Source organism: Rhinoraja longicauda, chromosome 43 (assembly GCF_053455715.1).
Source record: "Rhinoraja longicauda isolate Sanriku21f chromosome 43, sRhiLon1.1, whole genome shotgun sequence".
Lineage (NCBI taxonomy): Eukaryota > Metazoa > Chordata > Chondrichthyes > Rajiformes > Arhynchobatidae > Rhinoraja > Rhinoraja longicauda.
The window spans coordinates 1,374,698-1,446,786 of NC_135995.1; the positions used below are offsets into that span (position 1 = coordinate 1,374,698).

At 45.0% G+C, this 72,089-nt stretch overlaps 2 protein-coding genes and 1 long non-coding RNA gene across 3 annotated transcripts in view; 2 read left to right on the forward strand and 1 right to left on the reverse strand.

Moving 5' to 3' along the window:
• Positions 1-17,619: 17,619 nt before the first annotated feature.
• LOC144612171 (uncharacterized) lies at positions 17,620-26,291 on the reverse strand. The gene is made up of 3 exons (XR_013549632.1): positions 25,972-26,291; positions 25,534-25,651; positions 17,620-23,292 (listed from the first exon to the last, which is right to left on the reverse strand). It is a non-coding gene; the product is annotated as an uncharacterized LOC144612171 (long non-coding RNA).
• Positions 26,292-30,669: 4,378 nt separating this feature from the next.
• LOC144612132 (uncharacterized) lies at positions 30,670-59,338 on the forward strand. Its single transcript, XM_078431693.1, has 4 exons — positions 30,670-30,825; positions 34,649-34,797; positions 49,762-49,952; positions 54,800-59,338. The coding sequence occupies exons 1-4, from the start codon at positions 30,670-30,672 to the stop codon at positions 55,432-55,434; spliced, it is 1,131 nt and encodes a 376-aa protein (XP_078287819.1). The 3' UTR covers positions 55,435-59,338.
• Positions 59,339-65,219: 5,881 nt separating this feature from the next.
• LOC144612133 (uncharacterized) overlaps positions 65,220-72,089 on the forward strand; it is an 11,148-nt gene continuing 4,278 nt past the window's right edge. Inside the window, exons 1-3 of the mRNA XM_078431694.1 lie at positions 65,220-65,259; positions 66,647-66,769; positions 68,440-68,559. Of these exons, the coding sequence (XP_078287820.1) occupies positions 65,220-65,259; positions 66,647-66,769; positions 68,440-68,559 (283 nt within the window). The remainder of the gene's footprint in view (positions 65,260-66,646; positions 66,770-68,439; positions 68,560-72,089) is intronic.

A 72,089-nucleotide genomic window follows, 5' to 3' on the forward strand; every position in this document is an offset into this window, starting at 1 on the left:
GAGTCACACCTGACCTCCAGCAACAGCGAAGGAAATAGGAGAAATGATTAAAAAAAAGGCTGAAGGACAAACAGTCAATTCATGTTTTAAAGTTACCAATGGCAAAAGGAGAGGTCCTGATTGACTTCTTTAATGACACAGAAGGAACGATCTCATGGGTCAGAAAGGAATGGGACACTATTTTTGAAAAGCAACAGCCGCCAACTGAGGATCCGTCAAGGTTACCAATGGCTCTGGTCCAAGTACCCTCTGAACTATGGGCAAAGCATAATAATCATGTGGGGCAAGTGTGTTCAGCCCCTGAACATAAAGTGACTTTAAAAAAGGGTATCACAAAATGCTGGAGTAACTCAGCGGGTCAGGCAGCATCTCAGGAGAGAAGGAATAGGCGACATTTCGGGATGAGATCCTTCTTCAGATTCATGTCAGGGGAGGGGGCGGGGCAAAGAAATGGTGTAGTTGGAGGCAGGAAGACAGCGGGAAAGCTGGGAAGGGGAGGGGAAAGAGAGGGACAGAGGAGCTATCTAAAGTTAGAGAAATCAATGTTCATACCGCTTTAAAAAGGGTGCTGCCTTGCCATGTTTAAAACAGTAACGACTGTCCCCGGAGACTTAAGAAGGGACAGCTATAGTCATCATTTCTTTATTACAACAAGGAGTATTAGTGAGAAAGCAAAGTCTGTGTAATACATCCATTCTGCCAACCAAGGCCTGAGAGCTATTAACAGAATGGTGATCCATATTGCTCCTTTAATACCTGACACCAATATTATTCTGTCATCTATACCGGCGGAAGCCGACACCTTTACAGTAATTGACCTATGTTTGTCCTTTTTCTCCATACCCCTGCATAAAGACAACCAGTTCCTGTTTGCTTTTACCTACAAAGATCAACAATACACCTGGACTAGGCTATCCCAGGTGTATACTGAAAGGATGGCCGTTTATGCAGCAGCAGTGAAAAATGATCTTGAGGAATGTCAATTATCGGCAAGGTCTACTTTGATCTAGTATGTCAATGACCTTTTGGTAGCCTCTGTGCCAGGTCCTGATTGTAAAGAAAACTCAATTAAATTGCTGCAACATTTAGCAGAAAGAGGGCATAAATTATCCCTGGAAAAATTACAGTTCTGCCAGCCTGGACTACAGTATCTGGGATTCCAGCTGCAGGAAGGCAGAAGGAGACTTGGAAAATATAGAATAAAGGCAATAGATAACGTCCCGGTCCTGAAGACAAAGAAGGACATTCTCCCTTCTTTGGCATGGTGGGTTACTGCGGACAATGGATCCATGACTACAGGGAACTAGATACAGCATTACGTTCAGCCACCTTGCAGACTGAGCCCGCCAGAGTAGTATGGACTGCAGAAAGAGACCAGGCGTTTAGAAATCTAAAGAACGCTATGGTTACTGCTCCGGCCCTGGGATTGCCAAATTATAAAAAGCCCTTTCAACTTTATGTAAATGAATCAAAGTGGTTTGCGACTGGGGTCCTGATTCAAGAACATGGAGGGGGAAAAAGACGGGTAGCCTATTATTCCGTGGCTTTACAAGCTGCAGTAAATGTCATGCCAGCCTGCTCGAGAGCTGTAACGGCAACGGCTATGATAGAAAACACAATCCCCATCGTTCTTGATCACCCATGTGTAGTGACTGTTCCTCATGCCGTGATGTTATTATTGAACTCTGCAGCCAAACAACATTTCACAGCCGCTAGAAGAACAGGTTATGAAGTTATCCGTTTATCACACCCCAACTATACTTATCAGCAATCAACTGCTATAAATCCAGCTACCTTTGTACCACTGCCAGAAGAAGGATGTGACCATAATTGTCCATTGCTTGTAGAAGCCACTGCCACTCTCCGGGTGGACTTACAGAGTCATCCGATTGATAATCCTGACCTGGTCCTATTTACTGATGGCTCTTCACACCAACCTAGCGATCCCAGATTATTAGCAGGATATGCGGTGGTCACACCACACCAAGTGCTGGAGGCATATGCTTTACCATCCGGAACGTCTGCTCAGGTAGCTGAGCTGTATGCCCTGACTCGTGCCTGCATATTGGCAAAAGATAAAAGTGCTAATATCTACACCGATTCTCACTATGCGTTTGGGGTTGTACGTAACTTTGGGCAGTTATGGAAAAATATAGGATTCATTACATTAACAAGAAAGATTATTAAGCATGATAAACAGGTCTTAAATTTATGGGATTCTATTCAATTGCCACGGCAGATTACATTTATTAAATGCGAGGCTCATACATCATCGGATGATGATGCATCAAAGGGAAACAGATCAGCTGATTATGTAGCCAGATTGCCCTCAGGCAAACCCCGCAATTATAAGCGGCTAAAATTAAGTCTGCAGCACAAAAGATGCTCCCGGTTAGCATTGATGTAACCCAGTTACAGGATGCCCAGAGCCTAGCATCATTCCAGGAAAAGAATTCCTGGAGCAAAGCAGGGTGTTATCAAGACCCCATTGTCTGGGTCCACCCTCATGGTCGTGTAGTTTGCCCCAGGAGCATATTTTTGCCCCAGGAGCATATTTTTGCCCTTGTCTCGCCCAGCTCATGGACAGGCTCACATGGGAAAAGGGGGGATGGCATACGCATTGTCCCAACAATGGTATGTACCTTGGATAACAGTCATAATTGATAAAGTTGCAAGAACATGCCTGGTGTGTCAACAAAATAATAGGGGGAAGACACCTGCAAAATTTGAACACCTACCACAACCTGAAATGCCTTTTGAGAATTTGCAAATTGATTTTGTACATATACCCGCAGCAAAGGGTTTTAAGTACATTCTGGTCATAGTTCATATGCTCTCCAGATGGATGGAAGCACCCCCCACATGGAGGGATGATGCAAATCTGTAGTCAATATTTTAATGAAATAAATAATACCAAGATCCGGGATACGCATGAGTATAAACAGTGACAGAGGAACTCATTTCACAAGTAAATTAGTTCAGAACTTGTCAAAGGCTTTTGGGTCCCAATATAAATTGCACATACCGTATCAACCACAGTCCTCATGGATGGCAGAAAGAGTAAATTGAGGGATAAAAGCTACTTTAGCAAAGTATGCCAGTAAAATAGATTGTTGTGGCCAGACGCCATGGCCCATTGTGATGTACGTCCTGGGAAATCAGAAAAATAGAAACACGGGCCTAACACCTCACGAGGTTTTGATGGGGCTACCTATGACAACAGAAACATGACCACCGATGACTCCTGAGAAGGTGGCACTAATTTCAATAAGATATGCTCAAGCCATGTGTGAAACGATTGGTAAAATCTATGAGAAAAGCACCCGTTAAAACCCAGAGATCTGGTTTATGTGCGAGCAATAAACAAAGATTCTTTCTCTCCTAGATGGAAAGGACAATATGTGGTGCTGCTAACAACACGAACAGCAGTAAAAGTTAAAGAAAAACCTGATTGGATACATGCCACCAGATGTAAACTGCATCACTGAGACAGAACCCTCCAGGAGAAGGAAACGCAAGAACCGTAAAATGTTGTAGTGATAAAAAAGTGTCAAAATGTAGACATATTCTTTATTAACTATATTTATAGTATTAAATACTTATGAATATAGTAATTTTATATGGGGTCATAGAGGACATGAGAGCAAAGAGAAGCATCTAGTTATGAGAAACAGGATGAAGGTAGAAGTTGGAGTATGAAATTCAACTAACAACGTTCACACAGAACACAGTGAACTCGCAGCTGAAAGAAAAACAGGCTTCCTTATCTGATTAGAATGTTGGGTTTGTGCCCATATCCCTTCACCTGCTGAAGGAGGAATCCCTTTGCAAGCCCAAGGACGGGTTCCAACCAAAATTATATTCGGACACGTATGCCTCCATTTTTGCAACTGATCAAGGAGAGAAAATATTAAAATCCTTTCTTATAATAATATAAGTGTTGATCATAAAGATCAACAAGGAAGGAACTGTGGAAGAAAATATTAATATCCTTTCTTACTTAATTTTGATTGGAATTGAACAAGGAAACGAAAGGGTGCTTGAATGTGACAATTGGCAACTCTCGTTGACCAGGTGCAGAAGATGTTCGTGGGTTTCGGCAAAGTAAAATTAGACGTGTCCAGGAATATGTTGAAGGGTGGATGGTAAATGTAAACATGAAATAGTAGACGGAGATAAGGAAGCCAATAGTCAATAATCAATAGTCAATAGTTGTTTATTTGTCACATACACAATAAATGTGTAGTGAAATGAAACATTACATCCTTTCCTTTAAGCTTGTGAAAGCATCATCTTTTCACTGTACTGTTCTCATTATTTGGCGACATAATTTAACAGCCAGCCAAACTCCGTCCAATAAATGCATAAGAGTCAGGGATCATCTTAGTTGTGCCTTTTATTAAGATGCCGTTGTAGGTGCATTCTTGATTCATGAAATTTTACCAAGTCCCTCCGAGTACCACACACTTCAACTGCTGTTCCCACCTCCCATTTGTTTGCTTTGTAAGGGGGGCTGAGAATATGGGAGATAATACGATATTATTTTATACATTAGACATTGTTGTTTAAGGTTTGTAACTACTTAGGCATTGGGTGCCTCTCTGTAACTAATTAAGGCACTCTAGACATTCCTTGACACGTGTCTGTAACTGCTGCTCAGGAGGAGGAGAAACATTGATGGGTGAACCAGGATAGAAGATAAGGGTGGAAGGAAACATTTTAGGAAATACAGACATCCATCAATGAGTGGGGTTTAATGGTGGTAGGGTAAACAGGGTGACTGCAAAGAGATGAATAACTGTAAAGAGGAGTGTGAGGGCGAGATAAGGAAAAGAAGATAAGGCTGAAAGAATCCTATAAAAATAGGCTGCCCGATGTACTAAGTGGGCAGTCAGATGGTTGACATCCTGATTGTTCCAGCCGTTGTTTGCAAATAAAGGCTTTTAACTTCTTGAAGAATTCTCCGTGTCATCTGCTTCATTTTGAACACCGGTAACCACGACAAAATTGGCGTAGTCGGCAGGATCGGAAAGATGCCCGTTCGATAACGGACGACCAGCCAAGGGCGCTTCCTAGCCCCACGGGGGCTCCCCGGAACAACAGGACAAGGGTGGCCACCCGCTAAAAGGTAGGCGGTTTTCCGCTTCATTCGGACTTATAACCTGTTGAAACGGGGGGCTGCTGGTGACACAGAAGCGTCTAGGCGGTTAAAGGGCCTCTCCGATCCAAAGAATCTGTCTAAAATATTTTAAAAAGAGACCCGGAGGATTGCTCAAGAAGGCTGCGCAGTGGGGTAAGTAGAAAATAGATAAGTTAAGAAAGTAGATTTAGTTGAGTAAGAGTTTGTGACGTCACTAAAATCTCGTGGATACCGCCCTAAGAGGATAGGGGACTGAATAGACGAGACGTCCTGTGGATACCGCCCTAGTTAACTAGGGATCACTCTGGTTAGCTAGGGGTCTGTACGGGCAGGATCAGAAGACCTTGTGGATACCGCCCTAAGAGGATAGGGGACTGAATAGACAAGGCGTCCTGTGGATACCGCCCTAGTTAACTAGGGATCACTCTGGTTAGCTAGGGGTCTGTACGGGCAGGACCAAAAATAATAATAATACTGTGGATACCGCTCTAGTTAACCGGGGATTACTCTGGTCGGCTAGGGGTCTGTACGGGCAGGATCAAAAAATTGGAATAATTGGATAACATAAAAAATAAAAATTGCAAAATATTAAAGGAATATAGTAGAACTGTAGAAAATAGAAATAGCGTAATAGGTAACCTAGTGACTATAGAGACAGAACGGAGTGTGAACAAGGACTGCATTTAAAAACACAGTTAACACGATGCACAACCCCCGTAAGTTTAAAAATGAGCGATAGAGAAATAGTATTGCCGGTACTGGTGTCCAAAGGAACCCCCATTAATCTGATAGGCGGGGATGCCTTGTTGAAACTAGAATTAAAGTTAGAATGTACCAAAAATGGCCTGAATGTGGAGAAATTGAATACCCAGCTGTTTATGGGGGAAGCTAGAAAAGCTCATGTATTTTAGGTAGGAAATATAGAAGATCAAATTTGGAATACGTGGAACAGATGGAAAGAGGGAGTAATGACAATATTACCTGAAGCAACCCCGCCCAAGACTGAGCTACATTGTACGGTATGTTTTGACGAGACCCAGGGCATAGAGTAGGAAAGGTTGTGGTGCCTGGGAGTATGCGGCCAGCAGCACCTAAGGGCAGAAGCCATAATAATTGGAAAACAAGGGGCAGCCTTGCAAATTAAAGGGAACATCTTTCTTGACAAGTGGTTTAGGGTGCCAGGAGCTGCACCTCATGTGACATTACTAGTAAATAAGGGACATCAGTCCAGGGACTTGGGGCTCATGATGAAGCAAGTAAACACTATGGTTAACTGGAAAAAAATTACACCAAAGGTATGGAAATCTGAGGACGATAATTATGTCAAGATAGAGGTGAGCATAGATATGATGGGAACAACAAAAGAGGTTGAAATTAGCCCCCAGCACCATCTCTTTTTAGTACAGAAGGGAGAAGGTCAGACAAAGGAAAACATGTTCAACAGGCTGCCACATGGCTTATGGTCACAGCATGATACAGATGTCAGGAAAGTGAAATCCGCAAACCTAGTAGAAATAGAACTAAAACAAGAGGCGATTCCGCCAAGGAGACCACAATACCCCTTAAAGCCAGAAGCAGAGGAAGGCATAGCAATAACTATACAGGGTCTGTTGGAAGCGGGAGTACTTGTTAGAACAAAAAGTCCCTGTAACACCCCGCTATTACCAGTTTTAAAAGCAGACAAATCAAGGTGGAGATTAGTGCATGATCTACGAGCAGTCAATGAGGTAGTGAGAGATTGGCCAGCAGTGGTTCCAAACCCACACACACTGCTGACTAACATTCCACCGGAGGAAGCGTACTTTTCAGTGATTGATCTCTGCTCAGCATTCTTTAGCGTGCTGTTAGCGGAAAGATGCCAGTTTTTGTTTGCATTTACTTACAGGGGCATTCAATATACTTATACTAGGATGCCGCAGGGATTTAAACACTCGCCTCATGTTTTCAATCAGGTACTGAAGGCAGATTTGGAAGGTATATCCCTACGTAGTACATTAATACAATATGTGGATGATTTGTTGGTCTGCTCTGAAAGTGAGGAGCAATGTGAGCAAGACACCCTGACTCTTTTAGAAAGGCTGGCAGACGGAGGCCATAAAGTGTCCAGGAAAAAGTTGCAGTTCTGTAAGCAACAGGTAGAATATTTAGGACGGTTGATCTCCAAGGGAGTAAAGGCTATAGCACCAGATCAAATTGAGGCAATAATTAAAGCTCCCAAGCCTCGGACAGTAAAGCAAATGATGACATTTTTGGGAATGTCTGGATATAGCTCAGACTGGATTGGAGAATATGCTGAAATTGTGATGCCATTGAGAAAAATACTGAAGGAAGCAGGACACATAAATTTTAGAAACATTTTACAATGGAATGAGGAGGCGGAGACAGCTTTTAACACCATTAAGCGAGAGTTACAGTCAGCCCCAGCCCTGGCCCTGCCAAATTATGAGAGAATCTTTCACTTATACGTTTCCAACAGGCAGGAGGGCTATGCTGCAGCAGTACTGACGCAGGAAACAGGCATAGGTAAAGCTAAGCAGCCTGTGGCATACTACAGTACAAAATTGGATGAGGTGGCACAGGGTTACCCACCCTGCTATCAGGGACTGGCTGCGTTGCACTATGCGTACAACAAAGCCTCATCTATAACCATGGGCTATCCTGTAACTATATATACACACCATAAAGTAGTAGAGCTGTTGGAGAAGGGGAAGTTTGTATTAACACCAGCCAGAATAATAGCATTTCAAATGCTGTTGACATTCCCAGACATTACAATACAAAGATGCACCACAAGTAACATAACTGATTATGTTCCACTTAACTATGAGGGGGAACCCCATGATTGCGTTGGGGAAACGATGGTTTTTTCTAAATTAAGGGCGGACTTACAATCAGAACCATTGAATGATGAGGACAAGAAAGTTTTGTTTGTGGATGGTTCATGCTATAAGGATTATGATGGCAATCATGCAGGATTTGCAGTAGTGCAGCAGGACCAATCAGGTTTTCAAACAATCGGATTAGAAGCTTGCCCACAACCTTGTTCAGCCCAGTTAGCAGAGATTAAGGCTTTAACAACAGCGTGTGAAATGATGGAGGGTGAGAAAGTTGACATTTACACAGATTCAGCATATGCACATGGGGTCTGTCACCTGTTTGGGGCAGTATGGAAGCAGCGTGGCTTCAAGAAAAGCAATGGGGACCCCATACAGCATTTTCAGCAAATTTCAGACCTAATAGGGGCACTGACTAAACCTAGGGCACTAGCTATCGTTAAATGCCAGGCACATAAAAAGGGAAACGACATGATCACAAAGGGCAATCATGCCACAGACGAAGCAGCCAGAAAAGCATCTGGATGCCAATCAGCCATTATTGCCCCGCAGGTAGATTTGAGCCCGCAACCCACACAGGAGGATATAATTGCAATGCAAGGTAGGGCTACTTTAGCTGAACAAATAATGTGGAGACAGAGGGGAGCCAAACAGAATGCAGAGGGCCTGTGGACTACGGACGAAGGTTTGCTGGTAGCACCTACACCTCTGCTGACCATTCTCATCTCAGAAGCGCATGGGCTAGACCACTGTGCAAGGGGGGAAGTGTTAAGGAAGATAAAGAGAGATGGATTTTGGTCACCCTATCTACAGGCTTCAGTAAATTACATTTTGTCACAATGTGAGATATGTGCTCGACACAATGTTAGAAAGGGAATAACAACACCTATAGGACATATACCTGTGCCCGAAGGACCATTTAGGCACCTGGTTATTGACTATGTGGACATGCTGAAAAAAGTAAGAGGGAAAAGGTATATGCTGGTAGTAATTGATAGATTTAGCAGATGGGTAGAGGCAGTACCGTCTAAGGATTTAGGTGCAGGAACTGTAGTCAAGTTTCTGACAAATGAGGTAATCCCATGATTCGGTATACCAACCGAAATCAGTTCCGACAATGGAGCGGCTTTTATTAAAAAAACAGTTAAGTTGGTGCTGCAAGCCCTGAGAGTGAAACAAAGATTTGGGTGTGTGTACCACCCTCAATCTCAGGGCATGGTAGAAAGAGTTAATGGAACATTGAAGGCTAAATTAAACAAGATTTGCGCAACTACAAAGTTAAATTGGATTGATGCCCTGCCATTGGCATTAATGAGCTGTCGCATGCAAACTAATCCAATAACTCATTTAACACCACATGAGATGCTCACTGGCAGACCCATGCCAATACCCAAATGGAGAGGTCCTTACAAGGGACCAAGTTTGGAGCAATTAGAGGTAGAACTGAAACAATATATGCAACAGTTAACTATGATACACGTCTATTTACACAAAGGAAAAGCAAAAGGAGCCAGAGGCAGACCAGGACGAAGGACCTATTAAACCCGGAATTCAGGTCTATGTGCGAGCCTTTTGACGAAGGTGGAATGAGCCGAGAAGGGAAGGACCGTTCACAGTAATTAAGGCCTCACCGACTGCTGTTCAGGTAGAGGGCCGGTCCACGTGGTACCATCTCAATCATTGTACAAGGACTGTCCCACAGGCACAACCTGTGAATGACCTTGAGGTAAACAGGCAAGAGAACGAAAATACAGGAGAAGGGGTAAGCGAGCGTGAGAACGAAAATGCAGGGGAAGGATCAAGCATTGACCAGATCATAAAGGAAGTCTTGGGGGACATTAGTGACTCTGAGGTTGTTGAAGATGAGGTTGTGGGCGTCTGTCCTCCTCGCGACAATGTGGACAGGGGTGACAGGGTGGGGGACAATAATGCTTCTCCCTAAGCAGACCGTGCCTCTCCTGAATCAGATCTGGGAGTCCTCGATTTCACAGCTTTGGACTGGGTGGAACCAGACTGGTCCTAATACTACCCTGCTAGAGTTAGGGGAACAGAGGCGGAATCGAAGGAACATTGAGGATAGGGATGGCGATGACTCACATAACTTAGTTGCATGGCGCACAGCGACCACTAATGATTGGTATAAGTGGGCACAGTACACGGCACACACTATGCAACGATCACAATGTATCGTATGCTCCAAAGCGAAAGAACAAATACTGGCCATACCAGACCCTCACAACTTTACGCATTGTACAAGATTAGACGACCCTTCAGCGGACATAGAACATTGGTATGTTGATTATTACTGCCCAATCGAGTGTCTAAATGAAGCAGGATCATCCCAAGTGATGCCCTCAGAGTACTGTGATGTATGGAACTTTACACAGGTCAGGAAAACCTACCCCATGCCACCGCAAGGGGTTAAGATAAATGAAACGGAACAATTTGAGTGTTATTCTGCATTAAACGGCAGACGTCCAGTAGGGAAATTCCCGGGCAATTGTAAAAAGATCTGGATATGCAACCAGGAAAATCCGAGTCAGCTTGCTGTAGGGGTGCCCATGCACACTGGTGTTGTCCTACTGCCAAGATGTGACGCTATTTTGAGAGCAGATATAGCCATATCAGATAGATTCTGGATGTGCGGAGGTGGCCCCAAGAATGTACTTCCACGTAGCTGGACTGGGCTATGTGCAAGGGTGATGTTAGTCCAATCGGTCCTCGTGATCAGCCCACAGGAGGCATCACAAGAGGTATTTGAGAACACTCGGCAGAAGAGAGTGTTTGACCAAATGCCCAAGGGCGTCCACCTGGATGCGATAGGGCAACCAAGAGGAATCCCCAATGAATTCAAAGCTAGAAATTAGATTACTACGGGGTTGGAATCAATATTTTTTTGGATCACGCCTGCGAAAAACACAGAATGGATCAATTACATTTATTACAATCAGCAAAGGTTTATTAATTACACTGAGGATGCACTATCAGCCTTAGGGGAACAGCTTGATGCCACTAGCAGAATGGCATGGCAAAACAGGCAGGCCCTGGATTGGTTACTGGCTGAAAAAGGAGGGGTCTGTGTCCTTTTTGGGGAACATTGTTGTACGTTTATACCCAATAACACCAGTCCGGATGGGCTTTTCACTAAAGCAATGGAAAAATTGAGAAATCTGAGGAAAGAGGTTAAACAGAATGCAGGTTACGGGCACCAACTCTTTGGCTGGCTAGAAAACATTCTAGGCGGATGGGGAGCGTGGTTGGTTAAGGTCGGGATGACTATCGGAATCACACTACTTATAATTGTTATTGTATTGTGTTGTGTTTTTCCATGTATTAAATCTCTTCTAGTGAAAGCTACTGCGAATCAGCTGCCGTTGGTTCAGGATACAGGCACAATTCACCTCCAAAAGAAACAGATCCCTCCGATCAAATACTATACTGATGAGCAATTTACTCTGGAGAATTACTAAGAACGTAGTTGTAAGGGAAGCTGGGTCTTTTTTCCTACCCTAGACATATGGGGGTAGGTTTTTGGCCGAGTGACCCAGGATAGTAGCATGATGGAAGGAGAACACTGACAAACTGCACATTATTTATAAAATCCTAAGTTGGGGGGCTAATGGTTGAGAGTGGATTTATGATTTGAGTTAACAACATGTGCATTTTTGTGGTTTTCTTTTTCTGTGAGGCCATGTAGGTCTCAAAGGGGGGAAATATGGGAGATAATACGATATTATTTTATACATTAGACATTGTTGTTTAAGGTTTGTAACTACTTAGGCATTAAGGTGCCTCTCTGTAACTAATTAAGGCACTTTAGACATTGTGTCTCTCTGTAACTAATTAAGGCACTCGAGACATTCCTTGACACGTGTCTGTAACATTTTCTCAGGAGGAGGAGAAACATTGATGGGTGAACTAGTATAGAAGATAAGGGTGGAAGGAAACATTTTAGGAAATACAGACATTCATCAATGAGTGGGGTTTAATGGTGGTAGGGTAAACAGGGTGACTACAAAGAGATGAATAACTGTAAAGAGGAGTGTGAGGGCGAGATAAGGAGAAGATAAGGCTGAAAGAATCCTATAAAAATAGGCTGCCCGATGTACTAAGTGGGCAGTCAGATGGTTGACATCCTGATTGTTCCAGCCGTTGTTTGCATATAAAGGCTTTCAACTTCTTGAAGAATTCTCCGTGTCATCTGCTTCATTTTGAACACCGGTAACCACGACAAAGGCAGGAGAATGGGGTTGAGAGGGAGAAGTAGATCAGCCATGATTGAATTTCAGCGTAGATGCAATGGGCCGAATGCCCTAATTCTTCTCCTAGAACTTATGAACGTGTAAAACTTCGAAGCATAAACTGCTGGTGGAATGCAGTGGGACAATCTCTTACCTTGCTGGAGATCCGATTGTTTTCCGGATCGTATCTCCGGTCGCTCTGCGGCCCAACATCGTGGAGCTGGAGGCCTTGCCTGGGACTGACTTTGAGCCCCACCGTGGGGCGTGGACTTACCATCGGAGACGATTCCTTGGCTGGGATCGAAGCTCCAACCGCAGTCTGCAGACTTTAACATCAGGAGCTCGCAGTCTTGGGTTGAGACAAATTCAGGAGCTCCAAGCTGCACGAAGTTCGCCAAGCCCCGACCCAGGGTAGATCGCCCGGCGTGGGGGAGTTGAGACCCCCCCCCCCCCCAATGCTGGAGCTCGATCACCCCGATGAGGAAGGCCTGCCGCCGGCTACGGGAGTCAAGATCTTCCCATCAACGGAAGGTTAGAGACCCCTGGAGAACGGAGGGAGATTGAACTTTTTTTCGCCTTCCATCACAGTGAAGAATGCGGAGGAGTCACTGTGGTGGATGTTCATGTTAAAATGTATTTTGTGTGGCCCGTTGCTTTTTATTGTTATGTCTGTATGGCAAATGAAATTCCTCGTATGTTGCAAAACATACTTGGCTAATAAGGTATAATTGTGATTGTGATAAATGTCCTCTCGGGGGCCTGGGAATGGGGAAGTTGATGCTGCTCCTTCTCAGAGTATTGTAGTGATGGCACGGTGGATTGGTATGCAGGGCAATGGTAGAAAAATGACAGGAATGGTTCAAGAGAGCATACGTGTTCGCTCATGGACTAATTTCTCTTTCAACATTAATCACAATTACTTACCTTAACATTTGATGTTAACTTCTGAACTTTTGTCATACATTGGAATCTAATATTTTTCCTGGGAAACTGACGGTGAATGATTAAAGAGAGTGTGGTTCATGTCCAAGTTAGGCAAGGCACTTTGCTGTATACATTCAGACATTGTAAAGGACGTGAAAGTAAGAGAGTATTGCTTTGTGTATTATTAATATAGTACTATGAACAGTGCAACTAACTTACATTACAGAAAATATTAATCAAACTGGTGTGGTACATTGTGGGAAAGAACAATGAGATTTTATTCTCTTTTCAACCTCTTTTATCTTTTCCTGTTATGTAATTTTGTAGACATCTTGTGTATTGTTTTGCCATTTACCTTCTAATCAACAGTGTTATTGAAAACATTGCAGGTGCCTTGCTCTAAGGTATAATCTTGGATTGATCATTGCCTTTAAATAGTTACTTTCATTTACCTGTAATAATGTTTCATCTAATTTCCAAATCTAAGCAATCTGGCCTTAATATATCAGCAAATGACTTGAGATAAATCTCTAGTTTCTGATTTCACGTCACCACTCATCAGCTCAATGTACATTCCTGTCATTTCAACATGGTTTCTGAGATTTACCTTCTCATATTCCACAACATGATTTCCTGAGCTAAAATTGTTCATCACATTTGCTCACATGTAAAATTATATTATTAGGGCCAACTCAACCTTGTCTTGCATTTGAAAAAGTTCAGTTTAGATACAAACCATGAAATCGCTTTTCGGTATTGTATACTTTATTAAATTTCTTGTCTCTTTGCATGGTCTTAATTCATCTGCCATGTTATAAATGCATCATTAGTTCACATAATAGACTTACATTTATCCTTCAAAATACTTGGAGTTGACTCCACGCACCACAGCAGTTACCATTAAACATGCTCTTCGCATTCCATCATGCTGATTATTACCAAATCACAATTATGCTCCCTGGTCAGGATTTTTCTATTGAAGTTTAGAAATATCCACGCAGCTGAATTTGGCTGGAGTTTTAAAGTAAACAGTGGCATCTTTATGGTGACCCATTACAAACATCATGAATTGATTTTTTGATGAGTACCTTTGTATGTCCAAAGTACATAGTTGTCTCCACCAGAAAGACTTTGGGATCCACAAACGAGGAAACGACCAAAGAGGCAGAAAAGAGGTTATAATTTAAGAAATAAGGAGAGGATAATTTACACGGAAGAACGGGAGCTCCGTGATGAGGATTACCTTTGTATGTTCAAAGTAACCAATCTATTTCTTGAGAGCAACCATATTTCATTAGGAGCATTTTAGTGATGGCACGGTGCATTGGTAGCCAGGGCAATGGTGGAACAATGCAGCCTTTGGTTCAAGAGCACAGACTTGTGTTCGCTCATGGACTCATTTTTCTTTAAAAATGAATCACAATTACTTTTCGTAACAATTGTCGTTCACGTCTGGAATTTCGTCATACATTGGAATCCGACATTGATTATTTGTAAAATGCAGTGATTTGATAAGAGTGTGGTTCATGTCCAATTTAGGCAAGGCACTTTGCTGTGTACATTCGGACATTATCAAGGATGTGAAAGTGTTTTGAATTAAACGGCGCCATCTTACCCCAACATATTCAATGGTGACCCAGTACAAACATCATGAAGGGATTCTTTACAAATTGGCTACTGTTAATCTCTCACATTTTGAATGCTTCCTCAGAAGAGTAACTTTGGAAAAAGTATTTTTTTCAACATCTTCTGCACAGCATCTGCATCATGGTAGTATTATATTCTGAAATACTTCTACTAGCCCCGACCCAGGGTCGATTGCTGGGCGCAGGGGAACCGAGATTCCTCCCCCGATGCAGGAGCTTGATCGCTCCGACCACTGGCTACGGGAGTCAAGATTGACCCGTCAACGTAAGACGTCCGACCGCGGGAGGACAAAGGTGAACTTTTTTTCACCTTCCAACACAGTGAGGAATGTGAAGGAGTCACTGTGGTGGATGTTCATGTTAAAATGAATGTTGTGAGTTCCTTATATGGCACTTAAGAAGGCATCCTGAACCCTCCAGACCAACGCCAGCTGGACAACCTTCTTCCTCTAGAGGAAACCCAGATTCACAATGTAAATATGGGCAGAGTCCATTCACACCATCTGATGGAAGGAGTGGAATTGGGAAATCTGGTGATATCCAAGGACGAATAAAGGAGAGACAGCACGAATGTGGGAAGTATTTCACACACGCAGGGCACCTCCACCGACACCGGAGAAAGGCCGTACAAATGTTCTGAATGTGGGAAGAGATTTTCTTATCTCTGTCAGCAGAAAGCTCACACCTGTCTTGAAACATGCCCCGTGTGCAGGAATGTCTTTAAGGACACAGCAGCTTTTACTGTTCACCTGTGTTGAACAGTAACACAGAAAGAGGCCACCAATTTTCAGTGTTATTATTTCCTTTATATTATTTCATTTTATATTATTTCAGTTCTTTCCCTTTGTACTTTATACATTGGGACTTGCTGTATTTCCCTCTTTATTTGTGTGGAGAAGTCTGGAGTATAAGGGATGGGTCCTTGGTTTCCCATTCCCTGCAAGAATTGGGGACCAGGGATGGGTATCATTGCCTTATGTCCGACCCTCACTAGACTGCATCTACCGACTGCGATAAACTGCCCTACCAGGTATATTCTGACTGTGTGGGATCGCTGGGATCGGGGCTGTTGTGATGCAGTCTGGTTATCGCACTGTGTTCATCAACAGAAGCCGTACAAATGTTCCGACTGTGGGAAGAGCTTCACATACTCAGCGATCCTCCAGAAACACCAGCAGATCAACACTGGCCACATAAATGCACAGACTGGGCAACGTTTCACTGAGCAGGGACCTCCAATGACAGCAGTGGATTCACACAGGAGGAGCCATAAAAAAGCCGATCATGGGAAGTGTTTCAGTGAACAGGGACCTTCAGTGGATGCACACTGGCGAGAGGCCGTTTAAATGCACACATTGGGAAGAATTTTACACGGATAGATCACCTCCAGCAATACCAGTGGACCCTCACCAGAGAGAGGCCTTGTGAATGTTCACACTATGGGAAGAGTTTCACACAGGCAGGGACCTTCCAGTAACATCGACAAATCCACATCGGAGAGAGGCAGATTGAATGTAAATGTTCAGATTGTACAAAGAGTTTCACACGGATAGATCAGCTCCAGTGACATCAGCAGATCCACGACGAGAGGCCGTGTAAATATTCAGGCTGCGGGAAGAGTTTCACACGAGCAGGGACCCTCCACCTACACCAGCGGACCCACACCGGAGAAAGGCAGTTGACCTCCACAGCCCCTCTGACCTCACTGACTACTACAACCACACTCTCTCCTCCTGCCTCGACTAGCTTGCACCTATAAAAACCAAAACAGTTTCCTTCACCCACTCTGCTCCCTGGTTTACCCCCGAACTCCGCATGATGAAAACTCATGCCCGCCAACTTGAAAGACTCCGCAACAAAACAGGTCTCACAATTCACTCCCAAGCCTACAAAGACCACCTGCAGCACTACAAAGATGCCCTCTCCCGCGCCCACTCCACCTACTACTCTCAAATAATTCACTCTGGCTCCGGAAACCCAAAAGCACTCTTCTCTACAATAAACAAACTCCTCAGCCCCCTGGACACCATCTCCCAATCATTCACAGTTGACAAATGCACCACTTTCCTTTCATTCTTCCAAAGCAAAATAGACAACATCTACAGCACCTTAACCACCAACGCACCTGCTCCCCCTCAAACCACCTGCCCCCCCTTATCCTGTCAACCCCTGCCTCAGTTCTCCCCAGTCTCCACCATCGACCTCTCTGACCTCTTCACAGGAATAAAAACTGCCACCTGCTCTCTGGACCCCATCCCCTCCAGCTTTGTCAAGGCCTGCCTTCCTGCTCTCTCTCCACTTATCACTGCAACAATAAACTCCTCCCTGTCCACTGGCATCGTCCCGCCATCCCTCAAAATCGCTGCTGTCACCCCCATTCAAAAAAAACCTGGTCTCAACCCTGACACCCCAAACAACTTCAGACCAATCTCCAACCTACCCTTTCTGTCCAAAAGTTTTGGAATGTGCTGTAGCTTCTCAACTCAAATACCACCTCTCTACCAATAACCTGTATGAAACTTTCCAATCCGGATTCCGCTCCAACCATAGTACTGAAACTGCGCTCCTCAAAATCACAAACGACCTTTTCCTCTCCTCTGACGCTGGCAACCTCAACATCCTCATCCTACTTGACCTCAGCGCCGCCTTTGACACCATAAATCACTCCATTCTCCTCACCCGACTTGAAACCTCCTTTAACATCACCGGCACAGCCCTATCCTGGATCAAATCTTACCTCTCTGACAGGCACCAGTTCATCTCCATTAACAACTGTAAATCCCCCACCGCTCCCCTCCCCCAAGGTGTCCCCCAAGGCTCAGTCCTTGGCCCCCTCCTCTTCATCCTCTACCTGTTCCCCCTTGGTCAATTAATCCGCCGTCATGGTCTCAACTTCCACTGCTTCGTCGATGATATCCAGCTCCTCATCTCCACCAAGTCAATCTCCACCACCACACACTCTACACTGACTAACTGCATCACTGAAATAAAATCTTGGCTTCAATCAAATTTCCTCAAACTCAACTGCAAAAAATCTGAAATCATCATCATTGGTCCAAAAATGAACACCAAATCCAACCAAAACTTCATCCTCAATATTGATGGTCTCCCAGTATCCACCTCCCCTCACATCCAGAATCTTGGAATCATCTTTGATCAAACCCTCTCCTTCGACAAACACATCAAACACATCACAAAGACAGCCTTCTTCCACCTCAAAAACATCGCCCGTCTCCGTCCATCCCTCTCCTCCACAGCTGCAGAAACCCTCATCCACGCCTTCATCACCTCCCGTCTGGACTACTGCAACAGCCTCCTCTATGGCTCACCCTCAAAAATCATCAGTAAACTTCAATACATTCAAAACTCCGCTGCCCGTCTACTCACCCACTCCCCGATCCGTGACCATATCACCCCCGTCCTTTACAAGCTCCACTGGCTCACCATCCCCCAGAGAATCCAGTACAAAATCCTCCTCATGACCTACAAAGCCCTCCATAATCTGGCCCCATCCTACCTGACTGACCTCCTCCACAGGCACACTCCCACCTGCACCCTCCGCTCAGCTGCTGCCAACCTCCTGTCCCCCCCCCCCCATCCGGACCAAACTGAGATCCTGGGGGGACAGGGCTTTCTCCATCACTGCTCCCACCCTCTGGAACTCACTACCCCAAACCGTCAGAGACTCCTCCTCACTCACCACATTCAAAACATCACTGAAATCTCACCTGTTCAGCACTGCCTTCAACCACTGACCATCACCTCACCTTCTGTCTCCTTTCTCTGTTCGTTTACTTATTTATCTATTTAATTTCTTCTCTATGTTCTAGTAATCCCTGTAAAGCGTCTTTGAGTGTTTGAAAAGCGCTATATAAATGTAATGCATTATTATTATTATTATTAAATGCAGTCTGGAAGAAAGGTTTCAGAGTCCAGCTCCCTCCATCAACACCAGAGGACCTACACGGGATAGACGCTGTAGGAAGAGTTTCACAGACAACACCGGAGAGAGGCCGTACACATGTTCTCACTGTGGGAAGAGCATTCCTTATCTCCGTCAGCAGAAAGCTCACACCTGCCTTGAAATGTGCTCCGTGTGCGGGGCATGTCTTTAAAAACTCAGCAGCTTTCAGTTGAACAGAATCACAGAAAAAGGTCACCAATTTTCAGTGTTATTATTTCCTTTATATTATTTCATTTTATATTATTTCAGTTTTTTCCCTTTGAATTACTTCGAGTAACTATTTGTTTTCCAACAGTATTAATATTGGCACTTGCTGTATTTCCCTCTTTATGATGATACTTTGTGTGGAGAAGTCTGGGGTATAAGGGATGGGTCCATGGTTTCCCACTCCCTGTGTGAATTGGGGACCAGGGACGGGTATCGTTGCCGCATGTCCGACCCTCTCTAGACTGCATCTACCGACTGGGATAAAGTGCCCCCACTGGGATATTCTGACTGTGCGGGATCACTGGGATCGGGGCTGTTGTGATGCAGTCTGGTTATCGTACTGGGTTCATCAACTTGGTGATTGATAAATCAACCCTTTTATTGTTGCGGCAAGTCAGGAGTGACCCAAAGAGACTGTCATTCCTGCCCTCACTGCACTGTTGCATTTACCACGGCAGAGTTCCTTACAAGGCACTTACGAAGGCACCCTGAACCCTCTAGACTAACGTCAGCTGGACAACCTTCTTCCTCCAGAGTGAACACAGATCCACAATGTAAACTTGAGCAGCGTCCTTTCACACCATCTGACGGAAGGAGTGGATTTGGAAAATCAGGTGGTATTCGAGCATGGACAAATGAAAGACGGCATGAATGTGGGAAGAATTTCACATGGGCAGGGCACCTCCACCAACACCAGCGAACCCACACCGGAGGGAAGTCGCACAAATGTTCTGACCTGGGAAGAACTTCAGATACTCAGGGATCCTCCAGAAACGCCAAAGGATCCACTCTGGTTGTCAGAGTCCAGTAATACTCATAAATCTGGTGCACTTGGGAGTTTGCTGCTGGATGGCCGATTTTCTAGGCTGTTGCATGTTGTCCACATTGTTCAGTTTAGTTTAGAGAGCCCATCGAATCCGCACCGACCTGCAATCCCTGCCCATTAACTATCCTACACACACTAGGGACAGTTTACATTGATACCCAGCCAATTAACCAACAAACATGTACGTCTTTGAAGTAGCGGGAGAAAACGAAAGATCCCGGAAAAAACCCCACAGAGGTCACAGACAAACCCATAGTCAAGATAGAACCCGAGTCTCTGGCGTTGCGAGGCAGCAACTCTACCGCTGCCCCACTGTGAAACCGTTCAAATTGTTCCAATGAAGCAGACAAAATCTTTTGGAACAGCATCACGTCTGAGTGTGGTGCAGTCCTTGAGGTCATCATTAATATGGACAATTTCAGATAACCAGCCTTTCCAGTTTGTATCAGAACTGGACACATCATCTGACTGCATCCAGTTCTGATCAACGGTCATTGATCTGAAAAAGCATTTTTCAGAAGACATTTGAACATGGATAAGAAAGGTCAGAGGGCTATGGGCCAAACGTGGGCAAATAGAGGAGGCATCTGGGTCAGCATGGTCAAAGTTGGGCCAAAGGGCCCGTTTCTATACGGCCTTGAAACATGAACTGTTTCTTTCTCCACAAGATGCTGCCCGACCGGCTGAGTATTTCGAGCATTTCCTGTCATTATTTATTTGTTCTGTCTTCGTCTTTATTCGTTGCCCAGCCCCGAGTTGACTTATTTGAGATGTAGGTCGTCCCCAGCTTAGGAACGCACTAAAGTGCAGTCCATACTCGACCGAGTGTTATCGTCCGGGTTCCCAATCTACAATATTGAAACTACTGAGGCTTGTCTATCAGATCACAGCGCTATTACTTTTGATGCATCTCTGCCTTTATCTCATCTCCCTGTTCGTTACTCCGCTACATAAATGCACTGACTGCCAGTAAGTTCTCCGAGGCTCTCATAGCTGCCCCCAACATCTGCACTATTGAGGCTTCTCCCCCCCATCTCAGCACTGAGGATCTCATCTCTTTATTTAACACCACTTGCTCTTCCATCCTGGATTCTGTTGCTCCTCTTAAAATGAAAAAGCCTAAGCCCAAAGGTCAGCCTTGGCTCAATGACACCACCAGTGCCCTAAGAAGGGAGTGCAGAAAATCAGAACGGAGGTGGAAATCTGATAAGCTTCAAATTTCCTTCGAAATTCTGAGAAACAATCTTCTCAAATACCAGGAAACAGTAAAGTCTGAGAGAGCACAATACTTTTCTGACCTTATCTCCAAAAACTCTCAAAATTCCAAGATCCTATTTAGCACTATTACCTCTGTCATATGTCCCGCCCCCAGTACCAGCTTAGTTTGGGTCCCCTGCTAAGTGCGAAGAATTCTCTAAATTTTTCACCAGCAAAGTCAAGAACATTAGAATGAATATTTCCCCTCCCACCCGTGACCTAGCTGTCTCACTGGTCTTTGCTCATCTAAATTGGACTATTTCCAACCCATCACTCTATCCTCCCTTGCAAAGCTTGTCTCCACCATGAAACCTGCAACCTGCCCCCTTGACGCTGTCCCCACTACCCTTCTGAAGGATGTCATTGCAATAGCCGGTCCCAGTATCCTCTCTATCATCAACAGTTCTCTGGCCACTGGCACCGTTCCAACCTGTTTCAAGCACGCGGTGGTCCAGCCCCTCCTGAAAAAACCTAACTTAGACCCCACCTTACCTAGCAACTACAGGCCCATTTCCAAACTGCCATTCCTGTCAAAAGTCCTTGAAAAGGCAATTCTAAATCAATTAATGCCTTACCTACACCAAAATACAATCCTGGAAGGTTTCCAGTCAGGTTTCAGGGCCCACCACAGCACAGAGTCTGCCTTGTTGAAGGTACACAACGACCTGCTTCTCGCCATCGACACCGGCGACTGTGCTATCTTGCTCCTTCTCGACCTCAGCGCAGCGTTTGATACAGTGGATCACACCATCCTTATTGACCGTCTCCGGTACGGGGTTGGCGTTGATGGCACTGCCCTGAGTTGGTTCATTTCCTATCTCAAAAATAGGAGTTTCTCCATAAACATAGGCAATTATTCCTCTTCCCCAGCTAGCCTCTCCTGCGGGGTTCCACAAGGCTCCATCCTAGGCCCCATTCTCTTCTCTCTATACATGCTCCCCCTCGGCCAAATCATTCAAAGGCACGGCATTTCTTTCCACTGCTATGCGGATGACACACAACTTTATCTCCCCCTTAAACCCAACAACCGGTCAAATTTAATCAGCCCCATGCACTGCCTTGAGGACATAAAATGTGGATGGCACAGAACTTCCTTCAACTAAACGAGAGCAAGTCTGAGGTCATCCTATTCGGCCCCCCCGACTCCATCAAAACGATAACAGGCAGCCTTGGAAGCCTATCCCCCCCTGGTCAAACCGCACGTCAAAAACCTGGGCCTGATATTTGACTCGGCATTAAAATTTGACAGGCAAGTAAACGCTGTGGTAAAGGCCAGCTTCTTCCAGCTTCGTACCATAGTGAAAATCAAACCATTCCTCAAATCTGACGACACTGAAAAAATCATTAATGCATTCATTTCCTCCCGCTTAGACTACTGCATCTCCCTATACACTGGGATCAGTCAATCATCCCTGTCCCGCCTACAATTGGTCCAAAACGCCGCAGCGAGACTCCTGACGCGTACCCGTAAAAGGGACCACATCACCCCGATCCTGGCCTCTCTCCACTGGCTCCCAGTACGGTACAGAATCAATTTCAAGCTCCTCCTAATCACATATAAAGCCCTGAACGGGCTTGCCCCCCCCCTTATATCAAAAATCTTCTATCCCACCACTCTATCTCCAGGTCCCTCAGGTCGGCCGATATGGGGCTACTCACTATCCCGCGGTCTAGGCTTAAGCTCAGGGGTGACCGCGCTTTTGCGGTTGCAGCTCCAAGACTGTGGAACAGCATCCCTCTCCCCATCAGAACTGCCCCCTCCATCGACTCCTTTAAGTCCAGGCTCAAAACCTATTTCTACTCCCAAGCGTTTGAGGCCCTCTGAGGGGGCGCTGTGAACTGTTTATGTATTGTGCTGTTATGTTTATGTGCCATTTAGTTGTTCGTTTATTAGTACCTGAACTGATGTACAGCACTTTGGTCAACGTGGGTTGTGTTTAAATGTGCTATACAAATAAAATTGACTTGACTTGACTTGACATATACATGAGCGAGTGTGTGGGAGACGATGGGATAGATTTACCGGCTGCTGCGGGCCTGCAGGTATCTTCTGCCGTGTGGGAGCTCTGTTCACGGCCGCATGTTGGGAACGGTTCCCAGGAAGGAATCCTGCCGTAACCGGGGGGAACGTCCTTCACCGTCTCCAAAGCAACTTCTTGATGCATCTAATGCATGTGTTATGTCCCAGGCCAGCTGTGTGCTTCCAACACAACACCACATCTCAGTCACAACTGGTACTCTGACTTCCACAGTCTGCAAGTTTCAAACATCACAGTTTCAGCACAACCTCACCATACACCCAATTAACACATGTTGTATGAAGGAAGGACCTGCAGATGCTGGTTTAAACCGAAGTTAGGCACAAAAAGCTGGAGTAACTCAGTGGGTCAGACAGCATCTCTGGAGAGAAAGAATGGGTGTCGTTTCAGGTCGAGAACCTACTTCAGACTGATCGGTTTGAGACCCTTCTTCAGACTGATGAAGGGTCTCGACCCGAAGCGTCACCCATTCCTTCTCTCCAGAGATGTTGCCTGCCCCGCTGAGTTACTCCAGCATTGTGTGTCTATCTTCGGTTTAAACCAGCATCTACAGACCGCTGGGTTGCAAGCTGCCCAGGCAAAATATGAAGTGTTGTTCCTCCAATTTGCGTTTGGCCTCACTCTGACAATGGAGGAGGCCAGGACAGAAAGGTCAGTGTGGAAATGGGAAGGGGCAGTAAAGTGTTTGGCAACTGGGCGATCAGGTAGGCCCCTGGCACAAATACATATTGTACTTGCTTTATCTTTCTCTTAATATTATCAATCTTTACAACAATATTCCATTGTAGCAACAACAGAAACACAGTGCAGGAACAGGCCCTTTGGCCCACAATGTCTGTGCCGAACATGATGCCAAGTTGAACATGATCCATATCCCTCCAATCCCAGCATATCCATGTGCCTTTCCAAAAGCCTCTCAAACATCACTATTGTATCTGCTTCTATCACCACTTCTGGCAGTGTGTTCCAGGCACCCACTACGCTGTGTAATAAACATCTTTCCCAGCACATCTCCTTTAAACTTATCTCTTTTTGACCTTAAAGTTATACCGGTCTTTGAACTTTCATCAACCTTCACTCTATTGATGCCTCTCATAATTTGATTTACTTCTATCAGGGCTCCCCACAGCCTCTGACGCTCCAGGGAAAACAATCCAAGGGTTTCCAACCTCTCCTTGTTGCTGATCCCCACTAATCCAGGCAGCATAACAATATTAAAACACTGAGTGATACCAGCAATATTTAAACATTTGATTATTTTACTGTTCACTTCAGCTACCTCTTATACATCCCACTGACTAATGTATTAGAAATAGGTTCAAACATTAAGACCTTTCTGTCATGGGCTCCTCCAGTGCCATAGTGAGGCCCACTGGAAATTGGAGGAACGACACCTCATATTTCGCTTGGGCAGCTTGCAGCCCAGCAGTATGAACATTGACTTCTCCAACTTTAGATAGTTCATCTGTCCCTCTCTTCCCAGTTCTCCCTCTAACTTCCTGTCTCCACCTATATCCTTCCTTTGTCCCACCCCCCCTGACATCAGTCTGAAGACGGGTCTCGACCCGAAACGTCACCCATTCCTTCTCTCCTGAGATGCTGTCTGACCTACTGAGTTACTCCAGCATTTTGTGAATAAACATTAAGGAGACTCGTTCCAGACGAATCAGTGACATATTGCATTGCATGTTACGAAATATCAATTAACTACAAAAAAAATTCTGCTGTTGGATTAATTTCAGGAGAATTACTTTTCCTAGTTAGCTTTCTGCTAACTTACTGTTCAGAGCAGATAAAATAGGGCATTACTAGCGCCAGAGACCTGGGTTCAATCCTGTGTATGGGTGCTGTCCGTATGGAGTTTGTACATTCTCCCCTTGACCTTGGCCAAAGGCTAAGATAGGGTGGATGTGGGGGACGAAGTTTCCACTAGAGTCGAGGACTGGAGGTCACAGCCTCAAAATTAAAGGACGTTTCTTTAGGAAGGAGATGAGAAGGAATTTATTTAGTCAGAGGGTGGTGGATCTGTGGATTTCTTTGCCACAGAAGACTGTGGAGGCCAAGTCAATGGATATATATAAAGCAGAAACAGATTCTTGATTAGTACGGGTGTCAGGGGTTATGGGGAGACGCCAGGAGAATGGGGGTAGGAGAGAGAGATCAGCCAGGATTGAATGGCGGAGTAGATTTGATGGGCCGAATGGCCTAATTCTGCTCCTATCACTTATGACCTGCGTGGGTTTCCTCCAAGATCTTCTGTTTCCTTCCCCACTCCAAAGATGAACAGGTTTTTTAGGTTAATTGGTTTGTTATAGGTGTAAATTGTCCCGAGTGTGTGTATGATAGTGTGTGGGGATCGCTAGTCAGCGCAGACTCGATGGGCCGAAGGGCCTGTTTCCGCGCCGCTGTATCTCCAAAATAAAATAGAGTCCCATCCCGACATTGAAACACTTACTATTGACTTGAATCCCAATAGATTACAACACCACCTGTCTGATATCCTTTGATTCGTTGTTGGCAGGTCACAACATCAAAATGAACGCGTAAAGCAAAGAACCGCAGATGCTGAAAATCTGAAATAAAAATAGAAGAAAATTAAAACAAAAAACATTCAGCAGGTTAGACAACAATTGTGTAAAAATAACCAGTTCAGTTTGGGATCAGAGACCCTTCACCAGAGTAGGAATGAGCAAAAAAGGCAAGTTGTTTTTCAGTTGCAGAGAGGGGTTGGGGTGGATTGGTGGATTAAAGGGGAAATCTCTGATGGGGCAAGAACAGACGAGAAAACGTAGTATTTGGAGTCAGCAATTAGAATAAGATGATAGTACAGGGAACTGCAGACCAGACTAGACTAACAGAACAATAAAACGGACGTGTATGAGATTAAACTCACCCAGAGAGTGGTTGCAATAATGGGACACGCTGCCTGTGGTGATGGTGGAGGCTTGAACTTCCCTGCAGCTGCAGGAGGCTGCTCCACTACAGGGGGCTGCTGCACTGCAGGAGATGCTCCACAGCAGGGAGCTGATGCGCATCATCGGGAGCAGCTCCATTGCAACACCAGCTCCGTTGCAAGGAGCTATTCCACTGCAGGGAGCCATTCCATTGCGGGAGCTGCTTCACTGCAGCAGCTGCCGCTCGAGCACCGGTCGCCCTGAAGTGGACAGCTCGAGCCCCGTCGCGAGTCTCCCGCCATCTTCGCTTTCGCGCCGCAGGGGGGCGGGGCGGGGCTTGGCGTCAACGTCAACGCACGTCAGCCCTCCACACGTCAGCCCTCCGCGGCAGTGCGCCTGCGCCACTCTCTCTCTCTCCCCTCCCCCACCACCCCTCTGGTTGAAGCGAGGTATAGATGAGGTGAGATTTAGTTGAGGTAAAGTTTAGTCGGGAGGTTTAGTTGAGGTGAGGTGGGGTTTAGCCAAGGCGGTTCAGTGAGGTGTGAGGTAAAGTTTAGCAGAGGTGAGGGTGTAGTTGAGGTGTGGGGTTTAGTCAAGGTGAGGTTTAGGTTGAGGTGAGGTTTAGTTGAGGTAAAGTGTAGTTGAGGTGTAGTTTAGTGAGGTGTAGTTTAGTGAGGTGCAGTTTAGTGAGGTGCAGTTTAGTGAGGTGTTGGGGTTTAGTCTAGGGAAGGGGTTTAGTCCAGGGAAGGGGATTAGTGAAATTTAGTTAATTGAGTTTTTTTTTTAACAAAGTTTATTTCTGATTTTTATTAATACAACTTTGATAATTCAATGCATGAACACATTAATGCTGATAAGTATCCCCCCACCCACCACCCCCCACCGACAATACCATTCAATATACTAAACATAAAACACAAAGAAAAACAAAAACAAACAACAACAAAAAAAACCCCAGAGAGGAGGGAAGCAAAAAAATCGGAATGTTAAGACATATCAGGGACCATTCTAATATTTCAATTCCACTCTTAATTACATACACATATATCAAAGACGCTACCCAACCATAAAATTATCACAGCCTAAAGCATCAATACAACTAAGAAAAGGTTGCCATATCAATGTAAACTTGTCAGCTGATTCCCTAACAGTATACCTAATCTTCTCCAATTTAATAAAATACAACATATCCCTAATCCACTGCAAATGTTGGAGGGTTACAATCTTTCCATCTGATCAGGATTTGTCGTCTGGCCACCATCGTGGCAAAAGACAAAAGATTTCGTTTATTATTATTTAATGCAAGATTTTGTGTTACCACACCGAATAAAGCAAGGGGGGCTGATGGTTCCAAAGATTCATTGGTAGTTTGGGAGAGCATATCAAATATTAATTGCCAAAAATTAGATAACTTAGGACAATCCCAAAACATGTGAATTAAAGTGGCTTGGTTCTGCCTGCAACGGTCACACGTCGAGTCTATATTGGGTGTAAATTGGGCTAGCTTAGCTTTGGTCCAGTGCAATCGGTGGAAAATCTTAAACTGCGTAACAGTATGCTTCATGCATATCGAAGATGTGTATATACCCCCAATCATCTTTGACCAGATAAAGTCTGAAATTGTCATGCCCAGATCCCTTTCCCACTGCTCTTTTAGGGAGTTAAGACTTGCCATGTTTTCTTTTATTAGTAAAGAACAGATGTCACCTATCTTTCGCTTTCTGATTGATGTAATGTTATTAATTGAGTCTAGGAGTTTGTCTGAGGGCTGTGAAGGGAATTGAGTGATATTAGAAGATATGAAACTGCGAATTTGCATATACCTAAAGAAGTGTGACCTAGAGATATTGAATTTCTGAACAATCTGCGCAAAAGATGCAAACAAACCATTTATAAACATGTCTTTAAATGAACAGACCCCATGATTGAGCCAAGCACTGAATGAAGCATCTGTCGAAGGTGGCAGAAATGCATGGTTCGTTACAATAGGAGCGAGTATTGAGAATTTACAGATATCAAAGGATTGTCTGAATTGCTTCCATATTTTTAAAGAATTAATAACAACTGGATTAGAAGTGTATTTGGTAATAGGCTCTGGATATGGCAGACCTGAACATAATAAGGCGGCTAATGAAGTGTTCTTACAAGAGTCTCTCTCTAGAATTAGCCAGTCAGGTACAGTGGTTAATACATTTCTTTCCATCCAATAAGAAAAACTTTTAATATTTGCTGCCCAATAGTAGAATTGAAAGTTTGGCAGTCCAAGCCCTCCCTGCCGATGAGGTCTCTGTAGTATAGCTTTGCGTATACGTGGAATCTTTTTATTCCAAATAAAGGAAGAGAGCTTTCTATCCAGAGAAATGAAGAACGTTTTAGTTAAAAAAACTGGTATACACTGAAACATATAAAGAAGCTTGGGCAATATGTTCATTTTTATAGTGTTAATCCTACCTGCCAAAGATAGAAGTAACAGATCCCAACAGTCAATATCCTCTTTAATAGAGGACATGAGAGGGGGAAAGTTTGCTGAAACAAAGGTCTTTAAATTTATGTGTGACCCAGATACCGAGATATTTTATTTTGTCCATGCACACTTTAAACGGGACCGTACGTATAAACAGGGATTCTCTTGCTGCCAGATTTAAGGGCATCAACTCACTTTTTTGTGTGTTAATTTTGTAGCCAGAGATTTTGCCAAATTTACTTAAGAGATTAAGAACTGCAGGAAAAGATAAGGAAGGATCAGACAAATAAAGTAACATATCGTCTGCATATAGCGAAACTTTATGTTCCAACCCTGCCCTTGTAATACCTTTAATATCTTTATTGCTACGTAAGGCTATAGCCAACGGCTCAATTGTAATCGCAAAAAGGAGGGGGGACAGTGGACAACCCTGTCTTGTCCCTCGTGTCAGTGAGAAATAAGGTGATATATTATTATTAGTACGTACTGCCGCCATTGGCGAGCTATATAAAATTTTGATCCATGATAAAAAAATTGGTCCAAATCCAAATCTCTCAAGAGTATGAAATAGATAGTCCCACTCCACACGATCAAAAGCCTTTTCAGCATCTAGAGATATAACCACTTCCGGTCTGTCGGGTGGGGAAGGGCTATAAATTATGTTATACAGGCGCCTAATGTTGAAGGAGGATTGCCGACTTTTTATGAAGCCCGTCTGGTCTGGTGAGATTATTGTTGGAAGAACCTTTTCAAGACGGCGAGCGATCAGTTTTGCAAAAATTTTGCTGTCCACATTGAGCAAAGAGATAGGACGATAGGAGCCACATTCCCGTTGATTTTTGCCCTTTTTCAGAATAAGTGAAAAGGTAGCTTGTCGCAATGTTTCAGGCAGTGAACCAACTGACAAGGAATCATTATACACAGATTTTAAAATGGGAGCCAATTGATTAGAAAATTTCTTAAAGAATTCTGTTGGATATCCGTCTGGTCCAGGGGATTTTCCACACTGCATACTCCTAATGGCCGTCTCAATTTCTTCTGTTGAAAATGGAGACTCTAGCTCGGCTGCTGCCACAGGGTCTATGTGAGGGATCTCAACACTTTCAAAAAATGATTTAATTAATTGGTCATCCTTCAGCGATTCAGATGAATATAAGTTACGGTAAAACCTCATAAAGCGTGTGTTGATGACAGAATGATCCATACAGATCATACCAGCTTCATCCCGGATCTCAGGGATTGCCTGACTTGCTGCTTTTTGACGAAGTTGGTGTGCAAGGATCCTCCCTGTTTTATCGCCATGCTCATAGTAAATATAGCGGGACCTAATTGAGTTTTAGTTGAGGTGAGGTTTAGAAGGGGTGAGGTTTAGGTGTGAGGTGGAGTTTAGTCGTGAGGTGGGAGGTTTAGTTGAGGTAAAGTTTAGTCGAGGCTAGGATTGGGCGTGAGGTGAAGTTTAGTCGAGGTGTGGGGTTTAGACGAGGTGAGGGGTTTAGTCGAGGTGGGGTTTAGGTTGAGGTGTGGTTTAGGAATGAGGAGATTAGTCATGAGGTGTGAGGTTTAGTGGAGGTAAGGGGTTTAGTGGTTTAGGTGCGAGGTGAAATATAGTAGGTAGGTGTGTTTAGTTGAGATAAAGTTTAGTTGAGGCAAGGACATAGTTGAGGTGAGGTTTAGCTGAGGTGAGGTTCGGCTGAGGTGAGGTTTAGCTGAGGTGAGGTTTGGCTGAGGTGGGGGTTTGGCTAAGGTGGGGTTTGGCTGAGGTGGGGTTTAGTCAAAGTGAGGTTTAGGTGTGAGTAGTTGTTTAGTAGTGAGGTGTGATGTTTAGTCGAGGTGAAGTTTAGTCGACGTGAGGTTTAGTTGAGAGGTGTTTAATTGAACCAAGGTATAGTGAGGTGTGAAATTTAGCTGAGGTGAGGTTTAGCTGAGGTGAAGTTTGGTCGAGGTGATTGAGTTTAGTTGAGGTGAGATAAAGTGTAGTCGAGGTGAGGATTTAGTCGAGGTGTGAGCTTTAGTTGAGGTGAAATTTAGTCGCGGCACAGTTTAGTGTGTTGAGGTTTAGGTGTGAGGTGAAGTTTAGGCGAGGCGAGGTTTAGTAGTGAGGTTTAGTTGATGCAAGGGGTTTAGTCCAGGCGAGGGGCTTAGTCGAGGTGTAGAAGTGAGCGCAGGTGAGATGAGGAGAAGTAGGTATCTGAGCTCGGGAGGAGAGACAGGTGCTGCTGAAGGAGACGAGACCATGTCTGGGATGCAGGGCTTAAGAGGTGAATCTCCAGGGAGCTTTGACATGGAGAGCGGGCAGAAGATGCCAGACAAATGTCCTCTAGGAGGCCTGGAAATGGGGAAGATGTTGTTGCTCCTTCTCAGACCATCGCAACCCCAGGAATTGGTGTCGGTGAGGAGTGGATGAGTTCCCTGTGCTCTGGAGGGGATCACTGACATTAATATTGATCTGGGAGGCCATTTAAACCATCTCCCTCATCCTTCTAGTTGTCTGTCTCCATCTGGCAACTTTCCTCAGCTGTGAGGAAAGAATATTAACCTGAAACATTCACTCTGTTTCAGGCAGATCACGCCTGACCTGCACTCTAAATGCAGTTTCCTCTCTTACTGTGATATGGTTTATTACTTCTTGGAATCAATAATGTGTTGATCTTGCTGGAATGCAATTAACAGCTGATTTCTTTCAACCCTGGAAAAAAATTCATTATATTCTGAGAGAAGAAATATCTCATTTCTATCCTGAAGAAGTTACCCTTTAATTTTGTTGTGATTCATTATCCTGGAAATGTCCTGTATTAAATTAAAAAATGATATTTTTTAATCTGTTTTGAAATTAATATCTGATAATTAAGATTATGCTCCAAAGTGTATCAGGTACAATGTTTGTTTTTCCAGGATCCTGACCATTTCAAAGTAATTAGAAACATAGAAACATAGAAAATAGGTGCAGGAGTAGGCCATTCGGCCCTTCGAGCCTGCATCGCCATTCAATATGATCATGGCTGATCATCCAGCTCAGTAGCCTGTACCTGCCTTCTCTCCATACCCCCTGATCCCTTTAGCAAAAAAGGCCACATCTAACTCCCTCTTAAATATAGCCAATGAACTGGCCTTAACTACCTTCTGTGGCAGAGAATTCCACAGACTCACCACTCTCTGTGTGAAGAAATGTTTTCTCATCTCAGTCCTAAAAGACTTCCCCCTTATCTTTAAGCTGTGACCCCTGGTTCTGGAAATTGCTGACTATTTTACCAAGAAAGAGTTTGAAGAAATAAGTGACTGGGAGAAGCTCTATTCTAAGAATGTGAAGCGGAATTACGAAGCCATTCTTGCCGTTGGTTTGTACAAAATATTATATTGTGGCGCATCGAGAGAGGCCCGAAATAAAGGCGAGGAGCCGGGTACTTTGGGGCGTTCGGTTTATTTCTCAGTTATCAGGCTGGGCGAGTGCTGGAAAGGCTTCGCGCCCAAAACTTTGTCCTTATATACCTAATACAGGACCGCCCCCCTGGACTGGTCCATTCCCGTGCCGAGGGGTCGGTAGTGGTATGGTATGGCCCGACCCTTGGGAGCTGCCACAGGACCCCCCCCCCCCAGAACCGGAGGCACGAACCGCACTGGTGGTCGCACAACCCGACCGGACCGCGTACGGAAATCGGTCGACAGAGGGGCCGGCAGAGGCACAGTTGGAGGGACAGGTGGTGGGACCCGCAAAGGTGGGCGACCTCCGGCAGGGGAACCGCGCCTTGCGAGGACACACGGTGGCCGAGAAAGTCAATTGTGGCCACGTCGAAGCGGCACTTGGCAAGGATGATAGCCAACCCGTGCTCGCTGAGCTGCTGAAAGAGTTGCCGGAGGTGGGCACAGTGCTCCTGCCGCGAGCGGCTGGCTACCAAGATGTCGTCGAGGTAGACGAACAGGAAATCCAGCCCGCGACACACGCCGTCCATTAACCGTTGGAATGCCTGCACGGCGTTCTGGAGGCCGAACGGCATCCGTATGAACTCGTACAGTCCGAACGGCGTGATGATTGCCGTCTTGGGCACATCCTCCGGGTGGACCGGGATCTGGTTGTAGCCTCGCACCAGACCCTCCTTCGAGAATATCGTGGCCCCGGCCAAATGGGCGTTGAAGTCCTGGATGTGGGGCACGAGGTATCGGTCCTCGGCGGTAGCAACGTTCAGCCGCCGATAATCCCCGCAAGGTCTCCAGCCCTCGTTTGCCTTGGGGACCATGTGGAGTGGGGATGCCCATGGGCTGTTGGAAGGGCGAACGATCCCCAAGGACTCCATCGTGCGGAACTCCTGCCGTGCCAGGCATAGCTTCTCAGGCGGCAGTCGGCGTGCTCGTGCATGGAGTGGTGGGCCGGTAGTTACTATATAATGGACCACCCCGTGCTTGGGGGTCGACGACCAGAATTGCGGGGGCCATAATATCCTGGAATTCCGCCAGAACCCGAGCGAAATGGGAGTCCACGGACGACAGTGGGCGTACAACGGGCTCATTCAGCCGCAACGCAATGGGCTCCATCGTGGCGGCGTGGACCAAGCGCTGCTGCCTGACGTCCACCAGGAGAGAATGAGCCCGCAGAAAGTCAGCCCCGAGCAACGGCTGGGAGACGTCGGCGGTGGTAAACTGCCACATGAAATGACTGGCGCCGAAAACGATGTGGACCGTGCGGACGCCATAAGTCCGAATGTGGCTCCCGTTTGCAGCGGTGAGGATGGGCCCTCGCTTCCCAGAACGAATGTCCAACAGCGAAGGGGGCAGGACGCTCAGCTCCGCCCCTGTATCCACGAGGAAGCCGCCCCCGGAACGCCGATCCCAGGTGAAAGAGGCGGTGAATCTGGCCGGTCGCCACGGGGACTATTGGCAGCCGCCCCGGTGTTTCCCGGGAATGTGCACGGCTGGCGGCATTGTCGGGCTGTAGCACCTCAGCGCTGGTGGTAATAACACCAGTGCCTCCGACTGGTGCTGGCTGGAGCCTGCAGGTGCATTTGCAGGTGCATTTGCAGGTGCATTTGCAGGTGCATTTGCAGGTGCATTTGCAGGTGCATTTGCAGGTCAAGTCAAGTCAAGTCAAATTTATTTGTCACATACACATACTCGATGTGCAGTGAAATGAAAGTGGCAATGCCTGCGGGTTGTGCACAAAAATAATTACAGTTACAATAAATAAAGTTAATAAGTTACTAAACATAGCACCAAAAGTGTCGACAAAAATTTAGTCTCTGGGGTTATCAAAGTTGACAGTCCTGATGGCCTGTGGGAAGAAGCTCCGTCTCATCCTCTCCGTTTTCACAGCGTGACAGCGGAGGCGTTTGCCTGACCGTAGCATCTGGAACAGTCCGTTACTGGGGTGGCAGGGGTCCCTCATGATCTTGCTTGCTCTGGATCTGCACCTCCTGATGTATAGGTCCTGCAGGGGGACGAGTGTAGTTCCCATGGTGCGTTCTGCCGAACGCACTACTCTCTGCAGGGCCATCCTGTCCTGGGCAGAGCTGTTCCCAAACCAGACTGTAATGTTGCCGGACAGGATGCTCTCTACAGCCCCAGAGTAGAAGCAATGAAGGATCCTCAGCGACACTCTGAATTTCCTCAGTTGTCTAAGGTGGTAAAGGCGCTGCTTAGCCTTACCCACCAGTGCGGCAATGTGCGTTGCCCACGTCAGATCCTCTGCGATGCGGACTCCCAAGTATTTGAAACTGCTCACCCTATCCACAATAGACCCATTTATCTCCAGTGGCGTGTACGTCCTTGGATGTTTAGCCCTTCTGAAGTCCACAATCAGCTCCTTTGTTTTAGTGACATTCAAGAGGAGGCTATTGTCCTGACACCAGAGTGCCAGATCAGCCACCTCCTCCCGGTAGGCCTTCTCATCGTTGTTGGAGATCCGGCCCACCACCACAGTGTCATCAGCAAACTTGATGATGGAGTTTGAGCTGAACCTGGCCCTACAGTCATGTGTGCACAGGGAGTACAGTAGGGGGCTAAGGACGCAGCCCTGGGGGGATCCTATGTTCAGGGTGAGGGAGCTAGATGTGTGTTCCCCCATCCTGACCAGGTGCATTTGCAGGTGCATTTGCAGGTGCATTTGCAGGTGCATTTGCAGGTGCATTTGCAGGTGCAGGACTCGCGATGGCCACCGGGGGCAATCTCGCAGGCCTCCGGGGCATAGCTGTCACTCCTTCCACAGCTCCCCCGCCCGACCGGAGAAAATCGGGCGCTCCTCGAGTGACGTTAGGGCGCTGACGTCATCACGGCGCGCCGCCCATAGCGCGTCCGCGCGCCTGCCGAGGGCCCGGGTGTCAACAAAAGAGGCGTCTGTGAGCTGCAGGCGAATGTCGGCCGGCAGCACGTGCAGGTAAGTGTATTCAAACATCAGGCACGGTCTGTGCCCGTCGAGCAACGCGACCATCTCCTTCAGGAGGCTAAATGGGCGCCGGTCACCGAGGCCTGGCATGTGGAGGAGCCTTTCGGCCCGCTCCATTCGGGTTAGCCCGTAGGTTTGGAGCAGCAGCTCCTCAAGGGCTTTATATTTATCGTGGGCCGGTGGGTCCTGGAGGAACTCCGTGACCTCTTCGGCCGTGTCCTGGTCAAGGGCTCCCACCAGGTGGAAAAAACGGGTGAAGGAAATTCACATTAGTCAGGACACGGTGTTGGGTAGACTGATGGGACTGAAGGCTGATAAATCCCCAGGGCCTGATGGTCTGCATCCCAGGGTACTCAAGGAGGTGGCTGTAGAAATCATGACACATTAATAATAATAATAATACATTTTATTTATATAGCGCTTTTCATATACTCAAAGCCGCTTTACAGAGATTTTGAGAACATAGGGAAATTAATAAATAGATAAATAAGTAAATAAATAAATGAACAGAGAAAGGAGACAGTAGGTGGTGAGGTGACCTTCAGTGGTTGAAGGCAGTGCTGAACAGGTGAGACTTCAGCGATGTTTTGAATGTGAGTGTGGGGGAGTCTCTAACGGTTTGGGGTAGTGAGTTCCATAGGGTGGGAGCAGCGATGGAGAAAGCCCTGATCACATTGGTGATCATTTTATTCTGGATCAGTTCCAGTGGATTGGAGGATAGCTAATGTTATTCCACGTTTTAAGATAGGACCTAGAGAGAAAACAGGGAATCATTGACCAATTAGCCTGACATCGGTGGTGGGTAAGATGCTGGAATAAATTATTGAAGATGAAATAGCAGTGTATCTGGATGGCAGTAACACGATCGGTCCAAGTCAGCATGGATTCATGAAAGGGAAATCTTTATTGACTAATCTTCTGGAATTTTTTTCAGGATGTAACAAGTAAAATGGATAAGAGAGAGCCAGTGGATGTAATGTATCTGGACTTTCAGAAAGCCTTTGATAAGGTCCCACACAGGAGATTAGGGGGCACAATTAGAGCAAATGGTATTGGGGGTAAGGTATTGACATGGATAGAAAATTGGTTCGCCAGGCTGGGACCGCAGCTATTTACAATTTCTATTAATGATTTAGATGAAGGAATTAAAAATAAAATTTGCAAATTTGCAGATGCCACAAAGCTAGGTGGCAATGTGAACTATGAAGAGAATCCTATGAGGATGCAGGGTAACTTGGATCGGGTGTGTGAGTGGGCAGATGCATGACAGATGCTGCATAATGTGGATAGATGTGAGGTTATCCACTTTGCTGGCAAGAACAAGAAGGCAGATTATTATCTGAATGGTGTCAGATTAGGAATAGGGGAAGAGCAACGAGACCTGAGTATCTTTCTACATCAGTCACTGAAGGTAAGTATGCAGGTAAAGCAGGCAGTGAAGAGAGCTAATGGCATGTTGACATTCATAACGAGAGGATTGGAGTTTCAGAGCAAAAGGGACTTTCTGCAGTTGTACAGGGCCCTGGTGAGACCATACCTGGAGGATTGTGTGCAGTTTTGGTCTCCTAATTTGAGGAAGGACATTCTTGTTATTGAGGTAGTCCAGCGTAGGTTCACGAGGTTCATTCCCAGGATGGCGGGACTGTCATATGATGAAAGAATGGAACGACTGGGCTTGTATTCACTGGAATTTAGAAGGATGAGAGGGGATCTTATACAGAAACATATAAAATTAAGGGATTGGACAAGCTACAGTAGATGCAGGAAACATGTTCTCGATGTTGGGGGTGTCCAGAACGAGGGGGCACAGTTTAAGAATAAGGGGTAGGCCATTACAACAGAGATGAGGAAAAACTTTTTCACCCAGAGAGTTGTGAATTTGTGGAATTTTCTGCCTCAGACGGCAGTGGAGACCATTCACTGGATGCATTGAAAAGAGTTAGATAGAGCTCTTAGGGCTAGCGGAATCAAGGGATATGGGGAGAAGGCAGGAACGGGGTGCTGATTGTAGATGATCAGCCATTGAATGGTGGTGCTTGCTCGAAGGGCCGAGTGGTTTACTCCTGCACCTATTTTCTATGTCTCTGGTCTTAATTCATCTGCCTTGTTACAAATGCTTCATTAGTTCACATAATAGAAAGTTACTTTTATCCTTCAAAACACTTTTCTTGGGGTTAACTCCATGCGCCACAGCACTGTTACCATTAAACATACTCTCTGCATTACATCATGCTTGTTATTACTAAATGCAAAATTATATTCCGTGGTCATGATTTTTCTCTTGATGTTTATAAATATCCATACAGTTCAACACCGCAGCCATTTTGAATTAAATAGCGGCATCTTACCCCGAAGATATTCATGGTGACCGACAAACATCATGAACGGATTTTTCACAAATCGGCCACTATTAATCTCTCACATTTTCAATGCTTCCATAGAGAGTAATTTTGGAAAAGGTAATTTTGCCAAGATCTTCTGCACAGCATCTACATCATGGTCGTATTATATTCTGAAATACTTTTAATAAGATAACATCTTTTGTGGATCAACAAGCATTTTCAGTAACGCCAACACCCTGATTAGTTCTTAATTTTGCAGTTTCCGTTTTAGTTTATGAAGCCTGCGGGACATTTTTTATTGACGAATACCCTGTGCATCGCCCACCAGTCTTCATGAAGGACACTGTTGTTGATTCCAATTGCCCAGATAGAGCTCGTTTAACTCTTCCGGAAGGTCTCGGCATTGCCACATCCAAAATTCGTAAAGCCGATCTTGGCATCTGGAATTAAGGGAAGGTTATTCCCAGGGGTGTACCTTTTGGACCCGATGGAGGAGAGGTTTCATGTGAAGAAGAAGCTACCAGTGGATATTCATGGGTGGTAAGTGACTCCAATAGTTCATGGAAAATGCTCAGCAGGTTTGATAACATTTGTTGATGAAATATCATCATCCTGAAATGTGAGTTGTGTTTTATCCTCCACGAATGCTGCCTGCCTTGCTGGGTATCCTGAATATCAATTTTTATTACAATTTTTTTGTAGCTGAATTATTTTGCATTCTAATCAGAGTCATCAAGTTTCTTACCAATAAAGAAATAGTTTGAAGCTAACTGAAAATATTTTCTGTAACTTAGATTCTTAATTACATGTTTCCATTTTCATGTGGTTGTCAATTTGAATAAAGACTGAAGAGTCTGTGCTCTTTGTCCTGTTCCAGTGATTCTCACTTTACTGCTCAGACTGGCATCCCTCTCCCTCACCCAATCTCTGAGCTGAATCAGTGCTCCATCTCCTTCCTGTTCTGCTGCTCCTCTTTCACCCTGATGTCTGACCTCCTTGTTTGAGAATGCATTGAACATTTCTGACCATCAGAAATCATTAGCACAGTGACATTACCAAAATTAAAGAACCTATTACAACCCGACAAAGCTCCTTGAAATTGTGCAAAATGTTTATTATATTCTTAGAGATTCTTTGCCATGTGTTTTAATTCGCGGGAATTTTGGAGTGTTCTGATATAAAAGTGTAATCAAGTAAAATAGGTTTAGTAGTAGTTAGTTGAAGGCATAATACTGGGAACTGTAAGCTTCACTTTTGTTTTCTTTATCAATGTGTTTTGTTTTTAATCAAGTATCTTTTTATAGATCAGTAAGGCTAACAATGACACTGAATACATTGATGCACAGGATGAATCTAAATCGAACTGGATGAGGTAAGGAAAGACTAACGCTGATCATAATAATAAGCAATAACTGGGTTATTTAAAAAAGGAGACACAAGAGACTGCAGATGCTGGAATCTTGGAGTGAAAGCAAAGTGTGAGAGGAACTCAGTGGGTCAGGCAGCATCTGTGCAGGGAATCAACAAACAACGTTTCGGTTGGGACTTTTTTTCAGACTGATGGAGTATAAGGGAATAAAGCTGGAAAAGAGAGGTGGGGCGGGGAAAAAAGCCAGTCAAGTGAGGGGAAAGAAACATAGAAGATAGGTGCAAGAGGTGGCCATTTGGCCCTTTCAGCCAGCACCGCCATTCTCTGTGATCATGGCTCATCATCCACAATCAGTAACCTGTGCTTGCCTTCTCCCCATATCCCTTGATTCTACTAGCCCTTAGAGCACTATCTAACTCTCTTTTAAATTCATCCAGTGAATTGGCCACCACTGTCTTCTGTGTCAGAGAATTCCACAAATTCACAACTCTCTGGGTGAAAATGTTTCTTCTCACCTCAGTTTTATATGGCCTCCCCTTTATTCTTAGACTGTGGTCCCTGGTTCTGGACTCCCCCAACATTGGGAACATTTTTCCTGCATCTAGCTTGTCCAGAACTCCTTTCATCTGAAGAAGGGTCTCGACCCGAAACGTCACCCATTCCTTCTCTCCCGAGATGCTGCCTGACCTGCTGAGTTACTCCAGCATTTTGTGAATAAACCCCTTTCATCCTTCTGAACTCCAGTGAATACAAGCCCAATCTTTCCTCATGTGGCAGTCCCGCCATCTCAGGGATTAACCTCGTGAACCTATGCTGCACTGCCTCAATAGCAAGGACATTCTTCCTCAAATTAGGAGACCAAAACTGCACACAATTCTTCAGATGTGGTCTCACCAGGGCCCTACACAACTGCAGAAAGACCTCTTTGCTCCTATACTCAAGTCCTCTTGTTATGAAGGCCAATATGCCATTAGCTTTCTTCACTGCCTGCTGTACCTGCACGCTTACTTTCAGCATCTGGTGTGCAAGGGACACCCAGGTCTCATTGCAATTGCCCTTTACCTAATCTGACACCATTGAGATAATAATCTGCCTCCTTGTTTTTGCCATCAAAGTGGATAACCTCACTTTTATCTATGTTATACTGCATCTGCCATGCATCTGCCCACTCACTCAACCTGTCCAAGTCACCCTGCAACCTCCTAACATCCTCTTCGCAGTTCACACTACCACCCAGCTTTGTGTCATGTGCAAACTTGCTAGTGTTACTTCTAATTCCATCATCCAAATCACTAATATATATTGTAAATAGTTGCGGTCCCAGCACTGAGTTTGCGGCACTCTACTCGCCACTGCCTGCCATTCTCAAAATGACCTGTTTATTCCTACTCTTTGCTTCCTGTCTGCCAACCAATTCTCTATCCATGTCCCTAAATACCACCAAGACCAAGGAGCTGATCATCAACTTCCGTAGGTCACATAACGGGGAATATGCCCCGATCTCTATCAATGGGGTCAGTGTGGAGAGAGTGTCCAGCTTCAAGTTTCTGGGCACTCACATTTCGGAGGACCTAACATGGTCCAATAACACTGCTGCGCTGGTCAAGAAGGCACAACAAAGACTGTTCTACTTAAGAACACTGAAAAAGTCTGGTCTACCCCAACAGCTGCTGACGACCTTCTACCGCTGCACCATAGAGAGCATCCTAACGCATGGAATCCCTGTGTGGTACCTCAGCTGCACGGAGGCAGAAAGGAAAGCTCTACAGCGGGTAGTCCATAGAGCTCAGAGGGCCATCGGAACACAGCTACCAGACTTGGAGGGCATCTACAACACACGATGCCTCAGAAAAGCCACCAGCATCCACAAAGACTCTTCACACCCCTGCAACAGTCTGTTCGAACTCCTTCCATCGGGCAGACGATACAAGGCCTTCTATGCCCGCACCTCCAGACTCAGGAACAGCTTCATCCCCAGGGCCATAGCTGCTATGAACCGGTCCTGCTGAGCCGGATGGCCACAACGCATAGATCAACTTGCACTTTACCCTGTCCAAAACTGTTACAACTGTTCGTTTCGTTGGGTTGCTGCTGTCTAAATTACCTAAATTATTGCATCGTATGGGAGGCGCATTCCCAATTTCGTTGTACCCCTGGGTACAATGACAATAAAGATATATTGTATTGTATTGTATTGTATTGTAATAGACAATAGACAATAGGTGCAGGAGTAGGCCATTCGACCCTTCGAGCCAGCACCACCATTCAATGTGATCATGGCTGATCATTCTCAATCAGTACCCCGTTCCTGCTTTCTCCCCATACCCCCTGACTCCTCTATCCTTAAGAGCTCTATCTAGCTCTCTCTTGAATGTATTCAGAGAAGTAGCCTCCACTGCCCTCTGAGGCAGAGAATTCCACAGATTCACAACTCTCTGACTAAAAAAGTTTTTCCTCATCTCTGTTCTAAATGGCCTACCCCTTATTCTTAAACTGTGGCCCCTGGTTCTGGACTCCCCCAACATTGGGAACATGTTTCCTGCCTCTAACATGTCCAACCCCTTAATAATCTTATACGTTTCGATAAGATCCCCTCTCATCCTTCTAAATTCCAGTGTATACAAACCTAGTCGCTCCAGTCTTTCAACATATGACAGTCCCGCCATTCAGGGAATCAACATTCCATTGGCTTTCTTCACTGCCTGCTGTACCTGCATGCTTCCTTTCAGTGACTGATGCACTAAGACACCCAGATCACTTTGTACGTCCCCTTTTCCTAACTTGACACCATTCAAATAATAATCTGCCTTCCTATTCTTACCACCAAAGTGGATAACCTCACACTTATCCACATTAAACTGCATCTGCCATGCATCCGCCCACTCACACAACCTGTCCAAGTGACCCTGCAACCTCATAGCATTTTCCTCACAGTTCACACTGCCACCTAGCTTTGTATCATCGGCAAATTTGCTAATGGTACTTTTAATCCCTTCATCCAAGTCATTGATGTATATTGTAAATAGCTGCGGTCCCAACACCGAGCCTTGCGGTACCCCACTAGTCACTGCCTGCCATTCTGAAAGGGACCCATTTATCCCCACTCTTTGCTTTCTGTCTGTCAACCAACTTTCTATCCATGTCAGTACCTTACCTCCAATACCATGTGCTCTAATTTTGCCCACCAATCTCCTATGTGGGACCTTGTCGAAGGCTTTCTGAAAGTCGAGGTACACCACATCCACCGGCTCTCCCCTGTCAATTTTCCTAGTTACATCCTCAAAAAATTCCAGTAAATTAGTCAAGCACGATTAGATAGGTATATGGATGGGAAGGGATTGGAGGGTTATGGTCTGAGAACAGGTAGATGGGACTAGGTCGGAGAAAGTGTTCGGCATGGACTAGAAGGGCCAAACTGGCCTGTTTCCGTGCTGTAATTGTTATATGGTTATATGTTATATGATTTCCCCTTCGTAAATCCATGCTGACTCGGAACGATCCTGTTACTGCGATCCAAGTGCTCCGCAATTTTGTCTTTTATAATTGACTCCAGCATCTTCCCCACCACTGATGTCAGACTAACTGGTCTATAATTTCCTGTTTTCTCTCTCCCTCCTTTCTTGAAAAGTGGGATAACATTAGCTACCCTCCAATCCACAGGAACTGACCCGGAATCTATAGAACATTGGAAAATAATCACTAATGTGTCCACAATTTCTAGAGCCACCTCCTTAAGCACCCTGGGATGCAGACCATCAGGCCCTGGGGATTTATCAGCCTTGAGTCCCATCAGTCTACCCAAAACTTTTTCCTGCCTAATGTGGATTTCCTCCAGTTCCTCTGTCACCCTAGGATCTCTGGCCACTAGAACATCTGGGAGATTGTTTGTATCCTCCTCAGTGAAGACAGATCCAAAGTAATGGTTCAACTCTTCTGCTATTTCCTTGTTCCCCATAATAAATTCCCCTGCTTCTGTCTTCAAGGGACCCACATTTGCCTTGACTATTTTTTTCCTCTTCACATACCTAAAAAAGCTTTTACTATCCTCCTTTATATTATTGGCTAGTTTACCCTCGTACCTCATCTTTTCTCCCCGTATTGCCTTTTTAGTTATCTTCTGTTGCTCTTTAAAAGAGTCCCAATCCTCTGGCTTCCCACTCTTCTTTGCTATGTTATACTTCTTCCCTTTTATTTTTATGCTGTCCTTGACTTCCCTTGTCAGCCACGGGTGCCTCTTACTCCCCTTAGAATCTTTCCTCCTCTTTGGGATAAATTGATCCTGCAACTTCTGCATTATTCCCAGGAATAATTGTACTCCAAAGACGTACAGGTATGTAGGTTAATTGGCTGGGTAAATGTAAAAATTGTCCCTAGTGGGTGTAGGATAGTGTTAATGTACGGGGATCACTGGGCGGCACGGACTTGGTGGGCCGAAAAGGCCTGTTTCCGGCTGTATATATATGATGATGATATGATGATATGATGATGAATACCTGCCATTGCTGTTCCACAGTCTTCCCTGCTAGGGCCTCCTTTCAGTCAATTTTGGCCAACTCATGCCTCTGTAATCCCCTTTGCTATACTGTAATACTGACACCTCCGATTTCCCTTCTCACTCTCCATTTGTAGAGTAGAACTTATCATATTGTGGTCACTGCCTCCTAATGGCTCATTTACCTCGAGTCCCCTTATCAGGTCAGGTTCATTACATAACACTAAATCCAGAATTGCCTTCTCCCTGGTAGGCTCCAGTACAAGTTGTTCTAAGAATCCATCTCGGAGGCACTCCACAAACTCTCTTTCCTGGGGTCCATTACCAACCTGATTTTCCCAGTCTACCTGCATGTTGAAATCTCCCATGGCCACCACAGCATTACATTTGTGACATGCCAATTTTAGCTCCTGATTCAACTTGCACCCTATGTCGAGGCTACTGTTTGGGGGTCTGTAGATGACTCCTATTAGGGTCTTTTTACCCTTACAATTCCTCACTCTATCCATACAGATTCTACATCTCCTGATTCTATGTCACTCCTTGCAAGGGATTGAATATCATTCCTCACCAATAGAGCTACCCCGCCCCCTCTCCCCACCTGCCTTGTTTTTTCTGTACGTTGTATACCCCTGAATATTCAGCTCCCAGCCCGGGGCCTCTTGTAGCCATGTCTCTGTGATTCCCACAACATCATACTTGCCAATGTCTAACTGAGCCTCAAGCTCATCCACTTTATTTCTTATACTTCGCGCATTTAAATACAACACTTTAACTTCGGTATTTACCTCCCCTCTCACACCGGTCACCATTGGCCCTGACCTTACTCTCATATCCCTTCTAGAACTTCCCTTCCCATTCATACGAGAGTCCTTTACAGTTTCTCCTGTATTCGCTTCCCCTTTAACTCCATCTTCATATTCCCAATTTGTCAACCCCTCCCCCCCACTACTTAGTTTAAAGCCACACTTGTAGCACTAGCAAACCTGCCTGCCAGAATGTTGGTCCCCCTGCTGTTAAGGTGTAACCCGTCCCTTTTGTACAGGTCACCCCTACCCCAGAAGAGATCCCAGTGGTCCAGAAATCTAAATCCCTGCCCCCTGCACCAGCCCCTCAGCCATACATTCATATCCCCGATCTCTCTGTTCCTGCCCTCACCAGCACGAGGAACAGGCAGCAGTCCAGAGATAACCACCCTCGACGTCCTGCTTCTCAGTCTTCTTCCTAACTCCCTAAACTCACGCTGCAGTATCTCCTTCCTCTTCCTCCCGACGTCGTTTGTGCCCACATGCACAACTACTTCCGGCTGATCACCTTCCCTCGCAAGGATGTTCTGAAGCCGCTCCGTGATGTCTTGAACCCTGGCACCAGGAGGCAACAAACCATCCTCGACTCCCGCCTGTCGCCACAGAATCTCCTGTCCGTACCTCGGACAATGGAGTCACCGACTACTATGGCTCTTCCTGACTTCGGTCTCCCCGGTCGAGTTTCCTTGCCTGGGATAGAACCGCCAACGCGACTGCCGCTCAGACTGGAAGCGTCTTCTGCCCCAACAGTTCCCAATAGGGTGTACCTGTTTGCAATAGGCACAGCCCCCGGGGTCTCCTGTTGTCCACGTTCGCTCCCCCCTGAAACGGTCTCCCACCTTCGCTCGACCTGGACCTTTGGCGTGACAGCCTCACAGTAGGTCCTGTCCAGGAAACTCTCGCATTCCCGGATGGCCCTGAGGTCAACCAGCTGCTTTTCCAACTCTGCCACACGTCCAGTCAGGAGCTGCACCTGGACACAGTTCTTACAGGTGTAGCTTCCAGAAGCTCCAGCAGTGTCTCTACCTTCCCACATCCTGCAGGAAACACACTGCGCCAACTTGTGCGCCATCACTTCGGTGTCAAAAACAATTCCTGCTCAAAAAACAAGCATAACCTCCTCACCTCAGCCTCCTCGCCGGAGACTCGCAGCCAAAGACTCGCACTTTTCTCACAGGGCACTTCCCTCAACAGGGCTGCACCCCTTGTGCAAGCCTTGCTTATATCAGTCACTAAATTACTTAAATGGCCAATTTACCAATCGGCGACTTTTCAAACTGACTACTAGCGTCCTCTTGGCGCTCTTTTTAAACTGCCTTTTCCACTGCAATTAACACTTACTTTTCTTCTCAGCCAACGGGCGTCCTTGCTCTGCTCCCAGACTTTTCAAACCCTTGTCAATTGTCAATACCCTACCCCAAGGCCATGTGCTCTAATTTTGCTCAGCAACCTCCCGTGTGGAACCTTATCAAAAGCTTTCTGAAAGTCTACATATCCAATGGCTCTCCATCCATTTTACTTGTCGCAACCCCAAAAAATTTATCCACGTTATACTGCATTTGCCATGCATCTGCTCACTCACCCAACCTGTCCAAGTCACCCTGCATCTTCACAGCATCCTCTTCACAGTTCACACTGCCACCCAGATTTGTGTGGATCTGCAAATTTGCTCGTGTTACTTTTAATTCCTTCATCTAAATCATTAATGTATCTTGTAAAAGTCCCAGCATCGAGCCTTGCGGCACCCCACTAGTCACCGCCTGCCAAAGGGACCCATTAATCGCTACCCTTTGTCTCCTGCCTGCCAACCAATTTTCTATCCATGTCAAAACCCTACGCCCAATACCATGTGCTCTAATTTTGCCCTCCAATCTCCTGTGTGGGACCTCATCAACGGCTTTCTGAAAGTCCAAGTACATTACATCCACTGGCTCTCCCTTGAACATTTTACTTGGTGCACCCTCGAAAAATTCCAGAAGATTAGTCAAGCATGATTTCCCCTTCGTAAATCGATGCTGACTTGGACCGATCCTGTTATTGCTATCCAAATGTGCCGTTATTACGTCTTTAGTAATCGACTTCAACATCTTCCCCCACAACCAATGTCAAGCTAACTGGTCTGTAAGTCCCTGCTTTCTCTCTCCCTCCTTTCTGAAAAAGTGGGATAACATTAGTTACCCTCCAATTCACAGGAACTGATCTAGAATCTATAGAACATTGGAAAATGATCACCAATGCGTCCACGATTTCTAGAGCCACTTCCTTGAGTACCCTGGGATGCAGACCTTAAGGCCCGGGGGATTTATCAGCCTACTGTCCCACCAGTCTATCCAACACCATTTCATGACTAATGTGAATTTCCTTCAGCTCTAGATCCTCTGTCCCCTAGTATATCTGGGCGATTGTTTGTGTTTTTTTTTAACGAAGACAGAACCAACGGACCTGTTTAACTCGTCTGCCATTTCCATTGTTCCCCCATAATAAATTCACCTGTTACCGTGTTCAAGGAATCCACATTTGTCTTAACTATTTTTTCCCTCTTCGCGTACCTAAAGATGTTTTTACTATCCTCCTTTATATTCTTGGCTAGCTCACCTTTGTACTTATATTTTCTCGCCTTATTTCCTTTTTAGTTACCTTCTGTTGATCTTTAAAAGTCTCCTAATCCTCTGGCCTCCCGCTCATCTTTGCAACGTTATACATCTCTTTTATTTTTATACTGTCCTTGACTTCCCTTGTCAGCCATGGTCGCCTCTTATTCCCCTTAGAATCTTTCTTTCTCTTTGGAATGAAATGATCCTGCATCTTCTGGATTATTCACAGAAATACATGCCACCGCTGTTCCACCGTCATGCCTATTAGGGTCCCTTTCCACTCAACTTTGGCCAGCTCCTCCCTCCATATTCACTTTGTTCAACTGCAATATTGACACTTCCAATTTTACCTTCTCCCTCTCAAATTGCAGATGAAAACCTATCATATTATGGTCACTGCCTCCTAATGGTTCCTTTACCTTAAGTTCCCCTATCAAATCCGGTTCATTGCACAACACTAAATTCAGAATTGCTTTCTCCCTGGTAGGCTCCAGTACAAGTTGCTCTAATAATCCATCTCGGAGGCACTCTACTAACTCATTTTCTTGGGCTACTGTACCAACCTGACTTTCCCAGTCTATCTGCATGTTGAAATCTCCGATAACCACCATAATGTAACCTTTGTTACATACCAGTTTTAACTCCTGATGCAACTTGCACCTTATACCCAGGCTACTGTTTGGCGGCCTGTAGTTAAACCCCATTAGGGTCTTTTTACCCTTACAATGTTTCGGTTCTATCCACAATGACTCTACATCTTCTGATTCTGTCATTCCTCCCAAGTCAAGCAAGATTTCCCTTTCATAAATCCAGGCTGACTTGGACCAATCCTTTAACTGCTATCCAAATGTGCCGTTATTACCTCTTTAATAATTGACTCCAGCATCTTCCCCACCACCGATGTCAGGCTAACTGGTCTCTAATTCCCCATTTTCTCTCTCGCTCCTTTCTTGAAAAGTGGGATAACATTAGCTATCCTCCAATCCACAGGAACTGATCATGAATCTATTGAACATTGGGAAATGATCACCAATGCGTCCATGATTTCTAGAGCCACCTCCTTGAGTTCCCTGGGTTGCAGACCACCAGGCACTGGGGATTTATCAGCTTTCAATCCCATCAGTCCACCCAATACTATTTCTTGTCGAATGCAAATTACTTTCAGTTCCTCTGTCTCCCAAATCCTCTGTCCTCATGTACATCTGGGAGATTGTTTGTCTTCCTTATTGAAGACAGATCCGAAGTACCAGTTCAACACTTCTGCCATTTCCTTGTTACCCATAATAATTTCACCCGTTTCTGCCTTCAAGGGACCCACAGTTTGTCTTTGCTAATCTTTTTCTCTTAACATACCTAAAGAAGCTTTTACTTTCCTTCTTTATATTCCTGGCCAGCTTCCCCTCGTACTTCATCTTTTCAGCCTGTATTGCCCTTTTTGTTACCTTCTGTTGTCCTTTGAAAGTTCCCCAATCCTCTGGCTTCCTGCTACTCTTTGCTATGTTTTACATCTTTTCTTTTAGTTTTATTTCATCCCTAACTTCCCATGTTGCCTCTTACTCCCCGAGAATCTTTCTTCCTCTTTGGAATGAAATGATCCTGCATCTTCTAGATTATGCCCAGAAATTCCTGCCATTGCTGTTCCACCGACATTCCTGCATGGATCCTTTTCCAGTCGACGTTGGACAGCTTCTCTCTCATGCCTTCATAGTCTCCTTTGTTTAACTGCAACACTGACACTTCTTATTTAAACTTCTCCCTCTCAAATTGCAGATTAAAACTAATCATATTATGGTCACTACTTCCAAGCGGTTCCTTTACCTCGCATTTCCTTATTAAATCTGGTTCATTGGACAACACTAAATCGAGAATTGCCTTCTCTCTGGTAGGCTCCGTTGAAGCTGCTCTAAGAATCCATCTCGGAGACACTCTACAAACTCCCTTTTTGGGGGTCCAGAACCAACCTGATTTACCCAGTCTACCTGCATATTGAAACCCCCATAACCACAATGGCATTACATTTGTTACATGCCAGTTTTAACTCCTGTTGCAATTTACACCCTACATCCAGGCTACTGTTTGGGGGCCTGCAGATAACTCCCATTAGTGTGTTCTTACCGTTACAATTACCTCAACTCTATCCACAGTGACTCTACATTGTCAGTCCCTATGTCACCCCTCGCAAGGGCCTGAATTTCATCCCTGACGAACAGAGTTACCCCACCTCCTCTGCCCACCTGCCTGTCCTTTCTATAGGACCTATAAACCCTGAATATTCAGTTCCCAGTCCCGATCCTTCTGTGGCCATGTCTCTAATCCCCACAATGTCATATCTACCAATCTCTTACTGAGCCTCAAGCTCATCCACATTATTTCTTATACTGCGCATTCATATATAATACTTTTAATCCATTACTCATCTCACCTTTCACACCGATTCCTATTACACTTGGCCATTCTCTCCTATCCCTTTGTGAGCTTTCTGTCCCGTTAATTCTGGTGTCTTACCTTTTCCTATACTCTCTTTCCCTTCAAATCCATCTTTGGTTATCCCATTTGACACCCCCCACTCCCCCCACTATTTAGTTTAAAAGAGGGGTAAATGGGAAATACGGGACTCGGGGAAGGGAAATATTCCATTTTACTCATTAATCCAGAAAGAATCAGCATTCTGTCTGGGCGATGCTTTCCTTGCCTAAACCAGCCTTTCTCCTTGGATCACTCCATGACCCACAACTCCTATCTCAAGCCTCATGCTCTTGGAATGTCACCTGATGCTGCAAAACTTTGCATCAAATATTCAGCCTGTCATGTCTTGATCTGTGACTGGGAGACTGATGCTACAGTTTAAAATCAGGTCTTGATGTTAAAATCTGGGGTATCTCCGTGAAGCCAATATTCCAAGAGAAGAATAACTCAATTCACGCCACGCTGCATCACAGCTGCTCTGTCTTTGCCTCCCTGTAAATAACACAGCCAGGGTCAACAGTGTTTAATTGTTCCACAATGAAATTCTAACTTCCTGCAGCTTAACAAGTCTGTTAACGCAATAACATGCAGATAAATAGAAAGTAATCAACAATACAATGACAACAACAGTAATACAAGGTAAACATAAAAACACAAAGTACTGGAAATACTGCTCAGGTCAGGCCGCATCTGTGGGAAGAGAAACAAAGTTCAAGTTTCCTTCAGCAGTGTGCTGACAAAGGGTGTACAATATTTAAGGTTGAATTTGGGCCATGGCTGGGGACATCTCCCATTCAACAGAATTTGCTGATATACTTTACGTTCTGTGTTCACTTATAATTTTAAGTGACTGTTGTACCTTCTATCTGTGCTTGTTGTGTTGCAGATTTGTGAACTGTGCCAGAAAGGAGGAGGAACAGAACCTTGTTGCCTTCCAGCACTGGGGCAACATTTACTACAGGACTTGCAAGCCGGTTCCTCCTCACTGCGAGTTGCTGGTCTGGTACGGTGATGACTATGTCAAGGAGCTGAGAATCACATGGACCACAATGTGGATGTCAAACCAAGACCCAAAACGTAAGGATTCTGCACAAATCGGGGAACTGCAGGCCAACTTTAAATGTGTGGGAAGGAACTGATAGACACAAAATGCTGGAGTAACTCAGCGGGACAGGCAGCATCTCTGGAGAGAAGGAATGGGTGACATTTTGGGTCGAGACGGTTCTTCAGACTAGTTAGGGAAAAGGGAAACAAGAGATATGGAAGGTGATGTAGAGAAAAAGAACAACGAATGAAAGATATGCAAAAACGTTACGATAATAAAGGAAGCAGGCCTCTGTTATCTGTTTGGGTGAAAATGAGAAGCTGGTGCGACTTGGGTGGGGGAGGGATAGAGAGACAGGGAATGTCGGGGTTACTTGAAGTTAGAGAAATCAATATTCATACCACTGGGGTGTAAGCTGCCCAAGCGAAATATGAGATGCTGTTCCTCCAATTTGCGTTTAACGTCACTCTGACAATGGAGGAGAACTAGGACAGAAAGGTCAGTGTGGGAATGGGAAGGAGAATTCAAGTGTTTAGCAAACAGGAGGTTCAGGCAGACTGCATGAAGGTGTTCAGTAAACTGATCGCCCAGTCTAGGTTTGGTCTCGCCGATGTATACAAGTCCACATCTTGATACAGGAAATATTGCAAAAGACTCTTGAATAAATGGGAAGGAAAGTTCAAGATGGGATAAGAGAGTAAGGTCAGGGCCAATGGTGATCGGTGTGAGAGGGGAGGTGAATACCAAAGTTAAAGTGTATTTGAAGTATAAAAAATATAGTGGATGAGCTAGAGGCTCAGTTAGACATTGGCAAGTATGATGTTGTGGAAATTACAGAGACATGGCCTCCAGAGGACCAGGACTGGGAGCTGAATATTCAGGGGTATACGACCTATCGAAAAGACTGACAGGTGGGCAGAGGGGGTGGGGTCGCTCTGTTGGTAGGGAATGATATTCAGTCCCTTGCAATGGGTGACATTGAATCAGGAGATGTAGAATCAGTATGGATAGAACTGAGGAATTGTAAGGGTAAAAAGATCCTAATGGGAGTTACATACAGGCCCCCAAACAGTAGCCTCGACATAGGGTGCAAGTTGAATCAAGAGTTAAAATTGGCATGTCACAAATGTAATGCTACGGTGGTTATGGGAGATTTCAACATGCAGGTAGACTGGGAAAATCAGGTTGGTACTGGACCCCAGGAAAGGGAGTTTGTGGAGTGCCTCCGAGATGGATTCTTAGAACAGCTTGTACTGGAGCCTACTAGGCAGAAGGCAATTCTGGATTTAGTGTTGTGTAATGAACCTGATCTGATAAGGAGACTCGAGGTAAAAGAGCCATTAGGAGGCAGTGATCACAATATGATAAGTTTTAATCTACAAATTAAGAGGGAGAAGGGAAAATCGGAAGTGTCAATATTACAGTATAGCAAAGGGGATTATAGAGGCATGAGGCAGGAGCTGGCCAGATTTGACTGGAAGGAGACCCTAGCAGGGAAGACGGTGGAACAACAATGGCAGGTATTCCTGGGAATAATGCAGAAGTTGCAGGACCAATTCATCCCAATGAGGCGGAAAGATTCTAAGGGGAGTAAGAGGCACCCATGGCTGACAAGGGAAGTCAAGGACAGCATAAAAATAAAAGAGAAGTATGACATAGCAAAGAAGAGCGGGAAGCCAGAGGATTGGGACTCTTTTAAAGAGCAACAGAAGATAACTACAAAGGCAATACGGGGAGAAAAGATGAGGTACGAAGGTAAGCTAGCCAATAATATAAAGGAGGATAGTAAAAGCTTCTGAAGAAGGGTCTCGACCCGAAACGTCACCCATTCCTTCTCTCCCGAGATGCTGCCCGACCTGCTGCGTTACTCCAGCACTTTGTGAATAAATACCTTCGATTTGTACCAGCATCTGCAGTTATTTTCTTATAGTAAAAGCTTCCTTAGGTACGTGAAGAGGAAAAAATAGTTAAGAAAAATGTGGGTCCCTTGAAGGCAGAGCAGGTGAATTTATTATGGGGAACAAGGAAATGGCAGACGAGTTGAACCGGTACTTTGGATCTGTCTTCACTAAAGAAGATACAAACAATCTCCCAGACATTCTAGTGGTCAGAGATCCTAGGCTGACAGAGGATCTGAAGGATATTCACATTAGGCAGGAAATGGTGTTGGGTAGACTGATGGGACTGAAGGCTGATAAATCCCCAGGGCCTGATGGTCTGCATCCCAGGGTACATAAGGAGGTTGCTCTAGAAATCGTGGACGCAATGGTGATCATTTTCCAATGTTCTTTAGATTCAGGATTAGTTCCTGTAGATTGGAGGGTAGCTAATGTTATCCCACTTTTTAAGAAAGGAGGGAGAGAGAAAATAGGAAATTATAGGCCAGGTAGTCTGACATCAGTGGTGGGGAAGATGCTGGAGTCAAATAAAAAAGACGAAATTGCGGAGCATTTGGGTAGCAGTAACAGGATCGTTCTGAGTCAGCATGGATTTACGAAGGGGAAGTAATGCTTGACTAATCTTCTGGAATTGTTTGAGGATGTAACTGGGAAAATGGACAAGGGAGAGCCGGTGGATGTAGTGTACCTTGACTTTCAGAAAGCCTTCGACGAGGTCCCACATAGGAGATTAGTGGGCAAAATTAGAGCACATGGTATTGGGGGTAGGGTACTGACATGGGTAGAAAATTGGTTGGCAGACAGAAAGCAAAGAGTGGGGATAAATGGGTCCCTTTCAGAATGGCAGACAGTGACTAGTGGGATACCGCAAGGCTCGGTGCTGGGACTGCAGCTATTTACAATATACATTCATGACTTGGATGAAGGGATTAAAAGTAACATTATCAAATTTGCAGATGACACAAAGCTGGGTGGCAGTGTGAACTGTGAGAAGGATGCTATGAGGATGCAGGGTGACATGCACAGGTTGTGTGAGTGGGCAGATGCATGGCAGATGCAGTTTAATGTGGACAAATGTGAGGTTATCCACTTTGGTGGTAAGAATAGGAAGGCAGATTATTATCTGAACGGTGTCAAGTTAGGAAAAGGGGACGTACAACGAGATCTGGGTGTCCTAGTGTATCAGTCACTGAAAGGAAGCATGCAGGTACAGCAGGCAGTGAAGAAAGCCAATGGAATGTTGGCCTTCATAACAAGAGGAGTTGAGTATAGGAGCAAAGAGGTCCTTCTGCAGTTGTACAGGGCTCTAGTGAGACCACACCTGGAGTACTGTGTGCAGTTTTGGTCTCCAAATTTGAGGAAGGATATTCTTGCTATTGAGGGCGTGCAGCATAGGTTCACTAGGTTAATTCCCGGAATGGCGGGACTGTTATATGTTGAAAGACTGGAGTGACTCGGCCTGTATACACTAGAATTTAGAAGGATGAGAGGGGATCTTATTGAAACATACAAGATTATTAAGGGATTGGACACATTAGAGGCAGGAAACAGGTTCCCAATGTTGGGGTAGTCCAGAACCAGGGCCACAGTTTAAGAATAAGGGGTAGGCCATTTGGAACGGAAATGAGCAAAAACTTTTTAAGTTAGAGAGTTGTAAATCTGTGGAATTCTCTGCATCAGAAGGCAGTGGAGGCCAATTCTCTGGATGTTTTCAAGAGAGAGCTAGATAGAGCTCTTCAAGATAGCGGAGTCAGGGGGTATGGGGAGAGGGCAGGAACGGGGTACTGATTGAGAATGATCAGCCGTGAACACATTGAATGGTGGTGCTGGTTCGAAGGGCCGAATGGCCTACTCCTGCACCTATTGTCTATAGTCTATTGAACAAAGAATACAGTAGATGAGGTTGGAGGAGGTGCAAGTGAACCTCTGCCTAACCTGAACGGACTGTTGGGGTGCCTGGGAGATTCGAGGAAGGAGGTATTGGGGCAGATGTTGCATCTTCTGCAAGGTAAGGTAACTGGGGAGGGGGTGGTTTGGGTGGGAAGGGACCAGTTAACCAGGTAGTTGCGGAGGGATCATTTTCTGCAGAAGGAGGAAAGGGGTGTAGATGGGAAGATGTGACTAGTGGTGGGATACCGTTGGAGGTGGCGAAAATGTTGGAGGATTATGTGTTGTATGCGAGGGGTGATGCGGTGAAAGGAAAGGAAGAGCGGGACTCTGTCTCTGTTGCGATTAGGGAGAGGGGAGGAAGGGCAGAGCTGTGGGGTACCGAAGAAACACGAGTGAGGGCCTCATCCATGATGGGAGAGGGGAACTCTCATTCCCTGAAGAATGAGTACACCTCAGATGTCCTGGTAGGGAACCCCTCATCTTGGGCGCAGATGCGGCGTGGACGGAGGAATTAGGAGTAGGAGATGGAGTCTTTGCAGGAAGCAGGGTGGGAAGAAGTGTAAACAAAGTAGTTGTGGGAGACAGTGGGTTTGTAATAGAGGTCAGCCTGTAATGGAGACTGCTGAATGATGTCGCAGGTGTCAGAAGCACAAAAACTGTGATGCACTGATTTTACTCAACACATCCTTGGAGAACCTCACGCTGAATCACTGAGCATTTACAAAGATGCAGTCGTCCTCAGCAACTCCCAGCTCATCATGTTATTTGACATCTGCACTTTGGTTTTCATTTGCCCATTTTAACAAACCAGTTATCACACTGGGTTAGAAGAATTTTTAAAAACTTATTGATGTGTACCTTGTTCCTTGGGGTATATCAAAGACAGATTCCATCCCCCTTGAGTCTTTATCAGAATCATCTAGTGATTGATAACTCCCTCCTCCCCACAATCTTTCACTAGTCACGCCTGTAAATTATTTGAATTAACATCTCCGAGCAGCTCCGTTAACACTGAAGCATTTACTAATCTGTCTTCCAAATCAGAGCGTGGATTCTTTGCTGAAAGTGATCATTTCTGTTTCCTTCTCCAGCGGTAGACGGCGTGACCCAAGGAGACTGTCATCCCTGCCCTCACTGCACTGTAGCATTCACCACTGTGGAGTTCCTTCCAAGGCAGGTAAGAAGGCATCCTGAAGCCTCCAGACCAACGTCAGCTGGACAACCTTCTTCCTCCAAACTGAACACAGATCCACAAATTAAATGTGGGCAGAGTCTGTTCACACCAACTGACGGAAGGAGGGTTATAGGGAAGTCAAGTGATATTCAAGGACGAATAACGGCGAAATGGCATGAATGTGCAGAATGTGAGAAGTGTTTCACGTGGGCAGAGCAGCTCCACCTACACCAGCGGACCCACACCGGAGAGAGGCCGTACAAATGTCCTGCCTGTGGGAAGAGCTTTGCATACTCAGGGCACCTCCACCGACACCAACGGACCCAGACCGGAGAGAGGCCGTACAAATGTTCTGACTGTGGGAAGGGCTTTGCACGGGCAGGGACTCTCCATCTACACCAGCGGACCCACACCGGAGAGAGGCCGTACAAATGTCCTGACTGTGGGAAGAGCTTTGCACAGGCAGGGGACCTCCGGAAACACCAGCGGACCCACACCGGAGAGAGGCCGTACACATGTTTGGACTGTGGGAAGAGCTTTTCTTATCTATAAGCAGAAAGCTCACACCTGCCTTGAAACATGCCCCGTGTGTGGGAATGTCTTCAAGGATGCAGCAGCTTTCACTGTTCACCTGAGACCCTGTGTTGAACAGTAAAAGTCCACCAATTGTCAGTGTTATAATTTCCTTTATATTATTTAATTTCTTTTATTTCAATTATTTCCTTTTGAACTACGTTAAGTAATTATTTATGTTTTCAAACAGTATCAATATTGGTACTTGCTGTATTTCCCTCTTTTTGGTGATACTTTGTGTGGAGAAGTCTGGGGTAGAAGGGATGGGTCCGTGGTTCCCACTCCCTGTGTGAATTGGGGAACAGGGACGGGTATCATTGCTGCATGTCCGACCCTCTCTCGACTGCATCTTCCGACTGGGATAGACTGCCCCCACTGGGATAGGCAATAGACGGAGGAGTAGGCCATTCGGCCCTTCGAGCCAGCACCACCATTCAATGTGATCATGGCTGATCATTCTCAATCAGTACCCCGTTCGTGCCTTCTCCCCATACCCCCTGACTCCGCTATCCTTAAGAGCTCTATCTTAATTAGATTGTTATTGTGACTGCGGGATCGCTCGGATCGGGGCTGTCGTGATGCAGTCTGGTTATCGCACTGAGTTCATCAACACGGCGATTAATAAATTAACCACTTTTATTGTTGCCGCAAGTCAGGAGAACCGTTCTGTGCCGTGGGCTCATTGCTCCGGTTACTTTGATCAAACTGCTGGTCCCTGCAGGTTTCACTTTATTCCTGTGAGATTTCTTGAAGTGGTGATCACTAAAATGCTGACACTGGAGTTTGCAACGTTTGAAGTGTTGTTCGAAGTCTAAGCAGAAGGTGAGTTTGTAATTGATGTAATTTATTTAACGAATGTTTGAGACCTGAAATGTGTTTTAATTTGTTTCATTTTGCATTGTATTTAAAATATTTCTGTGTGAGGCGATTGACCAGCACCCACGTTGTCCCGGCTAAATCTGTTCATGTTATTGTCATGTTATTCAAGTAATTGTGTTGTGAATCAATGTGATTGAAGAGTATTTTTAATGGCGATGGCATCAACTCCTGGGAGCTCCGTGCATCATGTTCCCTGTTGTTGCTGATGGGAAGTACAGCGGCTCAGTGGACGTACGGCGCTGGTCACTGTGTAATCCCCTCCTGCCTCATCACCAAACCTTTCCAGCGCTCGGCTCTCCACCCCTGCCGCTGCAGCGCCTGCACACATGCACCGTCCAGTATTTATGCTCTTTGTTCAGCCGGCCGGCTTCACCCTCTGCAGCGCTGCATCAATACACATGCGACTCATGCAAGCTGTTTTCCCCAGTCTATGTTCGATGCGCTTGTGACGTGGTCCCTGCTCCTCCGGCCGCCGTGAGGTTCCCGCGGTGGGCGACGAGTGCGTGTGTGTGTGGGACCCCAGTGAGTGCAGGCGGGAGGGAGGGCGAGGGCAGCGTCAGGAAATGGAGGGGAGACACAAGGAACTGCAGATGCTGGATTACAAATATAATACACAGCGCTGGAGTAACTCAGCGGGTCAGGCAGCATCTGTGGGGGACATGGATAGGCGATGTTTCGGGTCGGGACCCGTCTTCCGACTCTAATGGAGGGGATTGGATTCAGCTGCCGTCAAGCTGACAAAGGTCATAAGTGATAGGAGCAGAATTAGGCCATTCAGCCCACGGATGTGTGGAACAAGCTGCCAGAGGAGGTAGTTGAGGCAGGGACTATCCCAACATTTAAACAGTTTAGTCTTGCACTGATAGGAAACTTCACTGGAATTAAGTATTCTTTATTTTAGGCTTTAGAGATGGAGCGTGGAAACAGGCCCTTTGTCTCAACGAGTCCACGCTGACCAGCGATCACCATGTATCACCCCACACACAAGCACTATCCTACACCATGAGGGACAATTTACTGCAGCCAATTAACCTACAAACCTGCACGTTTTTGGAGTGTGGGAGGAAACTGGAGCACCCGGAGAAAACCCACGCGGTCACGGAGCGAGCGTATAAACCCCGTACAGACAGCACCTGTAGTCAGGATCAAACCCGGGTCTCTTTTTTTAAATATATACAAAAGCTTTTATTCAGAAAACAAAAGGGTAACACGATCAAAGGCTGCCGATATTGGCAGTTTACAAACAAACAAACATCAAACTAATACATTGCCAACTTTATCAATAATACACTCGACGTCCCGCGGCAACCAGCGTTCACGGAAGGCCTCCAGCGGCCCAGTGGACACCACGTGTTCCCTCCCCAGGGACACGCGGGCACGGACGTTGGCCCAGAAGAGGGGCAGGTAGCCGACCCCGGTGCGGCCGTCGACTACCCGCTGCCTGGACCCGCAAATGGCCATCTTGGCCAGGCCCAGGAGCAGACCGACAGGGAGACCCCACCGTCCCTCCCGACCCTCCCCCCCTCTGTACCGGGTGCCCAAAAATCAGGAGCACAGGACTAAAATGGAGCCAAAACTTGGGGAGCAGCCCCTTTAGACACTCGAACGCGGGCTGCAACCTCTCATACTGCAAGTACAAATGGTACACGGTCTCTTCCTCACCGCAGAAGTAAGCTGTGAGGCAGCAACTCTACCGCCGCGCCACTGTGCCGCCCTATTCCCACAGTACCGTGCTGCCCATGTTCATCACAAGACACAACAGGTCAGTTCTTCCCACAATAACAGTACAGGAGGAGAGGGGGAGTGAGTAACATTACACAGAGAGAGGGAGAGTAACAGTACACAGAGAGAGGGGTAGTGAAAGTAACTACCCAGAGAGAGGGGGATTGAGAGTAACAGGAGAAGGGGGAGTTCTGCAGTTGTACAGGGCCCTAGTGAGACCGCACCTGGAGTACTGTGTGCAGTTTTGGTCTCCAAATTTGAGGAAGGACATTCTTGCTATTGAGGGCGTGCAGCGTAGGTTCACCAGGTTAATCCCCTGGAATGGCGGGACTGTCGTATGTTGAAAGACTAGGCTTGTATACTCTGGAATTTAGAAGGATGAGAGGGATCTTATTGAAACATATAAGATCGTTAAGGGATTAGTATGGCGAGTCCGGAGGCTTGTACTTTGTTAAAGAAGTTTATTGCGGCAGCAATATTCAATTACAAAGGATAACAAACGAGATTACAGACAACCATTAACTCAAACTGTTCACATCGAAGTTCTCTTCCCACTGCCACCACCTGACCTTGCTGGCCAATCAGCGGGTTCGACTCTCAGGACCAATCCTTATGGTCGCACCACCATGTGACCTTGCTGGCCAATCCGAGGTTTCGACTGTCAGGACCAATCCCTATGGTCGCTACAACAGACAGCAAGTTGTCATAAACAGGAAGTGCAGGTCAGAAAGGGAACCCTCATGGTGTAGACTGATTCATCTGTGTGTAATCTGCTGCCATCCTTCGTCACAGAGTTTGTTAGACGCAATGTCTGTAAGTAATTATGTTTAGTGACATCATCTTTATATGTCCCTATACTAAACGTATAATGTAACTAAACCCTATGTTATTTCTTTTTGTGCCTAAACGTTACAGTTTCACATTGGAATTCAGTAAAGCATCAAACGACAGCTCGTCTCTACTGGTCTTTATTGGGTCAATTGTTTAGCTTGCTAGATAGCCGGATAGGGACATTCGGCGAGTCCAGTATAAAACCCCTTGCCTCGACTAAACCCCTTGCCTCGACTAAACCCCTCGCCTCGACTAAACCCCTCGCCTCGACTAAACCCCTCTCCTCGACTGTGAGATGTAAATGTGAGTGCTCACAATCACGATGCCAGAGACAAAGTCGTGGAAACAAGACAAGTTTATTCACGAGTCTGCAGAGCTGGGTGCCTCTCCAAACCGAGACACACCGAGACAAAGACAGTGCCTTCTCTTTATACAGTACAACTTCGTTGAATCTCCCTCCCTTTTGCTGAATCCCCCTCCCCTTCGGGCTCCTTCCAATCAGAGCGCTGAGGTGCACAATCTTCTGTACCGCCCCGGGTACCCCCCCCCCCAGATCATACATTGTATGTGCATGGCAATTGGCAGTTCCCCGATCAGGGGCGTATTTGCAATATTCATTTACCTCATTGAGCAAGTGCAGTAGTCATCCACATGACCCTTAGTTACCTTCATGACCCATTTCAACCCATCCCTGCTGCTTAGACACTCTCCTAAATTTACGGCCCTTTGTCCAGCCTGCCTCTATCCCTGTACCACATTATCAGTGCCCCAACGAACTCGGTGGTAGTTCAATCACCCTGTCCCTGACGGTTTAATAGCCCTGTCCCTGGTGGAGTGGTAGTTCAACCATCCTGTCCCTGACGGTTTAATAGCCCTGTCCTTGGTTGAGTGGTAGTTCAATCATCCTGTCCCTGCCGGTTTAATAGCCCTGTCCCTGGTAGAGTGGTAGTTCAATCGTCCTGTCCCTGGTGGTTTAATCATCCTGTTTCTCACATCAACCAAGCCCCTCGCCTCGACCAAGCCCCTCGCCTCGACCAAGCCCCTCGCCTCGACCAAGCCCCTCGCCTCGACCAAGCCCCTCGCCTCGACCAAGCCCCTCGCCTCGACCAAACCCCTCGCCTCGACCAAACCCCTCGCCTCGACCAAACCCATCGCCTCGACCAAACCCCTCGCCTTGACCAAACCCCTCGCCTCGACCAAACCCCTCGCCTCGACCAAACCCCACATCTCGACTAACCCCAGCCTCAACTAAACGTCAGCTCACACCCAATCCTAGCCTCCACTGAACTTTACCTCAACCAAAGATACTAGAGGAACAAGGTTGACCACTCAACCATAAAAACCGTAGTACGTCATGACGCCATTTTAGTGGGCAGAAACTTGCAGAAATCATTTAAAAAGAAAAATAACAAAAATCTGTGAATTGATAGATGAGACATATTCTGCATTTTAATGGTATCATCACACACACTGTTCCCCCACAACACTGATTACACTGCGAGAGGCAAAGCAAGCGGGGGGGGGGACGACGACGACGACTCTCCATGTCAAAGCTCCCTGGGATAAATAGCGGGAGAGAGGCGGCGATTAGTCGAGGCGGGGATTAGGTGTGAGGTGGAGTTTAGTGGTGTTTAGTGGTGTGGTGGAGTTTAGTGGTGAGGTGGGAGGTTTAGTTGAGGTAAAGTTTAGTCTTGCTCAGTTTAGTGAGGTGAGATTCAGTGAGTTTTGCACATTAATGAAATTTAGTTAATTGAGATTTAGTTGAGGTAAGGTTTAGACGAGGTGAGGTTTAGTTGAGGTAAATTTTAGTCGTGAGGTGGGAGGTTTAGTTGAGGTGAGGTGGGGTTTAGCCAAGGCGGTTTAGTGAGGTGAGGTTTAGTGAGGTAAAGTTTAGTGGAGGTGAGGGTTTTGTTAAGGTGTGGGGTTGAGTCAAGGTGAGGTTTGGGTTGAGATGAGGTTTAGTTGAGGTGAAGTTTAGTCATGAGGCGGGAGGTTTAGTTGAGGTAAAGTTTAGTCTTGTGCAGTTTAGTGAGGTGAGATTCAGTGAGTTTTGAGGTTTAGTGAAATTTAGTTAATTGAGATTTAGTTGAGGCGAGATTTAGACAAGGTGAGGTTTAGTTGAAGTGAGGTGGGGTTTATCCAAGGCGGTTTAGTGAGGTAGGGTTTAGTGAGGTTTGAGTTAAAGTTTAGTCGAGGCAAAAGTTTCGTCGAGGTGAGGTTTAGTCGAGGCGAGGTTTAAGAGTGAGAAGAAGATTAGTCGTGAGGTGTGAGGTTTAGTGGAGGTGAGGGGTTTAGGTGTGAGGTGAAATATAGTAGTGAGGTGTGTTTAGTTGAGGGGCGACGTTTAGTGAGGTAAAGTTTAGTCAAGGCGAGGATTTAGTCGAGGTGTCAGGTTTAGCCGAGGTGGGGTTTCGTCGAGGTGGGGTTTAGTCGAGGTGGGGTTTAGTGAAGGTGGGTTTAGTCGAGGTGGGGTGTTGCCGAGGTGAGATTTAGTCGAGGTGAGGTGTGAAGTGAGTGGCTGAGCTCAGGAAGGGAGACCGAGGTGCTGCTGAAGGAGACAAGACCATGTCTGGGATGCAGGGCTCAGAGGTGAGACTCCAGGGAGCTTTGACATGGAGAGTGGGCAGAAGATGCCGGATAAATGTCCTCTCGGGAGCCTGGGAACGGGGAAAATGCTGCTGCTCCTTCACAGATCATCACAAGCCCAGGAATTGGTGTCAATGAGGAGTGGTTGAGCTCCCTGGGCTCTGAAGTGGATCACTGACATTAATATTGATCTGGGAGTCCATTCAGACCATCTCCCTGATCCTTCTAGTTGTCTGTCTCCATCTGGCAACTTTCCCCAGCTGTGAGGAAAGAATATTAACCTGAAATATTCACTCTGTTTCTACCTCCACAGATGCTGCCTGGCTTGCTGATTATTATCTCGGGCAAGTTTTTTTTTTTACAATAGTGTTTTTGCAGGAGCCACTGTGTGCTGCTCCTGACTTCAGTGTGGGGGAAGTCCATGATTGTCACTGTCTTCATTGCCAGAAATGTAGACACTGATGTCTGTTGGCTGGAAGTTGCGATCTTGAATCTTGACAGGCAACATTTTGGGTCTGGACCATTCAGGCAGATCACGCCAGACCTGCACTATAAATGCAGTTTCCTCTCTTACTGTGATATGGTTTATTACTTCTTGGAATCAATAATGTGTTGATCTTCCTGGAATGTAATTAACAGCTGATTTCTTTCAACCGTAGAAAAAAACTCACTATATTCTGAGTGAAGAAATATCTAATTTCTATCCTGAAGAAGTTACCCTTTAATTTTAAGTTGTGATTCTTTATCCTGGAATTGTCCTGTATTAAATTTTAAAAATGATATTTTCAAATCTGTTTTGGAATTAATATCTGATGATTACAGATTATGCACCAAAGTGAATCAGATACAATGTTTGTTTTTCCAGGATGCTGACAAGTTCAAAGACATTGCTGGCTATTTTTCCAAGGAAGAGTTTGAAGAAATAAGTGACTGGGAGAAGCTCCGTTATAAGAATTTGAAGCGGAATTATGAAGCCATGCTTGCTGTTGGTTTGTACAAAATTTTGTCCACTTTTTTTTCCCTTTTTGCCCTTTTCTAATGATGCATGCTGACATGAATTTTTTTTTCCCACATGAAAACTAAATAGATCTGTGGTTTCTGAGACCAGGTCCTTGGTGAGATCCTTCCTTTTCACCATTTCACTCCACAGGTATACTTTGACAATATGTCTGAGGATATTGAACATTCCTGTTCTTTGATAACATAATTGCTGTTGGCTCTTCCTTGTGATCTCGATCTCTGAATTCATTGGCAGATTTTCCTTCAAGAAAGTGAGTTCACTTCAAGCATCCAGTCCAGACAGTGTTCATGGCTGAGTACGAAAAACCTGTGTCGAGTAACTACTTTGAGAATTCAGGAATATCCTCAACCTCTTGCATCTGTGCTCAAGGTTCCCACCTGATCCAACATTGGATCTATCGTTCCCATGTTTAAGAAGGCCACTGTGATCTACCTCACTGACTTCCATCTGGTAGCACTCAGATTCACGGTAATAAAGTGCCTACAGAGGTTGGCTAGGGTGCAAATCCACTCTTGCCTCACAAATGTTAGACAGAGCTCTAGGGGATAGTGGAATCAAGGGATATGGGGAGAAGGCAGGTACAGGTTACTGATTGTAGATGATCAGCCATGATCACAATGAATGGTGGTGCTGGCTCGAAGGGCCAAATGGCCTCCTCATGCATCTATTTTCTATGTTCTATGACTTGGATCCACTTCAGTTTGTGAACTGTCAAAGCTGGTCAAAAGTAGATGCCATCTCACTAGCTCTGCACTCTGCTGTAGACCACCGAGAATACATGTCAGGCAGCTATTCATCAACTACAGCTTGGCATTCAACACTATCATTCCCTCCAAATTACCAGTACAGCCCAGTACCTGGTTCTCTGTGCCTTCCTTTGCAACTGGATGTGAGAGAGAGGGAAATTGGTTGAGTGGTGCTGCAACAATAACCTCTAGCTGAACTCTTAACAAACTTGTGCAGATGTACTGTAGAAAGTATCCTGACTGGTTGTATCATGGCCTGCTAAGGCAATCCAGTGCAAAGGAATGCAAGAGGCTGCATGGTGTGGTGGACTCGACCCAGTCCATCACAGGCACACACCTCCCCACCATGAGAACCCACCTCAAGAAGGCGGCATCAGTCATCAAGGTTCCCATTCATCCGGGCTGTTCTCTCATCTTGCTGCTACAATCAGGGAGGAGATACTGAAGCCTGAAGTCTCACCACCAGGATCAGGATCTGCTACTTGGGATCGGGGATCGGGAACGGGATCGGGATCAAACAAACCTGTGTCATCACTTGAGACTGAGTTATTCCAACACTTTGTGTTTTATCCTTGAAGTTCCTCTCTTAACATGTCACTGCTCCCTCAAGTACAGCACACCCCTGCAAAACATTTCCATAATGAGCCTTGGAAAATGGGAATATATTTCCATATGTCTGGAAAAACCCATTGGAGGAAAACACAGGCAGTGATTTCTGTTGTGTGAAGGAATGAGTAATTGAAGATACAGACTCCAATCTGAAACTAACTGTTTGGTCCACTGTGCAACAGTAATTCCTGCTCTCCTTAATGTCTCAGAGACGGGTACTACATGCAACAGGCTCCACAAGTTTGTCGATGCTTAATCAAATGTGTCATTAATGACGCATCTATAAGTTTGCAGATGACACCGCTGTCTGGTCATGAACAATGAGGAGACAGAGTACAGGAAGGAGAAAGAGTACCTTGTAACTTAGTGTCAAATTAACAACATCCCCTTCAATGTCACAAGATGAAAAGCTAGTTCTCGACTTCAGGATAGAATACATGCCCCAATCATCATCAATAGTGCCAAAGTTCAAATGATTCTTGGGCGTAAGATTACCGACAATTCTTTGTGGACCAATCTCATTGAAACAACAGCCACTGTTCCCCACAGTTAAGACTACTGAATGGTCTTTCGATAAGCTAGATACAGTCCCGATTCTCCAACCTAGTTCATTTTCTCTGGAACTGTTACATGACAATACTGAGAAATATATTTTGCAGTCTGCCATCTTTTCCTTCACTCTACCTTTTCTACTTGTGATGTATTATGTGATTTGATTGGATAGCATGCAGGTTAAAGCTTTTCCCAGTATTGCAAACACGTGACAACAATAAACATAAACCAACTGCTCTCTTTGTAAAATTCTGCAAATTAATTGACAGGATTACGTAAACCATAGGCATTGATTTCTCCCAGATGAACAAAGTGGCATCAAGGCTCCAGATCTTGCAGAATGCAGAAAATGCTTTATGGCTGCCCTTTGTGAAAATGTAACAGCATAATTAATTTGTGGGAATCCTTGATATGTGGCTGTTCAAGATGGAGGAGGACAACCTGGAAGGCCTTTTGACCTCTTCAGGAAATCAAAGAGTCTCAAAAATATCATGATCCCAACCTCATAAGCCATTCACTCATATAGACATCAGCAGCAGAATCTTTAGCTTACTCAAAGACCGACAGAATCAGTTCTCTCAAAACTGACAGAGCTGGAATGGGAGCAGTGATCCTCTACACCAAGGGATTGCCAATAAACAAGGGATATCAATGTGGACATTGAAATATATCTCAACATCCCTGGAAGAGATCATCCACAACACTCAAGAAGCCTGGCACTCTTCATTCCAAAGTACACTGGTTTCTCCAACCTGAAATGCACTGTTTACTATCTCCATAATGCACTGGAGTCTTTGTGGTAAGACTTCTATAACAACATGACCCAAACCTGCAGCCTCTACATCATAAAGGTTGAGGGCAATGGGTGCTTGGGAGCACCACAACCTCCACATTCTGCACCATGTCACACAAGGGGCAATTTGCAAAGAACAAGAAATGCCAGCTCTGCCTGTGATGCCCTCATTCTTTCAATTAATAAACAAATGTCTGAAAGATAATGTTTAGAATTAAATGTTGTGGTATCTGTTCCTGCCCTCATTTTTATGTGCACACACACTTTTTTAGTTAGTTTTTGAGATACAGTGCGGAAACAGGCCCTTTCGGCCCACTGGGTCCGCTCCGACCAGCGATCCCCGCATTAACACTATCCTATACACTTCTAGGAACAATTTATTTTTACATTTATTAAGCCAATTAACCTACATACCTGTACATCTTTGGAGTGTGGGAGGAAACTGAAGATCTTGGAGAAAACCTACGCAGGTCATGGGGAGAACGTACAAATTCCGTACAGACACCACCTGTAGTCGGGATCGAACCCGCGTCTCCGGCGCTGCATTCGCTGTAAGGCAGCAACTTAACCGCTGTGCTCACTGGTCATTGGAAAATTTGAAGGGTCTCAAGGGAGAAACTCCTGCCTGATACATTAATGACTTGCAAATTTATTGAATTTGCAAGGCATTAATATATCAGGCAGGTTACGTGTGTCAAAATGTAAGATTTGTCTTATAACTTTTGATGAAATGAGTACACCCAGCAGACTTGTGATTAGTCCCAGATTATTGGCACCGTTTTGCTTTTAATGACTATTTCCTCCAGGAGAGGTTCCTTACCAACATTCAAAAATTCCATCAGTGATTTCAAATTGAACTGACTTTACAATCAATACCAAAGCTTTATGTCATTCAGAAGATGGTGACCATGGATAGCACAAACCCATAGACATTGGGGCACAGTTATGCTTTTTGATGTTGCAACTTGTCACAGTCCTGAAATCAGAAATTGGACAAAGGTCAATGTTCCCATTAATGAAGAGGTGGGTTGCCCTAGTTGTTCATTATTCAATCCATTTACTCAACCATGGCACAAAGTGTCACTGTGAATACAGGCAGCTAGAATAAGCCATTACTTTACACCTGGAGGAATGGAAAGAAGAATTCTGATTGATTTCACTTACCACAGGGACGAGTGGTCATTGCGTTTTCTGACCTGGAAATATACACATTCTCATCCGTCATACGCTTCATGCTGGTTGATTTTTCTTTAACTCTGAAAAATAATTGTAAGGTTGTTTGCTGTCTTTGTCAAATAGACGTGACAATTGAATAATAGCATGAATACTCTGGAGGAAATAATGATAACATTGCAAAGTGATATTTCCACAGATATTTGCACTGTTAAGTTCAGTGAAGATAAATACTTGAAGTTGGCCATAACAGATGATGAGCATTTTTATTTTTCACAGGATTGGATGTACCAAAGCCAGAATTCATGACTAATCGGAGGAGAAGGCATCAAACCCAAGTCTACGAATCTAGCGAATCAGATGAGGATTCGACACCTAAACTTCTGACAAAAAATGCAAAACGTAATTTAAATCTGTTTGAAATATTAGAAACATAGAAACATAGAAAATAGGTGCAGGAGTAGGCCATTCGGCCCTTCGAGCCTGCACCGCCATTCAATATGATCATGGCTGATCATTCAGCTCAGTAGCCTGTACCTGCCTTCTCTCCATACCCCCTGATCCCTTTAGCAAAAAGGGCCACATCTAACTCCCTCTTAAATATAGCCAATGAACTGGCCTCAACTACCTTCTGTGGCAGAGAATTCCACAGACTCACCACTCTCTGTGTGAAGAAATGTTTTCTCATCTAGGTCCTAAAAGACTTCCCCCTTATCCTTAAGCTGTGACCCCTGGTTGTGGACTCCCCCAACATCGGGAACAATCTTCCCGCATCTAGCCTCTCCAACCCCTTAAGAATTTTATATGTTTCTATAAGATCCCCCCTCAGTCTTCTAAATTCCAGCGAGTACAAGCCCAGTCTATCTAGTCGTTCCTCATATGTAAGTCCCGCCATCCCAGGGATCAAGCTGGTGAACCTTCTCTGTACTCCCTCTAAGGCAAGAACGTCTTTCCTCAGGTTAGGAGACCAAAACTGCACATTAAATGCAGTTTTTCAACTATAATTGATTCTAATCAATTTGGCCATTAGCCTATGGAATCTGGTGCAAGGGTGATTTTATTCTTATCTTTGGAGTGGTAGGATACTTGTTAAATTGGAAATGTTTTTCCCAATGTGTTATTTATGAAATGTAAATTTACTTTTCCTAATTTTTAATTTTGTGATATGTTGCTTCCATTTTTAACTCTAAAACATTAGATATATCCAGAATTGCCAAATTATTGAGATACAATCTGCTTTTCCAAAGCAGCACTGATGTGGCACTTTTTTTCCTAAGGAGTCAGAATCTTTAGGCATCCTTTTAAGAATGCAAAAGGCAAGAATACGAAAAGAAAGCCCGTCGTAAAGGTAAGAACAGAAATTATTCCCAGGATAAAGGACATGTGAGAATTAACAGAGTGGCTCTACATTGGCATTTTATTTTCTACAAGATAGAAATGACTGCTTTTTAGACAAATCTTCATCACTGCTGTTGGAGTCAGGTGCTAACATTCGCAAATAAGTTTTTATTGTTGAAAGAGGAACAATTGTTCCCACATTTTCCCATATTTGCTGACAATATCAAACTTCCTTTTAGAGTAGAGTATGAAAGACGAGAGTTCACTGAAATATTGCACACAAGGCAGTTACTGCTTTTATTAGTAGCTTATTTGAGGTTCCAAGTTAATAATGCGATGGAAGAAATAATCGAGAAGAAGTAGAGCCAATCTATTTGTGTCCTTATGAATCACAGGTTGCACCAAAATGTCTCTTTACAGGTCATTACAGGGGAGGGCAAAAGAGATTTGGGAGGAGCCGCTGAGGAAACGAAGGAAGGCACAGTGTTGGTGAAAAGAATCAAAAGAGCAACAGGTAATTCTGTTTGTAAAAGTAAAACTCAAAATGAGTAACTCCTGTGCATTCCAGTAAATGATGGAGATGATATAATGACCATCTGACTACCACCATGTCATTTCAATTCAACTCATAGAACATGTTGCATATTATGTAACTAACTTCCATATTTTACAGTTCAACCACTTACCTGACTTGAAACAATGTAATTAGGTTATTTTTGGCTTTCTTTTTTCAGTTTTGGGATCTACAAGCGAGGAAACGACCAAACAGAGAGACAAAATAATTTATAATTTACGAAATAAAGAGAGGATCATCTATACAAAAGAACAGGAGCTCCGTAATGACGATTACCTGTGTATGTCCAAAGGAACCAATTTATTTCTTCAAAGCAACCATATTTCATTAGGAGCATTGAAGTGATGGCATGGTGCATTGGTAGCCAGTGCCATGGTGGAACAATGCGGGCTTTGGTTCAAGAGCACAAAATTGTGTTCACTCATGAAGAAATTTTTTCTTTTAACATTAATCACTGGTACTTTCCGTAACATTTGATGTTAACTTCTGGAATTTTGTCAGACATTGGAATCTGACATTGATTCCCCGGTAAACTGACAGTGACTGTTTAAAGAAAGTGTGGTTCATGTCCAATTTATGTAGGCACTTTCCTGGTAACTGGGGGCATCATAAAGGATGTGAATGTAAGAGTATTGCTTTGTGTATTATTAATGTAGGGCTATGTGCAGTATGACCAACTAACGTTACCAAAAATATTAATCAAACTGTTGTGATACAATGTGGGAAGAACAATGAATTGTTAATCTTTCTTTATCTTCTTGTCTTTTAACTTTTCCTGCTATGTCATTTTGTGGGTATCTATGTCATTTTGTGAGTTATTTTGCCATCTACCTTCTTGTCAGCAATAATCTTGGAAACATTGCAGGTGCCTTGCTCTAAGATGTCTTTGAAGATGTCTATTTGCCAACTGTCATAACTTTCCATCTAATCTCCTAATCTAAGCAATCTGACCTTAATATATCAGTAAATGGCTTAATATAATTCTCTATGTTCTGTTTTCACTTCATCACTCATAAGATCAGTGTACGTTCCTGTCATTTAAACAAGGAGTCCCAAAGGATTCTTTATTGCAAAGCTACCAGTTAATTCTGTCATGTTGCACAAGATATCCAGCATCATCTGTGGAAAGAGAAACACAAATAATGTTTGAGGAGGAAGACCCTTTGTTGGAATTTCAATGTGAGATGCTAACACTGTTTTTATTTCCATAATTCTTCTCTGACTTGCTGGGATTACCAGCATTCATCTTAGATAGAACGTTTCCAGACTCATTTCAGTTTCAAATTCATTTTCCCACGAATTCAGCATTTTTTTCCTTTCTATATGAAGATTGAATTTGACAACACAAATATTTGATTTCCCTTTTGTGAAATGCTCTCTTTCTTTGACATTTTTGATTAACCTTCTCTCTTATTCCACCACATCATTCCCTGAGCCAAATCTGTTCATCACAGTTGCACTCATGTAAAATTATATTAGTCCGGCCAACTCAACCTTGTCTTGCATTTGGTAAAGTGCAGTTTAGATACAAACCATGCAATTACTTTTCTACATTGTATACTTTATTAAATCGCTTTTCTTTTTGCATAGTTATAGGGTGCAAGTTGCATCAGGAGTTAATATTGGCATGTAACAAAGGTAATGCTAGGGTGGTTAAAGAGATTTCAATATGCAGGCAGACTGGGAAAATCAGTATGATACAGGACCCTAAGAAAGGGAGTTTGTAGATTGCCTCCAAGATGGATTCTTTGAACAGCTTGTATTGGAGCCTACCAGGGAGAAGGCAATTCTGGATTTTGTGTTGTCCATTGAAACAGATTTAATAAGGGAACTCAAGGTAAAGGAACCGCTTGGAGGTAGTGACTGTAATATAATTAGTTTTAATATGCAATTTGAGCGGGAGAAGGTTAAATCAGAAGTGTCGGTGTTGCCGTTGAACAAAGGGGACTATGAAGGCATGAGAGAAGAGCTGGCCAAGGTGAAATAGAAAGGGATCCTAGCAGGAATGACGGTGGAACAGCAATGGCAGGAATTTCTGCGCATAATCCAGAAGATGCAGGATCATTTCATTCCAAAGGCGAAGATAGACTCTAAGGGGAGTAGGAGGCAACCGTAGCTGACAAGGGAAGTTAGAGATGGAATAAAACGAAAAGAAAAGATGTATAAGATAGCAAAGAGCAGCGGGAAGCCAGAGGAGTGGGCAACTTTCAAAGGACAACAGAAGACGGCAAAAAGGGCAATACGGGCTGAAAAGATGAGGTAGGAAGCGAAGCTGGCCAAGAATATAAAGAAGGATAGTAAAAGCTTCTTTAGGTATGTTAAGAGAAAAATATTAGTAAAGGCAAATGTGGGTCCCTTGAAGACAGATACGGGTGAAATGATTATGGGTAACAAGGAAATGGCGGAAGATTTGAACAGGTACTTTGGACCTGTCTTCACTAATGAAGGCACTAACAATCTTCCAGATGCACTAGTGGACAGAGTATCAAGGGAGTCAGAGGAACTAAAAGAAATTTGCATTAGGCGAGAAATAGCATTGGGTAGACTGATGGGACTGAAGGCTGATAAATCCCCATGGCCTGATGGTCTGCATCCCAGGGTACTCAAGGAGGTGGCTCTAGAAATCATGGACGCATAAATGATTAATTTCCAATGTTCAATATATTCAGGATCAGTTCCTGTGGATTGGAGGGTAGCTAATGTTATCCCACTTTTCAAGAAAGGAGCGAGAGAGGAAACGGGGAATTATAGACCAGTTAACCTGGCATCGGTGATGGGGAAGATGCTGGAGTCAATTATTAAATAGGTAATAACGGTACATCTGGATAGTGGTAAAAGGATTGGTCCAAGTCAGCATGGATTTATGAAGGGGAAATCCTGCTTGACTAATCATCTGGAATTTTTTGAGGATGTGACAAGTAAAATGGATGAAGGAGAGCAAGTGGATGTAGTGTTTCTAGACTTTCAGAAAGCCGTTGTTTGATTAGGTACCACACGGGAGGTTGGTGAGCAAAATTAAATCACATGGCATTGGGGGTAAGGTATGGACATGGATAGAGAATTGGTTGGCAGACAGGAAGCAAAGAGTAGGAATAAACGGGTCCTTTTCAGAATGGCAGGCAGTGGAGAGTGGAGTGCCGCAAGGCTCAGTGCTGGGGCCGCAACTATTTACGATATAAGTGATTTGGATGATGGAAGTAGAAGTAACACTAGCACGTTTGCGGATGACACAAAGCTGGGTGGCAGTGGGAACTGTGAGGATAACGTTAGGAGGTTGCTAGGTGAATTGGACAGGTTGAGTGAGTGGGCAGATGCATGGCAGATGCAGTATAATGTAGATAACTGTGAGGTTATCCACTTTGGCGGCAAAAATAAGGAAGCAGATTATTATATCAATGGCGTCAGATTAGGTAAAGGGGAATTGCAACGAGACCTTGGTATCCTTGTACACCAGTTACTGAAAGTAAGCGTGCAGGTACAGCAGGCTGTGAAGAAAGCTTATGGCATGTTGGCCTTCATAACAACAGGATTTGAGTATAAGAGTAAAGAGGTCTTTATGCAGTTGTATAGGGCCCTGGTGAGACCACATTTGGAGTATTGTGTGCCGTTTTTGTCTCCTAATTTGAGGTAGGACGTCCTTGCTATTTAGGCAGTGCAGTGTAGGTTCACGAGGTTAATCCCTGGGATGGAGGGACTGTCATATGAGGAAAGATTGGAAAAACTATGGTTATATTCACTGGAGTTTAGAATGATGAGAGGGGATCTTATAGAGACATAAAATTATAAAGGGACTGGACAAGGCAGATGCAG

Excerpts from the sequence above, each read along its gene's own strand:
- LOC144612132 (XM_078431693.1), top strand. The coding sequence starts at position 30,670 with ATGTCTGGGATGCAGGGCTTAAGAGGTGAATCTCCAGGGAGCTTTGAC. Across the intron at positions 30,826-34,648 it reads AACCCCAGGAATTGGTGTCG|AAAATCGGGCGCTCCTCGAG; the intron begins GTGAGGAGTGGA and ends GCCCGACCGGAG. Across the intron at positions 34,798-49,761 it reads TCGGCCGGCAGCACGTGCAG|ATTTGTGAACTGTGCCAGAA; the intron begins GTAAGTGTATTC and ends GTTGTGTTGCAG.